The sequence below is a fragment of the Grus americana genome, chromosome 2 (genome assembly GCF_028858705.1).
Source record: "Grus americana isolate bGruAme1 chromosome 2, bGruAme1.mat, whole genome shotgun sequence".
NCBI classification, from domain to species: domain Eukaryota; kingdom Metazoa; phylum Chordata; class Aves; order Gruiformes; family Gruidae; genus Grus; species Grus americana.
This window is the reverse complement of record NC_072853.1, coordinates 151,953,001-152,023,637: the sequence shown is the minus strand read 5'-3', so window position 1 is coordinate 152,023,637 and position 70,637 is coordinate 151,953,001. Positions and strand designations below refer to the sequence as shown.

At 45.4% G+C, this 70,637-nt stretch overlaps 1 protein-coding gene and 1 long non-coding RNA gene across 3 annotated transcripts; one reads left to right on the top strand and one right to left on the bottom strand.

The window, feature by feature from the left end:
• The first annotated feature begins 11,081 nt into the window (after positions 1-11,081).
• On the top strand, positions 11,082-44,844 carry LOC129202850 (uncharacterized). Of its 2 annotated transcripts, XR_008575848.1 has the most exons (5): positions 11,082-11,195; positions 12,088-12,167; positions 36,547-36,709; positions 38,236-38,350; positions 44,704-44,844. It is a non-coding gene; the product is annotated as an uncharacterized LOC129202850 (long non-coding RNA). The 2 variants fall into 2 exon arrangements; XR_008575849.1 differs by lacking the exon at positions 36,547-36,709.
• On the bottom strand, positions 40,272-43,173 carry LOC129202849 (lysozyme C, milk isozyme-like). Its single transcript, XM_054816431.1, has 4 exons — positions 43,035-43,173; positions 42,771-42,929; positions 41,565-41,643; positions 40,272-40,338 (listed from the first exon to the last, which is right to left on the bottom strand). The coding sequence occupies exons 1-4, from the start codon at positions 43,171-43,173 to the stop codon at positions 40,272-40,274; spliced, it is 444 nt and encodes a 147-aa protein (XP_054672406.1).
• Positions 44,845-70,637: the final 25,793 nt, after the last annotated feature.

Here is a 70,637-nt window from a genome sequence, read left to right as displayed (position 1 = left end):
TGGAACTGAGAAATAATCTAATTATTCCTTCTGCTTGCAGCTTGCAGGCATCTCACAGGGTTGCAGTGCTTTCTTGTGCTGTGATATAACTGGTTTTTGGAGCACATGCCCTAGGAGGGGATGAAAAGGCCAAAAAACAGCATAGGAAGTCAGTCTGACTTCTCTCACTAATAGCTCCCCGCTCCGCACCCATCCTGCAGCAGGGCCATGACGTGCAGCGTGGGCCACCCACTCCACGCGTGGGGGCCAGGAGGGTGGGCTGCACCCAGGGACCCTTCCTGCAGGCCCCCCGCCAAAACTCTGCTGCAGCCAAGTGGTTCTTCACAGACAGAGAACAGGAGGAAAAATGTTGCATCACCTGGGACTTCTGAGTTTTCAAAGACTTCTCCAGCATTTAGTAAGGAGAAGATTTTAAACAGAGCACTTGTTCTCAAACTCGAAAGTTGTTATGAAAGAAAAGCAGTGTACGGTGGGTTTTGAGCAAACATGAAGACATACAAACTTCTGTAAATGGAATTTGCTGAATGAATTGGTGTTCTGTAATGAAAGCATGCTAGTAAGGATAAATTGAGTCAATACCTGTGCTTATGGCTCAAATGGAAAGATAATATGCCCAGAAGGAATCAGAACTTATCCCATCCAGTCATTATTATCGCTATCCAGCCATATAAACATCACCTTGCTTGCACAGCCAGATAGTCTGCAGAACACTGTTAACCTGTTGACATATTAAAGAGGAACTACGGATTTCCCAGAAGCTCATATCACTTCCCTGACAATGGTGTAAGGACTTAAATATATACGCAACATATCCTGCTATCTCCCTCCTTCATCTGCAGACAGGATCGTAAAGGCTGAGCAGAGCCGTTTTCTGCAACCGGCTCTGCTTTTGTTGGCAAAGGGTTCCTGTTCCAGGTGAAAAGAAATCATGCAGTAAGGAGAAGATTAGCTGCCTTCTCTCGAAAAACTTTATTAGTTTATAAAAAATGGCCAGGAAGTTCCTCCCTGTCTGGCTATAATACAGCTTCCTTCAGCCTGCAAATTAAAAACTGCTCTTTGGCTGCTCTGCTCTGTATACACTACAGTCCTTATTAAATAACATTTGACTGAAAAGGATCTGGAAAATCAAATAGAGTTTACAACTAGTTGATAGAGATAGAGGAAAATACATAAAGATAAGTGCTTTCATGTTTCAATAGCAACAAGAAGACCTATAAAAATAATCATCAGTATATAATGTCATTTCCTTGAAGTATAAACCGCTGGTCTTGTCTTCTACAAGCCTGGAACTTGTATCTCAATAGAAGTTGTACACAAACCACTCACCACTGGCACCTTAGCAAAAGCTTTGCTCGCAGTGGTTTCTGATGAAAAGAGTCCTCAGTCATTTGCAGTTTTCTGAATCTTTTCACTATTAATATTTTTTGTAACTATGCTGGTTTAAGGGCCTCTAAGTCTGTCATTAGCAGCTGATTCTAGAAGTGGCTCTTAAATCTATGTAAGTTTTTACAAACTTTACCTTGCTGAATCTTTCAGACTGATAATTCCTGGGGTTTGGGGGAAAGTGGTCAGGTTTTTTTCATAATTTGACCAGAAATGGTTTACTTCTATTTAGGACCAAGTGAAAATCATACTTTTCCCATTAAGATTTTTGTTTGTGATGGAGGTGGGGATGAGCTGGAATTGGGAGGATGGAAGGCTCTCCAGTGGTTTTCATACTGGATCTTGTGGGAACAGCGTATTGACATTTTCTGCATAGGTGAGCTCATCATCTGGGCATTTTGGGTTTGGGAATTGGTTTTGCGAGGGTGCTTGTGCGTCATTTCTGTATACATGCATTTACAAACCTAAACACTGCTAATGCTTCATTAAAAAAAACCTTACAAATCTCTAACTCAAATTCATTTCTTTTGCAGATATAATAAAACTTAGTGTCTGCTGATCTAATATATACCAGCAAAAAACCTCTCTGTCTTGTGTGACTATAGAGTGAAACTCCTCAGACAGGGAAATCAGTTATTATAATTAAAGGCATTTAAACCCTCCACTAAAACACTTTATACAACTTTCCTTCCTCTTAAGTAACAGTACTTCTCTATTTATGTTGTAGCAACACTAAAGCTTGCAAATTACCCAAAATCTGCAATAGCTTGGTTTTTTACATTCTCCAATTCTTTGAGTCAGCAAATATTTATGGAAATTTTGCTTTTCTTTAAAAATAGTCTAGTCCCAACAGATGCAAGATATGTCTGCTGCTGTGAAATCTGTGTGCCTTAAGTCATCAGAGGTCAGAAAATAACGCCATCGTCCCCACATTTGTATTAGGAAACTTCGTGTGTGGCCTCTAAGATACTTTCAGGTGGCGGAAGGAGGCAGGCCTGACTCCTGGTTTTGCAGCACCTCAGCGCTGGCCAGGCTGGTTTCTCCCTGTTTCCACCTGCATTTTGTGAATGCCACCACGTTTTCCCCGTATTAGGGGTTGTCCGCCCTCTTTACATTCTCCTTGGGGGATTTCTGAACATCGCTCCACTCTCACCTGGGCACCGTCTCCCTTCCCTTCCCCACCACTTTTCCAAGCGATGGTTTTGGAGGGCAGGAGACCCTTTCCCCTCTGACTTCCAGATTTGGCCATGGGGGTCTTCTCTCCCCGGGCTGAGTTTGGGAGCGGAGCCAGCATGTGGCCCTCAGCAACGGTACCGTGCCGTGGCGGTCAGAGCCGGTCATGTCATGGTAGGTGCAGAGTTAAAGAAGAACCGGGTTTTATAGAGAAATTGGAGGTTTTTTGTTCCCTGATGCTGGGGATGTTTTACGTCTTCTGGAGCGACCAGAGCGTTGCGCCATGGCGATGGCTAACCAGCTGCGGAGGCAGCCGCCCGCCCTGCCCCAGCACACTGAGGGGGCCTGCAATCCCTGCAGCACCCCAGCCCGCCGTGGCCCCCCCACTCCCCGAGCCCCCTCCCTGGCCAGGCGCAGCCCCGCGCTGCCCGCAGCGGCTGTCGGCAGGTGGCAGCGCATCCTCTGCCTTCGGGAACGGCTCCGCCGGCACCTCCCCGCCTTGGCCCCGGCAAAGGAGCCGTCCCGCTCGGGAGGGAGGGTGCAGGGGGAGATGCTATCGTGCGATAACGAGCTGCGGTGGCGAGGAGGATGGTTTGGCTCCGGCTGGTTTTCTTCCACGGTCTGGGCAGGGAGGGGAGGCACCGAAAATACACGGCTGGCCACACGGAGGAGTATGTAATGTGCTGTCTGAAACGCGCCAAGAGAGATAAGTGACATATCTGACAGCATTTATGGGGAAAGAGCCCCACACAGACCCACCCTCATTTTTATTAGCTGCATTTGCATGGCAGGAGACAGGCAGCGTTGGCTAAAGAACACACCAGGAGATAGGGATCATCTGGAGCCCGAGGTTTTCCATTGATTTGATATGTGACCTGGGGTGAGTTATTTAAACTTCATATGCTGGCTCCTTGCTGAGTTATTCTGGGCACACTGGACTTTTCCGTGGTAGCCTCACACCCACGTGAGCCTGAAGGCAACAGGATATGGTGAGCTGGGGTTCCTCAAGGCTGTCTGCCACAGGACCTCACTGCGATGGCCCCCATAAGGTCTGCTTGACCGGTTCTCCATCACTTTAGGGCAGGTTTCTTCATTTCTTTCTTCTGTCCTCTTTCTCTCCAAGAAAGTGGCCATGCGGCAGCTTCAGGGTATTTTTGTGCCAAATAATTGGTGCTTTATGGGAAGTACAAAAAGTCGTGTAATATGCAGCTATGGAATAATTTGACTGACTCATAAGAGTTTATCATTAAAAAACAAAGGTGGAATTTTTAATTTTTTTCTTTTGCCATTTTAATGATATATTTCTTCATATGGATCTAGTTTACCCATATCTAAGCCCTCTTGGAAACCTGATATACGCTTGGCTTCAATGAAGTCATGAGGCAGTAAGTGCCAGAGATAATGTGATATAAAAACTCCTTTCTTTTGTTCATTTTAACATTATCCTTAAACATACAACTTTTCCATTTCATTGAGTTACACAGTTCCAGTGTTTCCCATTGCTCTTTTTTTACCTCTGTCATCATTTTCATTTCCTGTCTTTCAGCTCCCACTATCTCTTCATCACCTCTTGCGAAAGATTGACCAGTGCTGAACAAATTATTGTTGTCAGGGTAGACTTAGGACTTATCCAATGCTTTCAAACAGTTTTTCATTGACTTTAAGTGAGCTATGACTATTTGTAGTATACAAGGTTTCAACCTGTGAGTATCACAGAATTTCCATCAGTCTTAGGGCAAAATCCCTTGAAGCCAAAGGACACTCTGCCACTAACATGGGGAAGTTTGTGTCAGGCTTTATGGGTGCAATTTAGCTCACAGCTGAATGTAGGTGTCTTAGTTTGTGAGGCGAAGCCCCACCATGCCCATGCTGCGGAGTAAGAGGCAGATTGAAGAAGGACCATAAGCACCATAAGCATGTCATGATACTGCAATCACTGTCATGCTGTGAAGTGAGTATAGCCAGAGCTGTAGCAAGGGCAGGTTGACAGGCATCAAGTGAAGCAAATACGTGACTTCATCCCTCTTTGACACATACAGTGGAAGTTCAAGCCCTGCTGTCGTCGTGCTCTGTGAAGGGTGTCGACACCTGCCTTTAAAGTGCTGGCACGACTCACAGACACGCGGTGACCACTGCAGATGGTGGCTTGAAGGCTCAGCTCTGCATAGCATGGAGGGGCAGCATCAATCAGCACTGGAAAATTGGCACAGAAGATTTTTCTGACCTGGGGGGATCCAGCTCAGCAGTGTACTTGGTCTGGACAACTGCAGGTGTCTAGACTTTGCGGTTTGCCTTTAGGAGTTCTGATGGATATAAGAATAATCTGGCATGTTTTTAAGGGGAGAAAATGACCAAGGCAAAGCTGTTCCTTTGACTGAAGGATATGAGAGGAGACACTTTTATAACCATCAGAGTAATCCTAAACAAATCCTGAAACTTTAATGGGAGTCATTTTAGCATATTTCCTGTAATTTGTAATATTTATTTTGATATACGTTCAGAAAGTTTATGTAATATTTTTCATGCATGAGCTATTTTTGGCAAAATATAGAGATCTTCACATGCGTATAAATTTGCTATTATGATTGGCCAAGCTTTAATAAATGATTTGTAATAGCAAATATTGGCCATGTGTTTGGAACAGGGATGTGCCAGGACCACATTATCCAGTGCTCCAGCATGGAAATATCTGCTTATTGCAGATGACCTGACCTCAGCTGGCCTTTGTGTGACCGCTGTAGAAATCAGTCTGACCTGTGGCCCTGCTTTCTACCCAGAAAGCTTTTCCAGACTGCACAAGATTGTAGTTTTAGGGGCCAGATTCCTCACTTATACCTTGTCTTATACCCCATATCTGTCATTTTCCTGTGGCTATGTGAGAGTGCTGTATTCTACATTTGAATATTCTTTGCATAATGTGAAAACCATTGGCAAACAGAACCAGAAATTGATCTCTCTGTCAATCATGTAACATCAGGGAAACTCTCTTTCACCAGGCAGAGTAATTCTGAATTACGGTCTGAATCTGAGTCCAGCTTGTTATGTCCACTAGAAAGACTGATTCATTTCTGCGATTAATTGAAAATTGTGCAGGAAAATAAAAGAAAGCTGGAATTAGGTAAGAAACATTTAGAAATGGGAGTTTCTGTAGTACCTCCTTGTCTACCCATGAGAAAGCAGTGCCTTCTCTTAACTAAATGTGAGAATTGCTTTGTATTAAGTGCATGTGTTCACCAAGATCAAACTTTCAAGATGAAAAGGAAATGGAAATGGTTTTCTTAAATTATGAGAGAAAGCATTGCAGTGCATAACAAGGCCTCCTTGGCCATCGCTGCTGAGCCCGGCGAGCGTGCTGCTGTGTTAGCCGGTGCCCACGCAGCCCCGGCCCACGGGCAGGGGGTTGGCGTGCGGCACAGCAGAGGAGCCTGAAGCCTGCACCCATGCCACGCACTGTGCCAGCCCAGCACCGGCTGCTTACGAGGATGCTCAGTTTGCAAAAAACAGGAGGTACCAAGCTACACCTGAACTAACCCTTCTCTTTTAGGGCACATCGATACACCAAGCAGATCAAATTGAGCTCGAATTAGAGTAGATAACGTATCGACTCCCAACTGATTTCAAACCACAGTCTTAGCACATTGCAGAGTCGTGCATGACCCAAGCATTATCTCAGCAGGCGGTGGCTGACTGGGGACGCAGGGGCTGGTTGGCAGAGCCACGCTCCGGGCAGTTACACTATTTTCTAGCACCATCTAGTGGGTAGACAGCCCTTGCTGCATATGTCACCTTAGGAAGATGTTTTCCCCTTACTGCAGGTTTAAACAAACAGTTATAAAAGCTTGCACTTGACCTCTACTCTTTTTTCCATTCATTCCTTACCAGCATTGTTTCATGAAACAATCCACTGATAAACAAAGAAGCACCGCAGGCACGGGGCTGCTGAAGAGCACCAGAAGATCTCAGTTTGTCATCAGCCCTTCACGGGAACTTGACTGGACAGGCTCTGAAAGAAACCGAACATTTTGGAAGAAAGAAATACATTTGACAAAGCTGCTGCTGATCTAATTTTGCTGCCTGAAATACACGGGACAAGCCAGTTGTAAGCAGATATGAGGGAAAAGGAAAAAAAAAAAGGAAACATTAATTTTCTATTATTTATAGTGTGGCTGTCACACAGAGAAAATGTGCCAGGATTTTCTTGGCATTTGTTCCCCCCTTGTTTTAAAACATGCAGATAGTAAACAGAGAACTGATAAGGCTCAGCCACAGCTGACGGGAATATACGAAAAGAGGCAGTGAACAGCAAGGCTGCCTAAAGCCCCTGAGCACTCCTGTAACTGAAACTGGGTTTGTAGATCGTGTTCAAGTCCAACAACCTTCAAGCTAAGCTTTAACGTATTTTTTGCTGTCAGTATATATAGGAGAACCAGGTCAACAGGAACCTTTCAGCAAAAGCTCAGTCCTGATCCTGCTCTGCTTACTCCAAACATGAATGAAGAACAAACCTGTTTGTTTCCATCCAAAGTAGAGATGAAAATTTAGGTGCTGTCTGAAGACATTTATGTCCTTGCTTGCTTAGCAGCAGTCCTTGGATGCTCCAACCCCAAGTGTACGCTGCTGAAGCTTTACTCAGTAGACTTGTACCTTATTCACTAGGACTTGGATCAGAATTTGGCCTCTGGATTTCAAAGAGGTTTGGGAGAAGCCTGTCTTCTGTGTTTGTGCAGAGTTTTTTTCTGCGAAACCCTTGCATTTTTTGTCATAGCTGTGATTATCATTACAAAGTAACTAAACACCTTTTTCATGTATATTCTTCCAGACCTCCTGATATGAAACTTTTATGTTGACTTCTGGGGAATTGTTTCCAATTCTTGCCAACTAAGAGGACAACTCCCTCACTGTATGTAAATATATACTGTAAATCGCTTGTGCAAGAACCAGTTGCAGAACTACAGACAACACAGTCAGAAAAGAGCATTTGGCTGGATTTGGCGTTGTGCTCATCTACCAGCACTACACAAATGCTCCTCCAAATGTAAAGACACCTGTAGGTAACATGCAGTCAGCTGCACGCTTCCCCATCTGAGTCCCGGGGAGGTTGTTGTTAGCGATGTTTCCAGCAGGACAGAAATGCTGGGAGTCCCTGTGCAAGTGACTCCTGCTCTGGGGAAGCCCTCTGGGAGCTACTGCCAGCACAGCAAGGGCTTTCCCTGGCCAGGCTGTTGGCTTCTTCGGGTCTGCCCAAACCTCTGCTTGGACATCCCAGAGGCTCATTTTTTGGTACCTTACTTCAGGTTTTCCCAAGCACAGAAGATCCAGTCTCCAGGGTTTGGCTGAGAGGTTTTTTTGCGAGCAGAACGGCACCCAGTTTGCACGGTGCTGATGTAAACATCAACCTCAAATAATTAGCGCATGTGGCCAGTTAATCATCTTGCTGGCTCCAGGTGGAAATGTGCCAAGATATTTCTGTAGTAATGAGGCCATTACATTTGCACTTTATTTGCATTGGATATTTAAATATTTCTGTATCCCAGTCACAGTTTCCCTCACCAGTTCTTACAAGTGTTATACATGTTTTGGAAGGAGCTCAGCAGAAAATATTTTTAGTTAATATATAAATTCACAGCAGTTTTAGAGCAATTGAATCAATTTGAGTCAAGTTTGATAAATCATTTTGACAAAAAGTGGGGAGAAGGCCTGGAAAGCATCCTGACATTTTGTTTAAAAATTATATTTTCATTTTGAAATCAGGCTATATTTAAAAATGAAAAAATCAAATCAGCCCCAAATACTTCTTTCCAATTGGCAGTTGAAAAAAAATATCTTTTTCACCCAGGTCTACGGCAGAGTTTGACAGGGCTTGGTGACCTAGTAAGTATACCTTAACAGAAATACTTTTGGATTATTTGTGATTGACCTTATAATGGCTTCCCGCTCAGGACTGTCATAAAGGGTTTTGCAAGCATAATTGTATCACATCTTGTAATATGCATGGTATCTCTGAAGAAATTGTTATGCAGGTGACTATCCCTTCCAGATTACTTTTGACGGCTGATAAATCACTGCAGCAAGAGGAGAAAGTCTGTAAGTCAAGAGGCAGGATTCCTTGTAGTTAACATCTCTGACAGTGTTTTGGCCAGGAAATTTCAGCTCATAAAATGACTCTCTGCCTCAGCTCTCACCTCGGGCTTAACATCATCCTGATATCATCAGTATCATAAGGAACACAGTGAAGAAGTTTGTCAGGTCTTGGCCTTTTTTCACATCCAGGTGCCTTGCTGATGCATAGCTGTCAAGTTTTCAATGTGAGTACTGTTCATACTCGGAACGTGCTTGTAGCACATGGGACAAGAAGGTAAAATGTAGTTGACATAGAGGTGTCACACTGTGGCATCGATGGACAGTCATTTCCTGCACTCCCATTAGCATTGCTCATTACCATCTGATAGGGGATACGCTGCTGTCAGTGCTCTGGCTTGTTTATGCTTGCACAAGAGTGTGAGGTATATAAATACCCCCCCCCCCCCCAACATACATATATATATTTAGTGTATGATAAATATTTAATTGTGAATAAGCGCTCTGATCAGTTTAATCCATCCTCTGGTCATGTTCAGACTTCTGTTTGCTTGTTCATTATTCATAAGCATTTGCTGAATAACAGACAAACCGTTTACAGACTATGAGTTTTCTGGGAATCATTCACTTTTTAGCTATTCACTATTCATCTTTTGTGGTAGGAGACTGGCTACTTAAACCACACAGTGGTTTTCCCCTAATTCCTAACTGGGTATTTATAAACAGTAAAATAAAGACGGACGAATTGTGAATGCTTTTCTTTGATTGTGAAGATCCTTGTTTGCCTGCCTATGTGGGCATACATCCCAAGAGCAGCCTTGTCCGGAACCGTGTGCATCCGTACAAACACACAGAAATTTGGGCTTTGGGGAAAAGTTTATGAACATAAAGGAGCACCGCGTGCGGGAGCCATGTTTCAGGGCACAGAACTGACCATGTACGTGTTTTGGACGAGATCTAGCAGTTCTCTTGTTTGCTTTACAGCGCAAAATAACGCTGTTTGTTCTAATTTTCAAGGCTTTGGTCTACCTGCTACCTTTTTGCGCATGTAAATCCCTCTTAGTCACAGGGCTGTCTGTGACTCCTTCCTAGCACCTGCATCCCTGGGTAGGGCTGTGATGCCAACATTAAAAGCCATGAAAAAAGGACAGACAGATTTTCATCGTTGAGGTTCATCTGGAAAAGGAGAAGTCTTTCTTCCCACTGAGCTGAAAGAGGGAGGAGGCTGTCCTCTGGCACGCTTGTGTTTTGTCAGGTCAGGATCCGTGTTTGGCTGGCTGCTGCGCTTCTACCAGGGGCTGAGAAACAAGGAGAGAAAGGAACCAGGGTGGGCGATCTTGCCACTCAATGTGATCTGGAGCTCCGGCGCTGTCATCTAGGGACGATCCCACAAAGAATGGTGTACTTGTAATTGCTGTTCATGGAGCAGAAACTGCCTAGAATAACATTGCTTTTGCAACGCCTCTGTGATCTGATTCTGGGGACTATTTAGGTTCCAATGCTTAGATGGTTTAGGGTGGACTCCATCTCTCCTATTGCTGGATTCCCTCTGTGTGTAGGAGAGTGTCTCAGAAGGGTGAAGTATCACCTCTTGACAGTGCCGATTGCCCTCTGCGGACCACAGGGATCAAGGCTCAAATGCATATATTGACATTTGCCTACAACAACCTGTTGTTGCTCTTGCAACACACAGAAGTCCTTAATGATCTGTCAGTGTCTCTTGGAGGAGATAACTATTCACTTTGCTTGTTCACAGAAGAGTGTGGGCACCTTTGAGAGGTTTTTACCAGGTTGGCTGTGAGAAGCCTATCTAGTTTCACGTGATAATGAGGTGTTTTCACAATCAGCTGGGAATGATTCATGGACCTAAGGTGAGATTAAGTGAATGACTGCAATGAGCTGAGATGATTTAGCTTTTTTATTTTCCAAGTAGAGATTCTTCTGGGGACCATTTATGTACTATCACCACTAGTACTGTGCTGCCCAGTTAGACCATGCTGGAAGCCACTGGAGTGTGTGAAAACTCTGGGTATCTGGAGAATTTAAAAGTAAAAATATCCTGAAGTATCTATGGATTTTAGGGTAACACAGCAAGTGGCTAGGGATTTTGTGGATTGCGTTTATGGATGTGCTCAAAATCTCCTAGTTCTGGTGGCCTTACCTTTTTTCATCTTGGGCCTAGGCAACAGTGAAATCCTGAGGCAGAGGATGATGGACTTGCTTGCTGCCAGTTAAGATATTAATTTTCTGTAATTTGTTTTGACTTGGCTCTATCTGTATATCTATTTCAAAGTTTATTGCAGAGGACATCATTATCTTAAATAAGCAGACGGAGGAAGGGGAGTTGCCATGGTGATGTGCTAAGCAAGTAGTGTTTGATCTAATCAGTTTTTATTTTGAGCATTTCTAGGTCTGTAATTTAATAATAAAATAGTGAGTTGGACTGTGGATCCTATTGAGTAGACAGTGTTACTGCCACAGAGGGAAACCAACCCCGACCTTGGAGAAAGCAGGAACTTAAACCCACTTCAGAGAGCACCTTGCTCCTTCCAGAACTGCAAGTAAGTCAACTGTGATTCTTCTTCCCTTACCTGCAATGTTTTTACTGGCAGATGTCATTGTGTTTTATAAAGGTGGTCACTCAGAGGCAGTGATACGGAGACAGAGAGAGGCAAACTACTCATAAATCACTCATCGTGCTTCCTTGTGCAACACCCTGCACTACATTGCACTGGAGACCGAGAGGTCTTCTCCTGTGCTTTGGGAGAAGTCATCACCTGAGTGCTGAGCTGAGTCAGAGCCATGATTATGAGGTTACAGCAGAACAAGGCAAGGGAGCCGTGCATGAAATTCTTTCCTCAAAGCAGTATCAGCTCGTCCGGGGCAGTAGAAGAGAAGGGGAAGGGCTGTTGCAGATACGAGGAAAGAGATACAAGTTGAAATATAGTAGGTTTTATATGACATAAGAAAGAGTACAGAAACCATCAGGAAGCATCCCTAAATTGTGGGAAGATGAACCCTTACTTTCCAGGCCAAGGACTAAATGTAACACCTTTGATCAAGGGTCTCAAAGTGTGGGGATGGAGCAGCACTGTGGGTGTCAGGCAAGGTGCCTTCTTCATCCGTTGTGCCTCCCGAGTTGTTCTGCCAAGCGGAGAAGGGCCAGATCGGTTCACTGGGGTGGGGATTTTGTGCATACAGAAATCTTTCTCTGCCTCTACCAAGTAAAGAGAAGCTGGGACACTGAAAACCCCCCAACATTTCTTTAGCCTACCTAGGATGAATGTCAGAAGTTTTGAACAAGGCAGGTTGATGGGCTGGGCTGACCAAGGGCTGAGGGGGGGTGAGGAGGGGTGGTCTGCGTCTCCTCTGCAGACTCTCATTAAGGTGGGTCCAACCGCACTGTAACACTGCGTCCAAAGTCTTGAGATGAGAATACTTATTCCTCTGCAGATGTGTCGGTGAAAACTGACTGAGCTGGCCAGCGAGTGTGCCAGAGAGCTGCACTGGATTCCGCTTACTAGTGTGATGAGGTACAAGTTTCCATTTTCTCCGTGCGATGCCTGTAAACCCATGGCCTTGCTAAAGAAGTAAAATAATAAAATAAATAAAACAAGGCCTCATCTTGTGTCCATGTAATATTACTTCAACAGTCAGTTTTCAACCACAGTCAACAAAGTACCTTATGTTTATCAAGGCACATTTTCCATTATATATACAGACTTTTTTTTTTAAATATGAAAGGTCATTTTGAGAGCCCACAATACCACCCTGTTACGCAGGCCCAACAGAATTTCTGGAAATGTTTAATTTGTGTACTGTGTTGAAAGCTCTCTCAAACAAAGTGTGCATAATTTAATCTATTTATAGAACCCCTTGCTTCTCCTAAATATACTCTCATTATTTCTCTCAGTTAAGAAAGCCTTACTTTCTTTTATCATCAGTTTTTAGTATTTTATCATGAGCATTAAGGGATAGTCAAACTTGTTCAAACCAAAGAAGAATGCCTGAGATTTTCTGTCTTCTCTCTTTAATTTCATTTTTTTGTGTTAGTCTGAAAAGGCTTTCTTGAGGACTTGGAAAAATACAAGGTTTGGGGAAAAAAAAAAAAGGAAAAGACTAGACATGCTAAACTAAAAGACTCTTTTTATGTACATTACTTTCAGTCTGCTCTGGTAGACTGCAAAGAGTGCGGTCCAACAACTCCTTCAGCAATACCTGAGCAGCCTCCTGAGGAGGTAGACTCGCTTAAGCATATCTGAGGGCAGATTTGGGCCCCGCGGTTTGTTCTCAGCTACGGGATCGACTCTGCCGTGGTGAGGTCAGGCCATAAAGAGAGGTAAGGAAAGGTTGCAGAACCGGGCACCCAGCTATGCTGGGCGTACTTCAAGAATTTAATTTGGCCATGGAAATATTCCCAGCACAGCAGTATTCCCCCTCATTAAAGGAGGGGATATCGCCGCAGCCCATAACCTCTGTAGGGGAGGAATTAACTTTCAAACTGAACACTGCATTTGGATAGGAAATGAGCTTAGTGGGGTCTGCGTGCTAAGGAACGCGTGTGCTTTGATACAAATACTCTTTCAAGTTTCAACCTATGCATAGAGTAACAATGGTCAAACACAGACTAGGAATTAATTACTGTGAAGTGGTTTCCAGTTAAAAAATATTCTTTATCATTCCTTCTCTGGATGCTTTCAATTGTCATATAATTGTGTGGAGTACTAAAATAATTAGTCAAATGAACCGTGGAGGTTATTTTTGCAGATGAAGAGTTTGAGAGAGGACCTTTCTAGCTACTTTGCATTGTTTGTGAGCAGCTTCATCCATGCAAAGTCACATTTTGACCTGCAGCCGTGCTGCTCTGAAAGAACCTCCCAGTGTGGGCAATCGTAAGCACAGCTGCAGCAAAGCTTCTAAGGTCTTGCTGTGCAGGACTGCAGGACTTGGGGAGCCTGGGGGGGTCTTACATCCAGAAGTCAAGAAAGGCTTTATTTTGTTCCAACTTGCCTTTTGTTTTCTTTTTCTTGCTTTGGTTCCTGGTATGAAAAATAAAATAAAAACTTAAGATTTGATTATACCTTCAGGTTGGTTTTAATCTGAATAGAAGTATAAATAAAAAGTTGAAGTTTAAATTTTAATCTCTTTCTTGATCACTCATTATTGCATGGTAATTTTGCAGAATATACTCTAATGCCCTAATGTTGTCAAACAAACATGCTTCTCCTGAATAATTTATTTGAAAAAACTGAAGTAACATTTTCTGATATTTTCTCTGTAATATTGGACCTCTGTGGTGAAGGGATAAATTAGAGTCCTGAAAATATTCTTTCAGCACTCACATAACTTACTGGAACTGCAAATACAATTTCTGCCAGTTAATACAGCTGAAGCATAACATTTTTATGACATTCCCAGTCGTTTAATATGTTTTCTTTCGAACTGAAATGTGGCTCATCTGCTAAATGAACCAAGGCTTAGCTTAATCTTTTCTGGAGTGTTTCTAAGTCCAGATTGCTCTTCTTTTCTTGGGACATTTCATGAGCCTTAAGAGGTTCCAAATTCTCATCAGATCTTTCATAGAAAAATGTGTCCAACTTTGATTTTACATATATATAAAACATGATTATTTTCAGTTTCTGACTGAAGCATGTCCAATTACACACTTGGTTTGATCAGATGAAAGTTTACTTTTTTGCTGAAGAATGTAGTCTGGATATACGTGTAAGACAGAGTGTATGTCACCCTGTTTTTCTCAGCTTTTTTCTCTTGGTTTTTCATCATTGCTAGAGAGGATTCAGGAAAAAGAGAAAAGACGTTTGATGTTTCAAGGTAATGTTTTTAATCAAGCATTATGCATGCTCAGTTTGTTTATAAATATCATATTTGTTCCATTTTCTGTTGGGTTATTCCAAGCATGCCAACAACTTAAAGAATCATTGATTTTAAAAATAAATAGTTAAGCCTTTCCTTTCACTCCTCCAATATTACAGTCCAAGAGCATCTTGACTTACAAGAATGTAGTGAATGCCCATTATGGAAAATTATTGTGTTCTGCAATAAGTTACAATGAAACTAGACTTTCCTTCATCTCTATTCTGATATCATCCTGAAGGACAGTTGCTGAAGTGGCAACTTTGTCTCTTGTGCTTTCTGCTTTAGTGTAATTTTGACCTCTGGCTCTCCAGAAGGGAGTCAAGAATTTTGCAGCATTTTGAACTCTGTAGTAGTTTAAACAATCTTCCTCTTTCAGAGATGAAATCTGGGCAAGCATCCCATAAGGTAGTGTCATCAAGTAGTAAAATAGTTGACTTTTTTTTGAACATGAGTGTAGAATGGCTTGTTCTACTAAAATTCTGCACTGGGGCTTCAGTGATACTGTGCATTTCTTATCATACTTTATTGTCCTTATCCTGCATTTCAGTCATACAGAAAAAAAAGAAAATGCAGCATACCTCTGAGGGCAATGTCTTTAGCTTTACCTCACAGTTTTACTGGTGCTTCTTCTGCTTCTTCTGGTTAACAAAGAGGTTCCATTTTTACATTGCTGTTTCAAAAACTCTTGTGTGAGAGTCTCCTGTTTTTTCTCCACCATCAAGATCCAGTTGCCTAAACGTGCTTCAGAGGAAATTTAATTTCAGAAAGGGACCCAAACCAGTCATATAGCCCAGGTGACTAGTCCCAGAAATGAATTAAGTATGGGGAAGATTTTGTAAGGTGTGGACAGCAAATTTGAGGAGCAGGTTAGGGAGGGATGATCATGGGTCTTTACTGGCTTGTGTGAGGTGTCAAGGTGTGGGGAGAGGACCCGTTCTCAGCTGCTGTGTCCGTGCATGGCTGAGGATGAGGACAGTGCCGCTGAGCTGAGCTTGGTCACTCTGCAGAGCAAGTCCAGGCACTGATCGGCCAGTTACCTAAAGTGCTGTACACAGGCCCTGTTTCTCCATCCCCACCCTGCTACTTATTCTTAGAAGCTGTTTATAAAAAGTTGATTTACTTTATCTGTAATGGTCAGGTCAGTAAATAGGACAGAATTACAATCAGATTCCACTCTTGGTGATAAAAGCAACAGAAACAATTCTCCAATTCCTGTTTGGTTCCTGTTTAATCCTATTTAATTTCTTCTAGTTGCCGCAGGACCGGGGAGGAGTATCTTCCATCCCCTACCTAGTGTTGCTCCAAAGTCATGCCAGAGATGCTGGAAGGTGACCCGGGTGTCTGGATCAGTCTGATGTGCTTCCCCAGGGAAGTGCAACAATTAACAGCTATGGTCACTGCAGGGGTTGCAGATGTGTGAGAATCCCTGTCCTCATGCCATCCTTGCAGAAACTGGCCATCCAAGCCAAGATGCTTAGGGAAAGAGCATGTGAGTAATGGCTTTAGTTGCACCGATGCCCCAGGCTGTAGGGAGCACTGAAGAGCAGAGCCTTCAAACACATGCAGGAAGCATCTCCATTACAGTGGTTGTGCAGAGCATATCGTATTGCCAGAAAGTGAATGCCCTATTTCTTTCTTCAAAACCACTTTCACAAATTAATTTCTTACAGTTAAAAAGTGATCATTCCTCACTTCACTGAACAGCTACTGCATTTTCACACTTTGACTGGTTCGCAAAGACCAACTGGGTGAGGACATTGCAGACACAAGTTTGTCTACATGAAGATTTATTTGTGCTCCTGTCCCCATGAATCATGCTTGCTCCGGGGGTAAAGCTGTAGGTGAGAAGGGATGTTAAACTACCATGATTTTCCATGCCTTCATATAAAAGAAAACATCTCTTCTATCCCTTTATTTATTTTTTGTCCCATTCAGCGGCAATGTGGAAGTGTTGCTAGAACAATAGTCAGTCTAATCCAGACAGTCATTCCATTGAAAATCACCAGCGTGCAGATTTTACAGTTCAGGTATTATTATTTTTGCTCTGTTTCTTCACTTTTCAGGCTTAAAATTGGCCAACACAAGCTTTCAGAAAATGAATAAAAAAATCAAATGGCTCAGGACTGGGACATGGTTTGCCAAGTATCAGCCTGGGGAGGTGTTCTGTAACTCTGCGGTAAACCCCGACGTGTATAATCACAAAGGAAAAGCTGACAGACCTTTAGCAGTAGCTTTGCAGCAATAAAGTATTATTATTAACAGATTCTTTCATCCAGGGATCTCAAAGTACTTCAGGAATATTCCTTCACAGGGAAATGCACAGGGGTAAGGCATATGGTTTAATCTTCTTTATGCCATGCTGTACCAACAGCCAGGCCTGGGCACCCTCTTCTGAGCATGTGCTGTGTGAGGGACTTGGACTTCAGGGCATTGCCATGGCAGAAGGGTTGGGAAGGCATGATCCAGCGTGAGCATAAAGGACCAGATGAGACATGTATGTGACAGCAAGTTTCTCTGGAGAAGCAGCTCACTGGTGAATTTCTCACAGACCCTGACAATGTTCTAAGCAACATCAGGGACTCAAAGCATTCAAGAGTATTTTTCCCCTCTTTCCACAACATGCTCTCTGCATTCTTATCTCTCCTCTGGGGACAGGCTACAAGGGTGCTCTGTGACTTGTGAGGGACACCATTTGCTATGGACGCATTCAGCACCATGAACCTGTGGCTGGCAGAGCCTCTCATCCGCTGCCTCCCTCTCTACAGAGACCCAGCTAGAGGACCTGGCAACAGCAGGCATTTGAAGGAAGTCAGCTAATTGTCGCATGCAAAATGCTAGGCCATGAAGCTTTGTTTTCCTCTTCTTGGCTGAGACTTAAAAAAATGCAATGTTTTTACTTACTGACTTAATCCCTGGCCAGCCTCCAGGGAACTTGGGCTGCAAAGTCACAGGGGCTGCCTGTGCTCAGGCTGTTTGCATGAGTTTAAGGGACTGGGCTCTCGGAGCGAGACCTGGGCTAGTGCAGGTTGCACTCAAGTGGCACGAGCCTTTCTCCCATGCATCCTGTCCTTCCCTTCGCTGCTGCACAAATGCACCTCTCGTGCCTGTGTGTGCTGCTCAAGCAGCAGCCAGCAGCCAGCCCGGGATGGCCTCAGGCAATGTTTCCCTTCCTTCTCCTTGCTTACCCCTTCATTCAACAGGTGTATTTATTAGATGACATACCCGCTATGCAGCGTTTCACCATTTAGTCTAGGAAAGGTTTTATTAATTTCTGACTCCCTTCTGCTTGCTCAGCAACCGTTTGTTTAACATGGACTTGAAAAGCTGCACCTGCAGCTTACTGGAGAATGAACTTAGTCTTTTAAAGGACCCATTTGTAAAATACGGTACATCTGCTAATGAATTTAAGGATATTTTCATGGCACTAAAATAAGCTTTGCAGTGAAGATGCAAGACTGATGGATCACCAGGAGAAAAGGCTCAGCAGGGGGTACAGCTACCTTGGCACAGAGCTCCCGGCCGTGGTGCATGTCTCGATGCATCCCCTGGCCGAGGCAGGGATGGCTGTGCATGTGCTGTTAAAGCTTTCATTCGCATGTCTTAGCTCCCTGAACTCCTCTGTTGTGCCAAAATTGTCACCCTGTGATGTGAACGCACCTTAACCGAGCCCAGCGCTGGCTGGCTCCCATGGGCTATTTGCCAAGGTGGCTGCCAGCCACTAGACACGTCGCACGTGCCTTGGTGAGCTGGTCACAGCCACACCGTGCAATCCTGGCAGGAGAGGCACGCGGTCTGCTGGAGGACTACAAAATGACGAAGGCTGTCTTAATCTAAGAAAATAAAACTGACGGCAGGATCAGGAATTTGTATCCCACTCCTGAGAACGCCACTCTCTCCATAAGGCATGGATGAGCTAAGAGATCAGGTCATTCCCAGAGCATCAGCTCAACTCTGTGAAAGCATTCAAATGTGGGTTTGGACCAGATTTAGCACAAACTGAACATCTGTCTGAACAGCGAAGTTCACCAGCCCCGAAGTCTCTGTGTTCTCCTCCCCCTCCGCACAAATCAGTCTTATGGTGGGGAAAATATATGAGCAAATAATTCATTTTGGAGTCTGTGGGTGGCCCCCGAGGTGGAGTGCTGAGTTTTACATACGCACACCCCCACACAAACTCTGTCTTTGCTTCAAATCAGCATCAGTGAGCCTATACACACCTCTCCTGAGACCTTTGTAGAAGACCTTTATCCTTCTACCAATGGGGAAGCCAAACCCCCAGGGTCAAAGACAAGTTGAAAGCTAAGATCCGAATGATTTGGCAGAAATCGGAGCTATTGCAAGATTTTCCAAGATGAGCCCACTGGGGGACTGGAGAGCTCGTGATGGTTTAATGGCTAAACAAAGAGAATGGGGCTTAATCTAGACCATGTGCTGAGAGGAGCTGCTGAGCATGGAGGTAGAGTATGGCAAACCCACCCTGACGACAGCGATTGCCCCCTCCACATCTGGATCGCTTGGAAATGGCATCTGTCTTCCTCTGTTCCTTGTTCTTAAAATACTGAAGCACTGAACCAAGCTTCCTTTTTGTGGTTGTATCCTCCTACACGTGGTAGGTTTTGTACCCCGGGGGTCCCCAAGGCTGTGCTTGGAGACCTCTCTGGTGCTGTGGTGTTTGGGGAGCAGGATGGGGGAAGGCAAACCCTGCACTGCCTTGGGCCAGGCCAGACATGCAGGCTCCTCCAGCTCTTGTAGAGGATGCTCAGGAAAAGCGTCTTGAGGCATTGCTGAAATTAGTCCTGCAAGACAGGGCTGCAAGCAGGGCTTTGGACCTTGCAGCTGCAGTAGAAAGAGCCTCTGTCGTGGGCTTGTTGAAGGCACACAGTAGTACCGTGGCTCTGGAGATGAAGAGACAAATGTCTGGCTCCTAACTGCAAAGGCTGTCAGACCCCAGGAAGCAGAAAAGAGGAGGAAGAAAGGAAAAAGCAGTGTCAGGTAGAAAAGTAGGAACAGACCAGTAGAAGAGGACTTCCTAGGGACGTGTGACCTGGGGTCCTGCTCCTCCCTGCTTGTGTCACTACAGATCCCCACTCTCCCCATCCTCACTGCCGCTCTGCCCAGCTGCAGAAGTGGAAAGAAACCATTGCGTGGCTTTGACCCAGAAAAACCTTTTAACTATCTGAGATGGGACAAGACTCTTCTGCTTTCTCAACATAAACACTGTGAATTATATCTATGATGCCTGGTCTGAGCGAGCTGCTTGCTCAGTCTTGCTGGGATTCAAAGTCCTCTTCTGAACCAGAGCAGGTGCAAGATGTTAGAGAGAAAACAGACCCCAGCAAGGGCCCAAGCCCAGCCCAGAGGGATTGTCTGCAGGGAAAAACACAGCCTTAGATAACCACAATTCCTTTGTTCACACTGCTAAGAAACAAGACATTTATTCACTTAAGGTAGTCTGCTCAGACCTGGCTGGCCAGCACTAACCTCAGTACTGCTGAGGCATGGATTTGCATGGAGGATACTGCGGAAGCTGGAAGATCTTACAACTCATAAACCATCTTCAGCATCCTCCTTAGGACATGACATTTACTTTTAGATAACAACACACTCTGGTTTGGTTTAGGTTTTGCAAGCCTCTGTAATGAGAAGCAGATGCATCTCACTGGCCTCAGGGTGCCAACGGCTGGTTAAGGGGACTGAGGCAGTCCCGTCAGCCCCGTTCACCATCAGTACGTGAGACAGACACTTGCAAACACAACCCCTTCCAACAGAGGTGTCTAAACGAGGTGCGTGGATGAACCCTGGAGCAATCTATTAATCTTCTCTATCACAGGAGCTGTGGCAGCTACATCTCTGACTCTGCAGGGCTGAGTGGGATGATGCCCCAGCCTGCTTGCATGGCACAGCCTGATCCCTCTCCATCCACAAACACGTGCTGCAGCTGGACCAGGGTCACTGCTGAGAGATGGCACCAGCCATGCTGCACAGCCATGCATGGAAAATGCTGAAACCCCACCCCAGGGGCCAGGATGAACCCTGCAGTGGGGAGGAACAAGGTGTTACATGCCCTGCAGCGCAGTCATGGGGCCAGAGCATCATGGAGGGTGGTGGGGACAAAACCATGAAGGATAAGATTTATAAGAATCCCAGTTAGGAGAGTCAGTACCAGAAGGTGCCCAAAAAGCCTGTCACCGCAGACCCAGTCTCACTGCCGTGCAGGGTGCCTGGGGCTGCCGTGTCAGGGTGACTCTTGGGGACGGAGACCATGAGAATGGTGTCTTTTCCTGCCTGGACACATTTAACTTCTGACCTGTATCAGCTGTCAGATTAGAAGGGGTTTAGTCACATCAGTCTGAGCAGGAATTAAAGCCAAGCTCCAGGGGTGAAAGGGCAGAGCCTTAAAGGGATCACCTTAATTGACAGGGCCTCTTAATCCCCCTGTTCTTGTACATTAATCCAAATATCTCCAGTTCTTCTTCTTAACCTGTTTTCATAAAGTAAAGAGAATTATACTTAATACAACAAAGCTGAGTGTAGGAGGAAAGCGTGACCTTAGCCCTCCTGAAGAAGGGGTTTGAGGCGGCTGTGAATGCTGCTCTTTATCCCGGTCACTCCCCAGCCCTTCCCCAGCGGTCTGAGAGCTGGAAATGATCAGGCAGCTCCTCCTTGGCTGAGCCATGGCAGTGATACTGTGCAGGACGGGGCTGTTGTTTGATGTTCCATTTGCAGTTTACATTCATAATGGCAGCGCTCTGATAACCTGGGTACTTGAAACAGGCCCAAGCAGAGAGGAGCTTGGAGCACACCACATCCATCACCTGATGAGCATGGTCAGTGGGGCTCCGCTGCTTGGAGCATCCCTCTCTATGGTAGCAGCCAGCGTGCACGACCTGAAGGCTCTGCTGCCCACCTCTGGGGGTGTGGAGGGCTGATCAGAGCTAGAGGTGCCCTTTGAATTGGGGAAGTGCTGGGATTGCTTTCTTAATGCCTAATGCACTCTTTGACTATCAGCCCAGCAACTTTCCAAGCTACCAGCTAAAACGCAGTTGGATTTCCAAAGTTTTCATACACACAAGGAATTATGGGCAGCAGCCATTTACATCAAATCACTTTTTGGAAGCAAAGTGTTGGTGTGCAAAATCAGTCCTTTCTGAAATGCCTTTTTACAGTAAACTCCTTCGAAGGCTGATCTCTAGCACAGGAGGTGTAACTGAGATCCCAAACACTAAATACACTCTGTGGGCAGTGGGAAACCTAACTGGTAACCTGGCAAAGCTAACTGCAAGCTGTTAAACTAAGCTGTTAACAGCTAAGCTAAGTTGTTAAACTCTCAAGGGCATGGAATGTGCCTTCCAGTGCTTTGGTAGTGCAGCTACGCGCTGCGACCAGGGGCGCTCAGCTCTACCGAGAGATAAACATAGGGGGATAAAGAAGACGTTCAGCTCTTGACACAGGGAGGAGGGAGAAATCCCACGCTTGGTTATGTGATTGTCACATCTCTGACGTTAACAGAGGTTCAGGTGTTGGGGACAGTGCCCACTCTGCCAAGCTTGGGGTCCATGCTGGCCCTGGGATGGTTTCAGTGGTCACTGCTTCTCACTGCCATGCACAGCCAGCCTAATGGGAAAAAACCAGCCCTAACACTGCCCTCCTGCCATCCATGTACACTGTGTTTTGTAGCTGCGCTGGCTTGTTCTGGTGGTGAGAAACTTACCCTGCAAACTAAGTTCCTTTCAAAATACATGTAAGGCATCTATTTTTCTGCTGGCATGGTGGTGAAAGCCACAGAAAATTGTGGAAAGAATGAAGTTTCCAGGGGCAAATTTATTTTGTCTCATTCTCAGCCGGCTTAAAGTTCAACTCGGATGTTTCAGGAGCCAGATTTGTACTGAAGGGAAGCAGTCTAAGAAAGAGTTGTGGATAAAAGAAATCTGAAGGCTATTCAAAAATAAGGAGAAAAAAGCTTTTGAGTGGGCTGAAGGAAAACAAACCCAGATCCCATGAGGAGGAGGAGAGAAGAAAAACTCCAATGAAAAAAAAAAAGAAATGGCTGGTGAAAACCTGGTCTCATGGAGGTCAATAATATTTTGCTGCTAGTTTCTCTGGGCCAGGATTTTATCCACAGTTTCTAAGCACAGTGATGGGCTCTTCCTTCCAAAGTTGTTCTTCCATCTCGTGATTCATCACATCTCCTGCCTGGACATGCAGTAGCGCAGAACTCCCATTTAGCTAGGAAAATACTCTTTTAATGGAAAGAATCACTCTTGGAAAAAAACCTAGTTTCAAATGACAGGAGGAGGACGGTAAAGGTTCATGACCTTGAACCAATTTTTGGACCCCATGAGCACACAAAAACCATTTGAAAGGTTCATAAAACCTCAATTTCCAGCATATTTGCCCATCCCAAAGTTTGGGCTTGTCAGGCCAGAAACCCAGATTCCTCCTTGGATCCAGCCCTGTGCAGACAGTGACACCGAAGCACTTTGTAAAAAGCCTAGCCAAAAACAGAGCCCTGGAAAAGGAGCTATTTGGGCAGCAGAAGCAAGAAAGGGAGAGCCAGTCCCTTTGAAGTAATCAGCTAGGGAGGCGTTGGATAAGCCAAGGCCGTTTGTAATCAGATGTCTGAGAGGACTGTCAAAGAAATCTCCTGACACTTGCCTTGTCGCTGATGGTATCTCAGTGCAGATAAAATAAAAGCAGCAGTAAAAGGGAAGTCCGAGCCATTATCTGCTCGTACCTGGGCTGTGAAGGGCGCCAAGTGGAGACAGCAACCAGCCGTGTCCGAGGCTGCGAGGAGATTTTGGGGCAAGGAGGCTACCTCCCGTGAGGTACAGGAGACCATCGTCCTACAGCCCTGGGGAGCATAGCCTGCAGCATCAACTCCTGACCAGGCACTGGAGTTTTGTATTTATGGTAAAGAATTTGTATTCATAGATTTAACTATCAACTCCCTATGAATGCTGGGCTGAAAAGTTGTTTTCTTCCCAGGATAACGGGGAAATGCCATTGCGGCTTTTTGAGAAGGATTTGCAGGCTTTCACAAAGCTGCTCACTAAGTCTCTCCCTAGCCTCCAGTGTTCATGGGAAGTAGCTTCGCAAGCCACAGAACCAAACAAAGTCTCAGCTTTGGTGTTTCCTTTCCTTGTGCATTTCCTGGAGTCAAATAGGGTTGAGGTTATGTAGCAGATTTTACTTCGAGGAGGTATTTCTGGGCTCTCTGTACTCCATGCACTTTAAATCAGCTTGCAAGAATGTGATCCCTTGAAACTTCTTCTACTGCCAAAACTTAATTGGAATCGGCCAGTGGGCTTGACAGGACAGATGGATAGACAAACATGTAAACAAACACCGCTATCATATTTATTTTTCTTGGAAAGCTGAGCTAGAAACTCCACTAACCTAATGGGAGATCTGGGGTAATACCACATAACATCAGCAACCCATCTTAGACCCTATTCTGCGAGGCATGAATTGTTCATGGGCGCTGTACAAGCACTGAGAACCCGTCCGCACATGCAGAAACATCAGCTCTGCCCCGAGTCACCACAACAGATGCACGTTTTGAAATGACCTTTGGAAATTTTGATTGTATCTCCATGGCTGCTGTGACAGAATAGCACAAAATGCCCAGTGGCTCTCAAAACAAGGAGCCTCTGTATTACAACCTGGTAAATTCTAGTCCTTGAATGTTTTGGTGTGTTTGTTGTTGTTTTTCTTCTCTCGGTAGTGGAGAGGCCCTAATTCTGCTGTGTGCAGACAGGGGAAGGTCTACTTGATGCTGGGATTTAGGTTTGAGCCAGTGCTGTCAAGTACACCTCTTAGGGATTTTTCTGTTCGGTCTCTGGGCTTAGTGATGCTTTGTGCCGATGTCCTACTAGCACAGACACTCTGTGAGCAGATCCCTCTATGGGAACTTTGCTGAGATTTTATTACATCCTAACCTTATTTACTCCAAGAAATCAACCATCATCCAAATTCTAGTCACCATGCAGAGACTCAAGGGGGTCTGTAGGATTACAGTGGTGTGAAAAGAGACCTTGACCCCTTCACTATATTTAACATAAATCAAATGGCACAGTGGGGTTGAAACCCCATGTATATTAACAATCTTCCCATACTTATTAAACTACAGTAACTACCTCCCTGCCCTTCCCCTTCCCCCCCCCCCCTTCTAATAGCGGTATAAATAGTCCAAAGGTCTCTTGTCAACACAGCTCCCAGACTTCTACCTCTTTGAGGGGCAAACGTACTTTGTTTTATTACTTGTATGGCATTCCTCAAAGAAGGGGACTTTGACCTTCTTAAATTCCTCCTGGAGATTAAATACCAAAACCAGCAGTCCACAAGGGAATTAATAGACAGCTTCAATACACACAGCAGGACCTTTGGAGGGGGTCAAGTTATTAACACACTGGGAAATGTAGATTGTATCTTCCAATGCAGGATATATCTTGCATTCTAGATCAGATAATGACAATGAGGCCTAGAGAGCTGCATTTCTGAAATGAGTTCTGCAGTTCTCAGCAGACCTTCCCATTCTGCATGTTTTACTGAGAACACAAACTGTGCTGACTTTAGAAGTCTTCACATAGAAAGGAATGTATAGCAAACTTCTTTTTAGGGAGAAATTGTGCCTTCTGTATTAACAGTGGGCCCATGTGGCTTTATTTTTCATTAGACAAGGAATCTTACCTGGGGGCTTAATACTTATTCAACTTCCTACCACCTCAAACCAGACAACCCTACAAAAAATATTTGGTTAATATTTACATATTTAAGGAAATTAATGTCAGGCATTGAAAGCCCTTTAAAGTTACTTTTCGTGCACTTTTGGATATACTCAAGGTTCGCAGAAACTATTTAAGCCTGATGATACCTAAACAGCCATGGAAAACTCATTTCAACTTTCTTGCAGTGCATATTAGCACTGGAAGCGTCATTAAAAATGTTCACTTAAGGTAGTTGGGCCAAGGGACAAAGACATGTGATAAAATCAACCAAAGCTTTTAGATTGATTCAGCATTTCTGTAAAACTTTGATACTTGAAAAAAGTAAGGAAATAGGACAATTTAACAGTCCTTCCTTTTTCTTGAAATGCTGTGCATCGGTTTGAGATTTTACCTTTGAAATTCTCAAGAAGGGGATAACATCTTACAAAATGTCTTCTTTTTTTCTCCTCTCCACTTGCTTTATGTGGTTGGCCACTGCTAAACAACAAAAGTTGTTGAGATGAAAGCCCTACAATAAATGAAAATTGTGAAAATAATGAGTAAGTTGGAATATATTACTTGTAATGAAATATTCCTTTGGCATGAATTGCAATAAACAAACCAGCATCCATTCCAAAACAGCTGTAAACAAATCTTTACTACTCCCTGATTGCCAAATATCGCACACCACTCAAATTGACATGGAAAAAAGCATTAATGTTAGTGAGAGATGAATTTCAGGAAGGCTGGGTTTGGTCTGGATAAGCATATCTGACATATGCAAGCCTTCTGGGAGCCTATAAAAACAAACTTTCTTGGGAGATTTCCTGCAGTTCTGGTTGGGCTGGAAATGTCATGACAGCTGGCTTTGCCACAGCACTTGGGCAGTCCAGGTTGTGTTCCTGGCCAGAAATCAGGGAAACAAAGATGCCTGGAAAGGGAAGAAACCACATAAGAATACTTAGAGCTTCTAGAGCAATTCCCAGCCAATGTGCTCAGTGTGCTCTTACATGCACTCAGAGCTGCATGATGGCTGTGTGGAAGATCTACTCCGTACAGAAACAGAGGAATGAATGTTTGAAAAATGCTTTCCATCTCTTTTCTAGCTGCATGCAGGATGTACAAATATGCAGGCCAGTCTTTACTGTTCTACCCTTGGGGCACAGAAAAAGTGCAGAGGTAAAATCTGTCACAAATCCATTGTCCATGCCCACACTGCTGCATAATTAAACATCTCTTTCACCTTCTGTCCTCTCCCCATGAATTAATTTGATTTATAAAATCCCAATAACAACTTAAAAAACTGCAATCCTGCCATATAGAAGCTGAGTTTGAAATGCAGAAGACCTGTTAGAGGTCTGAATCCTAACCTTAGTGGAGCTTCTAGCAAAGGCAAAATTGACTTTGGCTTTGTCCTAGTGATAACATTTGGACATGTTATCATTTGTGCACCAGTCTCATCTCATAAAAACAAAGAAGCATAGTGAAACTGCAGAACCCCTCGCCAAAAGAAATTCTGGGTGCTAAAAGATTCCATGGGTTCAAAAAGGCAGTTTAAGAGATGAAAAATCTAGCAAGGGCTACTAAAAAACCGTATCATGCTCAGAAGTGCCTACGCTATGAATTGCTGGATGTCGGGGAAGCATTGAGAAGCTGTGTCAGTGCTTGCTGGTCCTGTGCTTCCCCTTTTCTCTGGGCATCCGCATCGGCACTGTGGGAGCACCGAGTACCACGGGAGCACAGGGAGGACATCTCACTGCAGGAGATGGGCTGCTGCCTGAACCTGTGCAGAAGACATGCCTCTTTGCTGCCCATCCTGGATGAGGATGCCCCTATCTTTGTGGTGTTTTTTACTGATTTGAACAGAAAAAGTAATGCTGTTGGACAAAAATCTTCCTCTAATAAGACTTATAGGTATGCTCCAGATAGCTTATTGTTCCTTACCGAGCATCTCCAGATGGAGAACATGCTCTTTCCAAAAGACACCCCAAGTGAGGCCCTGAGCTGATGCCTCCCTAAGCTGTAAGCCTCACTAGGCAGTGTGCCAGCCATGGACTATCAGCTGGGCTGTCACAAACCTCTCCTGGAAATACCTTCCTCCTTCTTGGTAGTCTTGAAGAACACTCCCCATCCCCTCATGAGACTGGAAATGGAGCCAGATTTGCTGCCTTCTGCTGGTTTCACAGACAATTCAGAGCCAAAGATTATTTTTCCAAGGCAGACATTCATGGAAATACGGCTCCCTTGAATATACAAGGGATGATGAAAGGCAGTGGGAGGGAAGGTCTCCCTGCTCTGGTCTTGCTGGGATACTTTTGTATTTCCTCACAATTCCTCAGACCACCACTTGGGTGCTGCCCTTCTCATTGGCAGTCTTCTCTGTCATATTAACCATTCTTGGATTCATTTGGCCGAAGGACTGAGGAATTAATGCCGTGCCTGTTTTCCAAGGCTATGCTACCTTTGCGCAGGGCTTTTGGAGTCAGGCTTCCTCATGACTTGTGTGTTAGGAGCACCTGGGTGCGCTTGCCTCCTTTCAAGTGCGCTTGCCCCCTTTCAAGTGACAGGAGGGGTTAACCTGCCATCCGTCTCTGTGGGGACAAGGCACAGCTTTTATGCCTCTGTGGCTTGTATCTGTGTCTGTGAAACACAATGAAGTGTAAAATACATGTCTGACTTTTGATCCTTGAGCCAATTGCAACCCTGGGGTAACCCCACTGGCTTTGCTACTGAAAGAGACTTTAATTTCCTCCAGGATGCCATTGCAGGATTTGCACACAGAGTGGGCAGTGCTTTTGGCTTCCAGCCTAATTCCTCATCATTCCCTGCTCCTCCGTACATATCCTGGGAAAGACAGGTGTCACCAACCTGGGAGCACAGGGATAGGAAGGAGGTGGCAAAGCAAGTCTGCACAGGGCTCAAATGATAGATCTGTTGTTTTTCTAATAAAGAACCAGGTTAGGTTTATGAACACAAAGGCCTTTGATGTTGTTACTCAGCAAATGGTGCCTTAAAGATAATAGATGGTGTCATGGGCTGAGCCCTTGGCTGGGGGCTGGCAGCCATGCTCCAGCAGAGACTTCCTTGGCGTGCGTAAGCTCTCTTGAGGGCAGCCATGAGAGCACCTCCAGCTCTTCCAGCCATCTGGAGAGGGGGAGATAGCTGCCTCCCTCATGAGGTCTTGCAGAACTGTGTTGATGTTTGCATGGTTCTTTGAAGATAACTTATTTACCAGCTAACATTTGCTAACTTGTTCCATCCCTTCGGGTCGAGATTTGTGTGGGCAGCGCAGGCAGCTCCAGGCCAATGTTAAATCCGTGCCAGCAGGAACTACCTTCTCCTTGGCCCCTTGGCTCTGCTGCTCAGACGCACACCTCTGACAAGCCGCTTGGCTCGGGGTTTCGGTGGGACGTGGCTATGACTTGGCTCCAGTGTGGAGCTGTGACACTGCTTCTTCCTGGCAGCTAGCGCCAGGCCATGAACACACAGCCGTGTGTGAAACCTGCCCTCTCCCAGGCACTGCCTGGCGTCTCCATGTCCCTCTCCTGCAGCTCATGACCTTCCGGCACGGCTGGTGTCTCTGCCACCCCCTGATCCATCTCCCAGGGCTCTGCTCCCAGAGGGGTTTGTGTCCCCCATGTTCCCTTCCGGCCCCTGGGAGCCGCCCCCAAGGAAGGAGGCGGTCATTTTGAAGGTGCACTTGGCACCGCCAGTAAAGAGGCTGCCGATCCCACGAGGGAGACCAAAGCATTGTAACGAGAAGGCATAAATTCCTGGCAGGAGCTTTAATCCTCTTACTGAGCTGTCAGTTTTGATTTATCATCCAGTTTAATTTTAATGCTGTTGTATCTTCAGTGCTCCTTCCCTGTGCAATGACTGGGTCGTTTCCCTTGGGAGGGAAGGGGGAGTGTGTGTGTGTGTGTGTGTGTGTGTGTGTATGTGCATGTGTGACAGTGTGTGTGTGAGTGTGCGTGCTTCAAACTGTGTAACAGGAGATGAATTCAAAGTGCCTCCTCGGGACATTGTCGCTGCAGACGGGTACTTTGTTCGTCTCTGTGGTGGAGCCATCAGCCCCTCCAAGTCCGCGTCAGCATCCCAACCCGACGCGAGTCCCGTTTCAGCGGCACTCCCCCTCCCCATGCCGGCACATAATGTTTCTATTGTGCCAATGCTGTTTGTCTGGGGAAGCGGCAGGGATTTAAATATCATAAAGGCAGAAGTTGGGCTTTGATATACTATCAGCAAAAGCTGAATACTGTAATTTTGAGTAATTTTCTCCGAACTCCCCTTCCCACCCTCCCCCTTCAGCCCCCGGCCCCCTCCTCTCCTTGGGCCTCCTCCCTGTACTTTTTTCCTGACAAGCCGCTCCGTCGCTTCTCTCTCATGATCCTCACCCGGCAAATTAATGTGCTGCTGCTGATGAGAGACAGTGGGTTACTGTGAGCGTAGGCTCTCTCGTCTCCTCTCGCGCTTACGCCCTGGCAACTTCAAAGGTCCAGTCATCCTGTTTCCATCTTCCCGTGGGTCTGCAGGGCCTGACTCAACGGCACAGTTCAAAAGTGCAGGCTGGCCGGGACGGCGACAGCCCCGGCACTCCATCGCACCCACCGCTGCCTCCCACAGCCATGGTCAGCGCCGCAGAGTTTCTTCCCCTTCTCCTCCTGAGATTAATTGCCACACCGGGATGGTAATCCTCCTTCTTCCCCTTCACTCCTAATTTCCAACTGAGGTAGTCTTTTGTAGAAGGAGCCCGTTTCCTTTGGTTTTTTTCAGACAACTATTTAATCTTTTGCAATCTGCCCTTCTGGGCTGCCTGGCAGTTCCCTGGTGGTAACCAAGCTGTTTGTTTTAGCCCGTAACAAGATACTGTTTTGAAAAGTAATTCTGATTACTCTGTGAATTTAAGCTTTATTTCATATGTGCTCTTTCCATGGCAGAGAGAGATCTTTGTGATTTCTCCCTTGGTAACAATTATTTTTGCATATGTGTGAAGAAAAGGCACATGGGGAAAGGGCTGAAGGTCTGCCCATCTCCTGTCCTCAGAAACGTGGTGTGCTGGTGGGAAATGTTGCTTCATTTTAACCATTTCTGGACCTTTCCATCCCTGTGAACAAGGAAAGCCGCCATTGGGAACCGGGGCTGTGCGGGTGCCACCCCAGCTGCAGAGCTCACTCGCAAGGCACGGGAGCCAAACATCATCTCCCTTCCTAGGCTTTGGCTCATGGGTATGCAAAGTGCCCAGAAACCCCAGCTCTGCCAGGCTGCAAGGGAAAGGCAGGTCTTTCCAAAATTAGGGTGCTTTGTGTTTGTAAGGCACTCCATACACAGCACTCCTGCCCCATCCATAGGTTCTCTGCCCAAACAGCAGTCAGGGAGAAGCACAAAGGGGCCATATATTCTCCACGTCATCCTCTGCCTGAATCCTTCGCGATGAGGAACAGTAAATATTTCTCTTTTGCTCGGCCACAAAGGTCCCAGGAGGGCTGCTGGCTGTGGTGGCAGTCCTTGCTGTCCGGACAGGGGACAGCCACCCTTCAGGACCAGCAACACACACTCAGAGAGGCTTCCCCAAGAAGATGTCCATCCCTGCAGCTACCAAGACCCTTGCCACCACACACCCAAGCTGTACCCACCCGAGGGGCTATATTGCAGCAAGCCTGTGGCTCTCGTTCCCTTGGTGCTGTGTTTTATTTTGGTTAGGCAGTGACTGAGTTTTTCTCTCTCCGACTGCTGGAACAACTCGAGAGTGCTGGCCTCAGTCCGAGGACTACAGTAGCTCTTCGGAGAAAGCGAGACAGCCTAAGAATAAGCAGTAGCTTAGAGCAGTAGAAGCTCGTGTTATGCCCTGTGGGATTTTAACTGGTTTGTGGATTTTACTCACCCCAGCTGCCCCTCAGCAGCCCCCTTGGGTGACCCAGACATCCACATCTTCTGCCTGATGTAAAGCCTATAGAGAGCACAGATAAAATAAGACAGATGTTCCAGCAACTGGAGTGGTTTGCTATGTAAACCTGGGCTCACATCCTTGTGTTGTCACACTACATATAGCCTTGGGTACATCTAACATCGCTGCTCTTCAGTTCTTCACCTCCAAAGGAGCAGAGGAGACACACTAGGTGAGGTTATACCATGTCTAAGTGTGCTCAGATTTCTTTCTCGGTGTCCAGGGTTTGCAGAATTTCCAGTGTTGTAGGTTTATCAGGGATGAACTTCAGTATGCGCCAAATCCTGAGTGACTCCAAAAATGAACAAGCCCTTTCATTAATGGCCTGTCTGAGTATATTTTCATCTAAAGCAGGTCCTACAAATTTAGCAGGCTCCTATGGGGTTTTGGAACATATTAATGGAGGATCTGTTAAAATGTAAAAGTTTGCCAAGGCTACAATTGAATTAAAACAGGTCTGAAGCTCCCAACGATGCCACTCCCATTACCTCAACATGATTTAAGTACGTTAAAGAAACAAGGAGAACGACAAGCCCATGCAGCGTAGTAGCGTCTGAGTTGCTGGTATTAAGGCACTGAATTTCATCCTGACTATTTCAATTCAAGTCAGTATTTTATGACCAAGTTCTCAGATCTCAGTGGCTAAAAATCTTCCTTCAGGCATCCTTGTTGTGTTATTTTCCACATAATGACATCGTTGTGTGTAATGAGATGTTAGCAGCTCATTCACTGCTTACATCTGTCTTGGAGGAGAAAATTGCAATTTCTGGACTTATACACTGATTAGTGTAAATGTAAGTTAGTCATGGCAAATTTTGAGAAGTCCAAAATCTGGAAATTATGGCAAGAATGATGAATACTCAAAGGTATGTTTTGAGAGAACCACCTACTTCTGGAGAACTTAGCCTCTGCATTTGATTAATTTCGTGTCAGAGGTATGCCTGTCACAAACCTTCATGCTCATTTTGAAGGACATGGCGTGTTGAACAGGGAACTGATTAAGCCAATCAGAAGGGTTCAAACCCTTACTAAAACCCTCCTCTGGAAAAAACAAAAAAACAAAACCAAACCAAAACCGAAAAAACCTAAACCAGTTAGAATCAAAGAGGTCTTTTGGGGGACAAAAACTAAGCAAAATCTGGGAGCAGCTTTTTGCTTTGGGGGGAATTGACAGTGTTTCGTTCAAGTCACCCTTGCATTTGCAAGTGCTCTTTTTGCAGTGGTTTGGGTTACTGACAGCATTTTTCCTGATACCGTCACCTTGGATTTCAGTGTAGGATTTAGCCACCCACATGCAGGCAGTTAAATGTAGATGTCTGAACACTAGGTATCTAAACTCTCATTATGGTCAATGGAGACCCAGTCAATGTGGTCAACAGAGTTTGAGTCAATTGCCTAAATATGACCAGCTAGTGCCGCCGGAGATAATCTAGGATATTTGGTCTCTGTATTGGCTGGGAGGTATCGTGCAATACTTATGGAGAACCACATGCTCACAGATCTGCAGCTGGAGGGCACACAGGAAACCTCCCGATATCTCCAATGTCTCCTGGTGCCTGTGTTTAGGCACTAAATTGAGTCCAAGGAGCTCTGTGTATTATTCAGCTGAACAAGCAAGAGGTATCTACTTTAAGGTGAGCTGAATCCCACTATAAATGCTTAACTGTGCCTAAAAGTACACTGTAGTACACATGAAAAGTCTAAGGCTGACACCAATGGCCCCACTGCTTTTCTCCTCCTCCCTGACCCGCCTCCTCTTGAGACCCAGGCACCCTGGGCTGTGCCCCTTTACAGCAGCCTAGATCCTAGGGCCAGAAGAGTGCTTCTGATGAGCACTTTTCTATTGGATTTAGGTGGGAAATGAAATAAAACGTTTAATTTCAATCTTCAGAACAAAATTTTTCAGTTTGTTGAATCTGTAGCGGGACATGTGTCTTGAGTCTGCTTGATGATGATGTGGATGAGGCCCCTTCCTGGAAGACCTTTTCCAACGCTCATGCAGCCTCTCCGAGGGAGGAAAGCGTTCTGGGAGCTGTTTGGTCACGACTTACGTGGTGATGTAAGGCTAGTGAGGAGCCTGCCTGTCCGATGAGAGCTGGGGACAGGAGGAACCTGAATGGCAGATCCTAGCAGCAGCAACAGCAGCAGCTCAAGGGGACACAACCAAACACAGCCTTTTGGTTTCAGAATGTTAAAATACTTTGCATTGACAATGTCAGAAAAATGTATTTTACACAGACATTTATCAGAACTTTCTATTTCTTGAGAAACTTTGGCTATTCAAGCTTTTTGCTCCTGATGAAAGCAGATGGGCAATGGCCACTGTTTCTCAGGGTCAGAAAGCATGATCTCCTGCTGCGCAGCAGCCTGAGCAGTATCTACAAGCAAGGCAACAGGGAAACGTTTTTCTCTCTCTTATGTTACACCACTCCTTGTAACCCTGCATCGGTGAGTACAAAGTACCTCCTGGCCATGACATCATGCCACAGAAAACAGACTAATGAGGCAAAGGAAGCGAGGCTGACTTTTCTGCAGGGAGGCTGGCTCCGATCACCTGGTTGCAGTTAAGACAGATCACACTGAGCTGTTCTGCTTTGTAAGAGCTGAATTTCATTCTGTTACTGCGTGTTTATCTGATATCTTGTAAAAACTGTTGTCCATTTCTCCTGCCTTTAGATCTTTTGCTTTTCTGAAATGCTAAATCTCCAACTGTGACCCTTCAGCAAAACTAGTTCACTTCTTCAAATGAATCCTGTGACTTTGATTATGTAGGAGCTTTCATTAAAGGGGTCCAAAGTAAAGCAGACAAGGAAATGTCTTTGTGATTTGCAGCAACGCATTGAGAAACAAAAGGAAATGGATGGCAGAGATAAGGAAAATAAAATAGCCACAATTTTTTAATAAGGGGAATGGAATTTCCCCCCCAGGGCCTGTGTTATAATGCTCTTTAGTAAAACACGAGCAAAACTCAAAGTAGCAGAACTTATATACAAAATATTGCCAACTTTGAGCAGCACAATGAAATTGCTAATAGTCAGAAAATGCTGATATGAAGGCATCACCAGTACATTTTAAGCTCTAGGTAACAGTGCTTCCAACAAACAATTGGCTATTATTGATTTAACCATAAAACTGGAACTGCCATGTACACTGCCACTATGTCATACGCTGCAACAGCATCCATTTCGCACTTTGCTTTCTTTGTTATTTTAATTATGGAGTTCAATTATGGCACAAACATTCTGGTTCTTTTCTGGTTTGTCTACACTATATTTTGCAGTTTTAAAGAACAAAATCGTCTGTGGATGATGTGAATGGGGCTAGTTTTATCTTCCATGGGACCGTTATTTAGCCAGTACCAGCGTGCAATGCAAGGGCAGTATGTTTACCAAGGGGTCTGGTTAGCACACAATACCAGCATAGACTGTATGGATCAGTGCAGCAAATCAGCCAGGCTTTCTGACAATCATCTCACCTGTAAATTCTATTTACTTTTTTTCCACATGGATTTTCTCGTAGGCTTACATTAAGCAACTAAGGGAATGAGGTTGATGTTTGGGTTTTTGAATATTTTTGTGGTTTGGATTATTTTATAGGAGAAATGTGTTTGACTGTTATTCCATTTACAGATTCCTTCATGAAAATGATCCCAACAGCCATCACAGAGCTGCTGTCTTATATAAACCCCAGTAAAACTATGCAGCAACATTGCCTATGAGTTGAGTTTCTTTGTCTTAATTAAAAGTTAGAGCAGATCCCAGGCCATGGTAGATCTCATGTAGTTATTCTTTTAATTCCTTCAACCAAGCACAGTACAAACCCCTCCAAAGGATTGTCTTACTGTTAACCTTTCAACATCATCTGTTTTCTTGTAGCATTGCCAAAAAAACTGATTATCCTTTTAACAATTATAAAAGTCTATTTTACTACTCTCCCACAATTTGAAAGACGATGAAGGGATTTCGTTCAAAGTTTCCACAAAGATTACTCTTCTAGCTGAGACCAGCACGGATGACATCAGCCCAGAACAGTTAAAAAAAGATCAGCATGTGGAAAGAAGGAGTTCAGGACAGAAAGTGTCCTGTGACCTTGAGGGAGAAGTGAATCTGGCACAAATCTGAAGTAATTTCCCTGAGATGGTTTGCAGCAGCCCCAGTTGCACTAGCCCAGGGGGTCTCAGTTGGAGGGAGCCAGGACATGGTCCAGACAAGTGGGAATCAGCGCCTGGGGCAGGAGAGTGGGATGGGGTGCAGGCGGATGGGGAAGATGCTCCTCGCAGGAACAGCAGCCCCTGCCCACCGCTGCTGCAGAAGGGTCATGAGCAAACACACTGGGTGCCCTGGAAAACTGTGAAAGGATTCATAGACATCAGGCCAGAAGAGTCCATTAGATCATCTTTTCCTCACTGAAGGCCAAATGTAATTTTCAAATACCTTTTGAGAGCCACACGGTGGCACACCCCTCAGTATTAGAAAGTCTGTATTTTCAGCAAGGCACTTATACCCAGGAAAAAAAGGACGAGGTTCAATTTCAAGGCTCTTGTAGTAAAACCACACTCACCCATTATCTAATAATCTTGGAAATTCAATTACAATGTCTGAGATCTAAAGCATGAATGATACTTCCCACTGCCATGCAAGTTAGAGAAAAATACTGAACCCAGGGGCCCTTAAGACTTCCTCCCTTCCAGCTGTTAGATATGCAGGATGGTCTTTCCCACCCCTCCCCTTAGGTCCGTGGGACCCTGTCAGCATCAGCGGGACTGACCATCTCTCCCTTTCCCTGTGGATGGTGGGTAGAGGGGTCATGGAGAGCAGCAAGAGGCAAAGTGACAGGCTGGTCACCAAGAGATGTCTCTGGGCCCCACTCCATGGAGGCAGGACATGCAGCACATACTGGGGATGGGGCAATAAGCTGTGGACCAGAGCTGGTGATGGCAAGCTGTCTCATCTAGAGAGTAATGGCAAGTGTCGCAAAGCCGACCTGGAGCAGGGTAAAATCTGATCCTGATCCAGCCTGAGGGTGAGCGAGTTGCCGTTGCTGACACCCGACCACAGAATTTCACCCATGTCCCCTTTGGCAGAGCCCCAGGAGCTGACTTCCACCATCACAGACCCAGAAAAGCATCTGGTCTCTGTCGGGAGATGTCAAGAGCTGGAAAAGCCACCATTTCTTCTGCTTGTTTATTCTGGTTGTTAATCTGCTTTCACTGATTAAAAGTTTATAACTCATTTCTCAGTTGAATTTGCCTGGATTTAAGTCCCAGCCGTCGGTTTTTGTTATGCTTTTCTCTCCTGCATTAAAGAGCTCTGCCATGCCCAGAATTTCTGCCCGTGATGGTACTTACGTTTTGTAATCACATCATCCCTTGATTTTTTTGATCAGGCTACCAGGCTTAGCTCCTCCATCCCAGAGAGGTCTCTTGGAGATAGCAGTGGTGAACAGAAATGCTGATTTTGTGCTAGACTGGCTCCACACACACACAGCTGAGCGCACAGAACCAGGTTCCCCTGTTTAACAGCACTGGACGCACGGGCCATGAAAACAGGTGAGGGTTTGGAGATCAAACCATTTTAAAGGATTAAACAGATTCCCCGTCCCTGTAACAATGTATTATTTTCCAGTGAAGATGGCCAAACTAAAAAACTTTGTATCTTTTCAATATTTCCCCTCCTCATGAATTATACAGGTGGTTCTTTCCTCAGCATCTTCTGCTTTACTCACCCTGCTTCATCCTTATGCAAACACAGCAATGTTTACTGACTTATTCTGGTTTAAATTACACTGAAGTTGCCAGCCTCTCCCTCAGGATCTGTGTAAAACCAATTGTGTTTCTTTATGTAAGCTCGGGGATCAGTAGCTGTAACAGCAGGACACGGGCCGGGCAGCGGGCAGGGAGCACAGCCTGGAGAGGAGCTGCTCCGCGGCTGACGGCAGCTACGTGCCCCAGCCTGCACACGCAGGGGACCAGGGACGGTGGCGGGGGGTGCGTGTGTGCGTGTGTAAAAGAGGGATGCAGGAAGCCCAGAAGCAGATGCAGAGGAGAGACAGGCTGACAGTCAGCATTCCAGACCACACAGAAGGAGCAATCTGGGAGGGCACCAGAATAAATTTCATTTTTAATTGGGAGCAAATAATTGTCCGTGGTTGCATGAGTTGTCCTGTGCCCGGTACACTCTCTGTAAAGAAAGGGGATTGCATTGAGGAAATAGCTAAATTCACCTTCAGTTTCTTCTCCTAATAAATACAATCTGCAGGATCCAAAAATCTAGCTATGTACCCAGGTTGGAAGAAGGTAGTGGCATTTGGCCAGCAGCAAAGGAAACAGAGAAACCGAGTTTGCAGTGATGCCTTTGGCAGCGACGTGTTGGTGCTCCGGGATGTCTCTTGCATTCACAGTGCAGCTGGATCTGGCACCCCCGGCTTTGTTCATTGGAGTTGGGGGTGTGGGGCTGGAGGTCATGGAGGAGATCATGGAGTAGAGGATCAGCTCTCCTCTCTGACCTCATGAACCTCATACCAACACTTTCAAGTCCTATAGCAGCTACACAGATAATTTGGTCGCACAGAGCTTTCCAGAAGATGACAGCAAAGCCCCAAGCTTCACCGTAGGGCTGGACACACAGCTGGGTTTTGGGGTGGTACCTAACACTGACTCCACCAGCCCCAGCTGCCTTGCTCCATCCCCATGCACACATGTGGATCACTCAGCACCTCTGGTCACACAGCCCTGCTCTGGGTGCTGCAAGCCCTCATGGCCCACAAGCTGCACATCACCCAAGTGACCGTCCCTGTTCTTGCAGTGGCTTCCTGACTGCTGGCTGATCCCCTGGTATCACTTATCTCCCTTGCAGCTGACCATAGTGATTGCAACATCAATTAATTAATTTATTTTGCATTTTTTTTCTTTAAGAATGAGTGAATTAATTTTTTTAAGGTAGGCTAGTGCAAAGATGGTAAATGTTATTGCATAGCAGCAGTAACTTAAAAACATCCAAGAAGAGCTATTTGTCTCTCTTTTTTTCTTTGTGAGTGGAAAAAATGTTAAAAACAAATCTCCTAATTTGCTTGTAGGCTGAGATTTCTGCCAAGTGAATATTTATGTCCAACTTTGAAAGATGGGGCGTATAATGGAAGTGTTGAAATACTCTCAAGCAATCCGGAGCTGTTTGATGACATACCCTACAAGGTCAGTCCTGTTTGCTGTTAAAATCAGTGGTAAAACTTCCTTTAAATTCATGGGGAAACAGGATCAGGCCCTTTATTTAATTTGTTTCTCTCTTGCTAGGGGGTTTCTTGTTCCTGTAAAATGTGCCTATAGATGATCTCATGATCCCTGTTGTCCATGTGTGCTGGCAAGGTCCTCAAGTAGTTACAGTGCTCAGACATGACAGCATGCCAGATTACCTGCAGTCCTCGTGTCACCAGGGAGGCTGCAGGTTGGGGGATACTGTTTTTTCATAAGGATTACCAAATTTCCCCTGCAAATACTACCTCCTAGAAATAAATGGAAAATTTGCTTTCATCAAGAAAACAAGGAAAACATACTCTCTGCCTTTCTTGGGATTTCAGATGGATACTGTTGAAACAAGTTCCTTACTTGGTTTCCAAGTAAAAGTGAAGCTGAACACCTAGATTTTTGCCTTAAGTGAAAGGGAAGAGTCAGGCTATCCATCACATCCTACACAAGGCAGCTGCCCTGTGTCCTCAGAGCTCTGCTGTGAGTCAACTAAATATTTTTCTGAGGAAGATACCAGAGCTTCTGTGTGATGTGGTTTGACAGAACTGTGGCCGATCACATCCAGAAGTGAACATAGTTCCCCTATGTTTTCATATGTGCTCTGGGACTCCAGCACTAACATTCAAGTATTTGAGATATCCATCATCTCCAGAAAACATAGAAAATGTGCAACTAAGTCACAGATGAAAATTTTGGCTTTAATTCCTAGTACCGTATAGTAATTGCCCCAGATTTTCCTTAGAACAAGAATGAATAGGATTTTTCAAAGATTGAAGTATATTTTCTGTTAGAATCTAGCATTTTGATTAGAATTAATTTGGTTTTGGTGAAGTGGCGATCATCACACATTTAAAGCCTCCATCCTTGGCTTACATCTCTAGACCTAGGCGTGGATTTCAAAGCTTAGCAGTGTTAGAAGGTAAGATTTTGATTCAGACCCCATCTACTGACAACAAATAGTTTGCCCTGATGTTCTTCTCTTTTCTCCTTTTAAACACAAGAACAACCAGCACAACATAATAAAAAAATACTCCTTTGTATTTTTGTACGTTCCCAAGCGATCAAAGAAAACAGCAGACAGAGCTAATGCTCATCTGTGGTGACACCACCACCACCGTTTCTCTTTAACCCTCTCTGTCCCTGCATCCTCCCAGCTGTGCGTTGCAGCCATTCCCACACCAGACATCTCCTTCCATGTGGCCTTTGCACAGTGGAGGAACACCACCGGCACAGGGATAGCTTCTGTGCACAGCTAGGGACTGCTGTAGACATCTGGCTGCAGGACCGGCCAGTTACGGCACAAGCTGCACGGTGGGCAGGAGAGCTCGCTCGCCTCCTTTGCCCTGGCGGTTTTGAAAGGGCTGTGCAGCACTTTGACTTTCCACAGGGACAGCTTACATTGCTGAGCAGATGTAAGTTTTACCTAGTAATATATTGGGGCTCGTTTTTGCTGCTTTTTTATTAAAAACATATAAATAAGACATGTTGGAAATCTTGCAGATTTGCATCCTTTTTTGAAGTCTTTCCTTTTTCAGTTTCTTTGAAAACTCCAGAGAAATCAGCTGTGTCCAAGGGTATTGCTATCTACCCAGCTCCCGACCTTCATTTCCTTGTCCCATTTAAACATGTACAAAAAAGACCCTCAGGAAAATCTTTTGGGGCTGGACCCTAAATCACATGTGAAAATGGAAGTTGAGTTTATTCTAAAAAAATAAAATGTTATACTGTTGAAGTTATTTTATACCTTGTGAAATGCCTTGGGTTTGCAAATATGAACTGAGAAGGGTTTGCAGCGAGGGGGAAGCTCTCCCCTTGCAGCTCAGGAGAGGCAGTCCCCATCAGCTGCAGCAGAGCTGAGCCGGGGATTTTCTCACAGGTCACATCCTTCCACCCACTCAGACAGGTCTCGTCCTTTGCAGTGCATTGCCCAACCTTCCCTGAGGACAGAAGAAACAAAGAGAGACTATTTAGGTACTAGATTGATATAATTCATATCCAATATGAGCAGGCTCTGTTTTTTGTAGGGTCCTTCCCAATGAGGGACCTCCCATCACTAGCCCTGGAGAAGGACTTGCAGACCCTCCAACTTTGACTGAGCATCTCGCGTTGAGGAGTGCAGCCATCGCTGTCCCTTGATGCCACCTGAGCTCTCTCTAAGTCCTGGCCAGGAAAGATGACTTGCAATGGCAGGTCCTGCCACCTCCTGCCACTGCTAGGGTCCCTCCTTTGCTGGGATGTCACAGCTGAGCGCAGTGTGTTGAGCACGCAGTGGACCATGCGACGGCAATGCTCTCATCATGGCCCTGAGACCGTTTGCTGTGTATACCACAGAAATTACTTCCCTCACCTCTACTCAGAAATGCTGCTGCTTTTGTGGTGAGCCAGGCTTCGCAGCAGCCCACCACAGGAAGCAAAACCGGCTAATGAGTCCAACTGCAATGGCGGGGGGTGGGGTGGGGTGGGTGGGGGAATCTGAAGGCAAAATCTTGTCCCTCAACTTGGAACATATTCAGGATTCAGTGGTTAACGCCACTATTTTTGCACAAAATGCCTTGGGGCTTCAGACAACCACATATTTATATCATCGTTGGAATTGTCTTCTACCCCCACTTCTATTTTCTCAGCCTGTTGATTATTCTGCCTTTACCGGCTTCCTATGTTACAGCAGCCTGCAGTCTAGGGATGGTTCAGAGCTGCACCGAGCAAGGGCTGTCATCAAGATTCACCAGGATATTTCAGTGATAAATGCTCTCAAATGCTCTGGGAATAATTGCTTCCATGCTAGTTCCTTCCAGCTAAGATAAGAGACAGCAAAAAGTGGGTGAAGGAGCTCTTTGAAGGACTTCGAAAGCATAAGATAGAGAGAAATCTACAAGGCCTAAGCTACTGGCTAATGGGCTGTTTACTGACCATTTGTTTTTCATCTGAGATTTTTTTCTGAAACATTTTTTGTCTGCTCCTTCCTCCCTAGTCTTTCCTGTGAGATGTTTTGCAGTGCTTGAAGCGGTGCAAGTTTGTCTCCATTCCCACCCATCCGCAAAGGCTTGAAGTCATGGTTCCTCCTCTTTGGTGTGGCTGCGCTGCCTTTGTGTGACAGTCGGGCAAAGGGCAGCCATGTCCCTTCAGAAAGCCCCGCCAAAGAAACCATCCCGTAGCCCCTTACCAGGCATTCATTCCTTGTGGGTTTCTCACAATTCTTTTGGCACAGATGATGTCATCAGTTATGTTACTTGACAGCAGATCTGCAGGGAGAGAACACAGCCCCATGAGCTCACTTGAGGGCAGGACACCAGCCCGGAGCAGATTTCCCTGCTGGGTGCAGCGAGGGCCGGACACTCGAGCAGACCCGGGCATCGGTGTGGGGCTGGATGCTGCTCATTCTCCCCACTGCCGGGCTGCCGTCAGCCTCAGGAGCTTGAATGTTGCCAGGCAGGCACCCTCATCTGCTTCTGCACGGCCAGCAGCAACCATAAATGTATGTTTTCCCCTGCAAATGCTGGTGTGCTTGCCTCTGTAATCACAGGTCAGAGAGAAGGTGGAAGGAAGGGGGAAAATGGGAGGCAGACCCATCTATGCTTATGATATTTCAATTCATTCCTGCCTGCTCTGCTGGGGACAAAAAGCTATTAGGGAGCTTTTCTGCCTATCTGGAAAAGGAGGTTTTGGTCTGAACAGGAACAAGAGGTCCAGCCCCAGCCTCCCAGACCTTGGATTTTCTCACATACCAGGGTGTCTGCTGGTCAGACACAGCAAAACCCTTCCCATGTCTGCCTGGGAGCTCCCCACTGGTGGCAGATCCCGAGACAAGACCTGGACCTGCCTGACAGTAATACAGCCTTGGACGATCGCTTTCCCAACTGCTCACTCCACAACCAGGGGGATGCAACCAGGGGGATCTCATCCAGCCCCACATCACAACCCACCCAAATCAGGACTGCCTATCTTCCACCTGCTGTCAAAACACCCAGAGAGCCCTGGGGTCCCTAGTGTCCCGGGAGAGGAAAGAATGGATACAGGGCAAGGGAAGGGAGCTGTCCCAGAGGTGCAAGGTGAAACCCTGGAGAAGGCTTGGAGGCAGCATTGCTGTGGTGCCTGGGAGAAACGCCTCTGGTAATGGCCATGGTCTCTCACTCCCCAGCCTCAGGAGTCAGCGGGGCTACCCACACCCTGCACAGGCCGAAAGAGGAGCTGGACCCAGCCATTCATCACCCCCAGCTTCCTGTGGCCACAGGCATTGAGTTGCCCACGTTGGGCTCCACATGCCCCCATGGCTCCATTGTGGCCAGGGGGTGAAGTTGGGCAGAGTGGGAGGGCTCGGGCTGCTGCCTCCGCTGCTGGGGCTGGCTCTGGAGGAGTGATGCTGTGGTACCCCTGCAAGCCACCCTGCAGCCGTTATCCGAGGGGCTGCGGTCATCGGTGCACCACAGCTGGCTGCTGATCTGGAAGATGCCGTAGTCGGCGCTGCTGTCCGCTTTGATGCTCTGAGCTGCCGTGTTGAAGGTGCTCACGTAAAAGGCCATGCAGAGCCCTGGGCAGGGGCAGAAGGCACTCAGGCTGTGCCACAGCTGCCACCCGTGGGGATGGCAGAAGCTGGTAAGGAAAGGCTGCGGGCAGACAGGGGACTGAAATTCACAGTTTGCGAGGCTGTAGCCCCCGTAGCCATCCAGCCCCTCTTCCTGGAGCACACGAGCCAGATCGCACCGACCGAACACCTTGGCTTTGGTGACTGCACTCAGCAAGGCTAGCAGCAGCAGCAGCACGGGAGACCCCATTCCTGCAGGGCTGCTGGTCCTCACATACTGGGATCGCCAGGGCAAAAGGTAAAAACAAGGTGTAAGCAGGCAGTAAAGCACAGTTAGACATCCAAGGCCAGCTCCCCAGCAGGTAGTGACACGGCTGGCTCTGGTGACCCTGGGCTGCTCCCACCTGCCATTGGGGTGTGCACACCCATGTGTGCAGGCATGCACGTACACAGTGGCTGTGCCGGACAGCCCGGGCCACAAACAGGTTTTATCGGTGCAGATGTGGAAAACACATTGCTTCAGGCACTGCCATTTTGCAGTTTTCTTATATTAGTGGTGAAAGGTCAGGTGTCCCGTAGGAACTGGAAAGCTGACAAATGGGACCCACTAAGGGAATGGTTACATGCTTTAGCTGCTCAGACATCTCAGCCTCTTGCCCTGGTGCCGGTCAGCCTCTGAGCAGAAGCTGTGATGTGCAGTGACTTCATTGCTGTTGGGGAGCCATAGCCAAACTCACTAACCCTTAGTCTCGGTTTGCACAACAGCCTTTTACACAATTACCAGCACGCACAGTAAGTCACATTCTACGAGTCCAGGAAGTTTGTCTGAGGAAAGACTTCAAATCCACGCTTCAACAAACAAAATTAAAATCCTTTCCTTGGAGTTATTTCTTTCTCATCCCTCCTTTCTTTCGTCCTCCCTGTGTACCCTCTTTTACCAAACCTGCCATGCAGTTTGACTTCTGGCCATGCAGCGCAGAGCAGCCCTGCAGCCCTGGCAGGCTATGCCCAGGTGCCCACGCAACCAGAGGCATTTGCAGCCCTGCAGAGCGGTTTGCAGCAAGTGGCAGAGACAAGGGGTACCCTCTGGTGCTGCCTCTTGTGATCATCCTCTGCGAGCAAGGGCAGTAGGGGCTGCTTAATAAAAAACATGTATACCTGGAGAAAGAAGCTGGTACCTCCAGCAACGGGGCTTAGCAGCAGGCCTGGGGTGGGCATCCCTCAGGGGTGTCCCCTGGCAACTGCTCGCCCTTTCAGAACCCCCGCACACCCTGATGAAGCCACAAGCCCTGTCCCACGCCACGGGAACAGGGATCCAGCACAGCCAGGGAGCGTCACAGCCGTGGCTGTGCTTTTCAGGGAGGGCCCTTTCGGGTTCATTCTCTGTTCCACCTGAAAACTAATCCTGCAAGCGAATCTACCGGCAGGGTTATATTTTATATTTTAAGCTCATATTGCAGGATATTTGCGCAGACAGAGAAATATCACCTTCTCACTGAGAATAATAGCAGAACTGTTTCCAATGCCTCCAGCTGGACAGAGGTGGGATCTCATGAACAAAATAAAAGTAAATTTGTGTCCAAAATGTTTTAATTAATTTCTACAGGGAGTTGCCCCTGAATAAGTGGCAAACCAAGAATTATCACATAGATCAATCGATGAGCAGAGGCAAGAGATGAATTACACACTTGTACTGGGTTAGATGCTGCAAAGATAATTAGCGAGAGGGTCTTCCAGTCCAGGCAGTAAAAAGAAATACGAACATACCCGTTCTCCTCAGGTTTGCGGCAAGGACTTGAAGAGGTTTTCTGTTCACCCCAGAGTGGTCAGTACTGGCTCCTGGCATGTTGGCATCTCCAGCTGAGTCAACGAAAGCCACCTCTGCCCCACAGGCTGGCATCACCGCACAGCTGAACCAGGACCTGGCCACACAGCAAGGTGGAGGTGTTTATTCACTCTTGTCTTACCATTCTGGTCTCTCTCTTGTTTTGGCCATGAAGACTAATAAACTCAATGAAAATTAGAAATTCATTTAGAAGAGGAGCAGCGGAAGGAATCTCCCCCTTATGGGAGCATTTGCTTTAATTTAAACTATCTAAAGATAATAAATAACAGGGCTCCATAATGACATAATTTGCTCATCTTCTTGGTTTCAAAGTATTTTTTAACAAGCAAAATGAGGTTTCAAACATGTCTGTGATATCTCCTCTGGATTAAATATTAATCGTGATACCAAAGTAATAAATACAGAAATACTGCCTGGTTGTTCTGACATGCAAGTCCCTAATTGTGTGGGAAGCTGCTTAGATGGGTTTCAGTTTCAGCAGGAGATAAAATGCCACAGAGCCAGTACAGTGTCTGTGTTGCTACAAGATTTACAGCTCAGTTCCCTGCCTGAAAACAAAGGAACAAATAGCTGCATGTCATGCACTGAACTGAAACATTATGGATTATATTATTACTCGAGTTTCTACAGGACTTCTCAGTGGGGGAAAAAAAATTCTATTAACTCTCTTTTACGACTACCAGCAGGGCAACGTGAAGAGAATAATCTCCTCCATTTATAAGGTCTGGGGGCCTTAAAACCTGAATAGCAGCCCAGGAGCTTTGTCACAAGGTCTGGCTGTTTCCTTTCCTTTCCTTTATAAAATTCCTATCTCCATTAATCTGTGTTTATTTTCTTTCTGCTTTTTAATTTGCTTAATGGACTTCAGCCGAAGTCTCTCCTAGAAGTCAGAGGAAAGTAAACTCCGATAAATCCTTTGGGACTTAATAGTCACAGTTAAGCACTTCTTTGGATTATTTTGTCTGACTTTCATCTTTGCTGCTGCAGAAATGTCGGCTGCCTAGTACTGCAGCCCTAACCCCATGACTTAAGAGCCTGGGAATGAACTGACAAAAGATATCCCCCTTTCTTTCTTCTTCTGCAGGCATGGAAACACAACAAGACCAGATTTGAACTCATAAAAGGCAATTGGGGTGTCCATGTGTTTACCCCATGCAGAAAGCATGTTGGAGGCTCATTGCTCCTCAAACTACCCGTCTCTGATGGTTTCTCCCATCCCCAGACTTTGGTTTCCAGAGTCAGAAGGAGGATGCTGCAGCCAGGCAGGAGCTGCTGTGCTTTGTACTGGACCCAGGATGAGCACAACCTGGTCTGGGCACCTCCAGCCTCAGCTTCCTGAAGCCAGGTACCATCGCTGTACAGGAGGTACCAGCCATCAGGCAGCCTGGCAACCTCTCACCTCAGATCCCAGCACAGATGGGGTAAGGAGAGGGCTGCAGATCCCAAACCTGATGGGGAATCTGACCTCTGGCAGCCCATCATGGGCATCACAGTCCTCCTGCAGGAGAGCAGACCTGTGACATTTCCTTGTCCCCAGTCCTACTGGCATCATCTGCTCAATAATGTTTCATGTTATTAATCTATTATTATTTTCTTTTGAATGAGCAGGCTTTGAATGACAGCCAACATCAATATTAGTCTCTAAATACCTTTTTGTTAGGACTCCAAATCCTTTGTGTTCTAACTCATATATTACTTTCTATGCAGCAGATTTATTTTTGCACAGCATTTATTCCTGCAGGATCTGCTTACTCAGAAATTGCATTGTATAATTAGGTCCCAACTGCCTATTTCTAATCCTGAACAAAGGTTGACTTTATTGTTCATTTCAGCAATTCACATTTTCATTTTACTTCTTCCATGTATGATAGACATAATTAATTAGGTCCCATTCCACCAGCCTTTCTATTTCCTTTGTCTAATGATCAGGCTTTTACAAAAACCCTCCATGGTCTTACATGTTGCTGGAGCAATTTACACACATCCACCTTTAGTGAAACTAAGGCATGAAGCAAAGGCAAGCACTAAGAGCTGAGCTCTGACTGACAAACCCTGCTACAGACAAATGGTGGGCCCATTGACTTATAATTGAAATTTTACATCTATTTTGGCCCAATCTGTATAAACTGAGGGCAATTTGTTCCTGAAGAAAATTTCCAGCCACCTGATTTTGTTTGACCCACTTGGTAAAGCTGTCAGCTGTGAATGCATAGGCTTTTCTCTCAGAAGCAGTGAGTAGGTGGCCATGGAGAAGGTAATTCTGACCATTTTTATGAAAACACACCTTCATGTGCCAGAAGAAAAGCTGAGCCATTGGGCAGGCCCCGTATCACAGTAATATCCAGCCCTGACTGCTTTGCCTTGGATCTGTTTTTCTTTCCTTGGTGTAGAAGGGCTCAGTCCCCTATATGCTAACCGTAAATCTCAGCAGTACCTTCATTACAACATAGCTGAACGTGGTTTCTTCTGGTACCCGGAGGTCAGCCACAGCACAGCTTCAGCTTGATGCTTTGTAGCATCATCTGCCATAGTCATAATGAGAGATTAGGAGCTGGAAGTTAATATGGTGAGGGCATGTAATTATACAACTCTAGGGTCTGAAGGCCTTATTTAAAAGAGCGATCCAGCACTTAGTGATACCAGCAAATGGATGCGGTAGCATCACGAGGAAATGTGCTCTTTGGAATGGCTGAAGGCTTTGTCGAACTGCGGTGGCTACCACAATTGCTACACGGAGCAGATAAACCTCAGTGTGCTTGAAACCATGCAGCTCAGGGCACAGGAGAAGCGTGGCTGAGAGAGCACAAAACTCTGCCGGATGCAAAACCCACCCAAGAAGCTGGGTAAGTACTCTGGTGGTTTGCTCTGCGGAGGTTGCTGCTGCTGCTGGCGTCCCGGCTGGCCACGGGCCAGCGCAGGGGTGTCTGCACCACTCTGTGGGCACAGCAGGGATTAGAGGGGCTGAGCAGCCGATTGCACAAGCTGATGCGTCTCCTGGGATCAGTTGGAGACAAATGATCCAGAGTCCTATTTTGGAGCTCTCAGTGGTGGGACAAAGGCGGAGGCTGAGATCCCCTATCTGCTCCTGTGAAACTCACACTGAGCAAGGAAAAGCTGCACAGCTTGGCCTGGGATGACAGAGAGCAGACTGGACCCTGCTCAGATGAGCCACTTTCCATGGGTGGACAGGAGCCCTTGTGGCTTATTAGCCTGGCTCACTGATCCATGCTCTGATGTCTGGGATCCTGCTAACGAAATTATCACATCTAGTAAGAGTAAAAGCTGCTTTGTGGGAACCATGAGTTTCCTGTCCTCTTTGCATTTGTGAAGAGAGACTTTGTCATGTTCCCAGGGTAGAAGTCAAATTTGCATTAGGAAAATATAAACAAAATTAAAAGATCGGCCCCGTGATAGAGCCAGCACAACAACAGATTCAGGAAAGTACTAACTAAATGCTGCACAGTGGGCAGATTTTGATTTATATTTGCAAGCCTTTTTGGTTTCAAAATACAGTATTCTTCCTCTTTCATCTCCAAAACCCAGCCAATACAGAACAGAAACATAGCTTTTGGCGGTCTTAATTTTTTAGCTGAACTTGTTTGTGTTCTCTCTTAATGCTTGAAGCAGAGCAGTAGCAAATTATATTACTGCTTCTCAGTCTGTGACACACTTGACCATGTTTTTTCAATAAAAATGACACCACTTAACTTTGCCGGGTCAGTAATGAAGCAGCAAGAAAGATTTTGTTTGGCAAGAAAAACTAGCTAAGAATCCAGAGCTTCTTACAGCTAAAGCAAAATAAAGGATTTAGGTTAATTAGACTATTTATGAACTCTAAACTCTTCCCTTAATTTATGTATTACGATGAAATGTATCTCCGTGGCTGGTTTGAGCAGTCTTCCACACGCTATGGGAATATTTTTCCCACTCCGCACAGCAGCGGTGGTGCAGACACTGCGGAGCAGAGCTTGTCCCCTGGGGTACTGATGGGAGCCTTTGTGTCTGTCTAACCGAGGAAGAGGTATGTCCCTTTGACACGAACTAGGACCGCAATCCAGCGCAGAGTTCCCATCAGAGAAGGCCAGCCGACTGGAAGGGAGCAGGCTGTTCTTCGCTTCAAGGGCCATGTCAGCTTAGTGGAAACATCTCGGCTACGCAACTTTTCTGACAACCCAGATTTGAGTGCACCTTTGTCACCGTCCTGTTTCCAGCTGAGGGATGGGTCAGCCAAATTGGTGCTGAGGACACCAGTTACGTTCTCTGAGGAAAACCTGGAGGGTAACAGGCACTCTATCGTGTTTGGGAAGAGAAAGCTCATTTCCAGGTGTGTCAGACATGAAGACCCAGGTCTTCCCCGTGCATAAGCCTGCTTTTCTCTCACTTTTCCGTTATTTTAATCTCATGACATCAGCATTTCTAAACGTGGCACTATGCCTGAAAACACACGGTAGCAGTTCTCGCTTGCACTGAAGCTGGCTAGGAAGCATCACAGCACATCTGACAGGAACAGCAGCCTAAAAATAGGTATTGTGTCGTGACATTTCCAGTGGGTCTTTGAAGTCAGCCAGACTAATGCCTGCATCTGCTGAGATCTGCTGAAGTGGCTCTGGCTTTGGAGAAACTGCTAACTCAGCCTGAGGCACAGGAGGGCTGGTGGGTGCCTGTGCTCGCAGGAGTGCAGCCCTGCCCGGGGTGTGGGTTTGTGTCCCCAAGTGTCCCCATGGAGCGTGGTGTCCCCACGCAGACAGCCCCATGCAGCCTGCACCGAGGCACAGATGCCATTCCCCCTTTTCCAGGGGAGATGCAGACCTCCGTCAGGCGGATGTGCATTAGTGGATGATGAGTTTGTGTTTTGGGAAGTGCCCTTCCATGTCACCTTGGAGCGCGGGGAGCAGGGGCTGGCATCAGCTGCTGCACCCTTGCATTTTGGCCAGGGACTCCTGCTTGGCACCACTCCACACTGGGCCATCACCAAATTCTTAATGCATTTGCAAGGCACCAGCGCATAGGTAGTGAATCCCTTGCAAAAGGCATAATTGCACCCCTCGCCTAAAAGTGACTTTTTTCCGGCCAACAACAACTCTCCTTCATGCACTATAAATATTTGGGGGATGGCATTGGCTTCAACAGCATATAACGTCAATGGCACTGAACCTTGCTACTGGGAAATGATCTATGTTGACAACCATACTTTGGCTTTGCCTTGATTTTTATTTTCTGTAAATGCCTTGGAATTTCTTTTGCAGTGTCAGGCTTTTTTCCAGTCACAATGGTCTGTTTCATCCAGGTCCTTATCTCTTAAGAACGCTTTGGTTGTGGAAGGGCTGTTGGTGCTTGTCTGAACTCACGTAATTTTGATGTAGGGGTTAAAGAAGGTTTATATCTGAAGGGGATTTTCTCAAGTTCATACACAGCTGTTTTTCGCTGGTAAACTCATATTACTTTATTTTTATTTTTTAATAACATCCTTCAATGGAAGTTATGCAGCTAAAAATCTTAATGTAACAAGCTGGGAATATTTGCGTGTATATATATACACACACATATATATACAGGCATGCATGTACATACACAAATATAATCTTTCTTTATTTTCAAATCAAATTGTTTCCTAATACTGAAAATGCAGCGAAAAGAGTTGTAATATGAATTCTCTTGAATGAATGACATCCTCACATTCTCAATTGATTAATAGATCATGCTTTTCTTGAACAAAGTCACAGGTCCATTTTTGTAGTTTCTTTAACAGCCTTCATGCCTGTCTAAGAAATACACTGAACGTGCTTTACTGTGACCGTTCCTGATGCCTAAATTTCACACTCAAGAGAATACTGGAAATGCTATTAGCTTAGAAGGGTATTTGAATTTATTTGTGGTTTGGCAACAGAGAAAATAATGTTTGATGTAAATTTTGTTCCTATTTGTAAGGGAATTTAGTAATTTTGGAGACTGGATGTTTATCTATGTTTACCCATGAATACCACATGAGTTAACTGCATCAAATCTGTTAATACCACACGAGAGGTGGCAGAATGGTTTTGTACATTTTTTTTCCCCAATAGAAAGATGAAGATAAGTATTTCTGGAGTTTGTCCAGTTCCAATGATTGAAAATAACCCAGAAAGCTAAATTACAAGTAAGGAAACAGATTTCCAATTAGTTGGTTTGGGTTTTTGTGTGTGTGTGTGGTTTTTTTTAATATTCTTTTTCACTTCTTTTTTCTCAGATATAATATGGACAAAGAAAGGCATTAGAACAAGCCATGTTTTGGGTCAGACACAGCCACAGCATCCCACCTTCAGTTTACACCAGCTCCAAATTTGGCCCCTTGGCGTTAACCAAGAAAGCCTTTGCATATATGCTCCTATCAACATCTGTAAACATTAAAAGCTTTCTAGGCTACTCAGGGGTTAAAGTTGTTCGAGTAAGTGTCCTTAATAAGGAATTCAGACAGTTTCTGTTTGGTTTTAATTATGACAGCCTTTCATATATGTTGGAGGGGCTCCTGGCTCTGTCCTGTTGAGACATTAAAGGTCCCTTTGTTTAAAAGTTCAGAGCCAGACCTAAGATCGCCTGTAGTTTACCTTTAAGATATAGAAAAGTGCTGATGCATGGCAGGGGTTGGTGCTGGTAGCCCCCGTGGTGGGAGCTGCGGCACAGGGTGTTGTCAGCATCGCTCTCCCTGCTGCAGCCTGCTCGCTCCGACTGCGATGCTATCAGCATTCCTCGCTGGAGCCTGTCTGAGTGATGGCTGATTAATGAACTGGGGCTACAGCTATCTGTGAGAAAAAAGAATTGCTTATTTCACCCATGTCGCAGTCCTAATTGGGAAAGTCTGACAGCATCTCCATGCTCCATGTATAGACACCAGATACACAAAAGGACTTCTTCCAAGATCGCTGTGATTTTCACTGATGTCTCCCCTGCAAACACATCTCTCCCCAGGAAATAAAACAACTCACCCTGGAATTTCTTTTGGAGGTAGAGAGGAAGGAAAGCATGACCCTCCTCCTTAATAACTTTTATGAAATGAAGCACAACACACAAACTTGTTTCTCAAGCACTTTGACATGGAAAGTCTCATGCACTGTTTCACCTGAAAAAATAACAATCTTGCAAGTAAATACAACAGAGATCTCTGTTCTGATGACTGGAGAGCCCTTTTAATTTCTGCTCTTACATGAGATGTTTGCCAGTTTATTTGCTTTCTCTTTATTTAGCTGGTACAACAAAAATCAAAATAAAAGGCTGCAGATGTACCCCACATCACTAGCCAAGATGGAGCAGCCTGTGGCAGTAACCCACGTTGTCCTTCTTCATGTGCACCAATGCAGGAGGAGGCTGGACCTTCCGTATTTCTGTTTCAGCCGCTGTTCAATATGCTACAGAGCTCGTCGGTAAGAGAGCAAGTCTCTCAAGAAACTTGTTGGATTCACTGATGTTAATCCCCAATTTCTCTTGGCAACCAATTATTTTCTCATCCATGTTACACTTGGCAGGACACTTAGGGTTTTCCAGATGGTAGAGCTGGCCTCTATTTTGCCTGAGAGAAAATATCACTGAAGATATAAGGCAGCAGAAGTTCAAATGTGAAATCTGAACACAACATTAAATCTGTACTGACATTAAATCTCTCTGCCATCTGTGACCTGCTGCCAGGCTGAAGCATTTGGGTATTTCAGCTATGTAGAAGATAAAATTGTTCACAATTGGCTGCAAATAAAGACATAGCAGGCATCTTCCTGGACATTTGGTCCTCCAGAAGATCTTCTAACCAACAATTCTTATACCAGTGATTTATAACCTGTAGATACTGCAAATTGTGCTTGTCTGAAGGGCAGTATTACATCAGAGCATCAAAAAGACACTGAAAGCTGTCAAGGAATATCTTCAGTGGCTGAAACGTCAGCCTGCCTATTCTGCATTGTCCGTGATAGTAAGCCTCAAAGGAAATGTAAGATTTCTGCCATGGCAGTGAGTCAGGACATAGGTATGCTGCCTCATCTTCTAATCCTCTGCCAAATCAATAAGTTCTTCTCAAGGATAGGATTTTCAACTGCAGTTTAGGGAGACACCGTGGGAGGCATGATGTAAGCTGAGCAGAGTCTTGGCTTTGCAAAACCTCCCTGTTACCCCAGAGCCACCTGCAGATCGTGGCAGGAGCCCTGCCATTTGTGCAGGCGTTGGGCCAGCCCCACTTCTAGGTCCCAAATTCGCTTCTTCAAAGGAAAATCTGAGTAGGACATGTGCTTTAAGGAAAATATCTGCTTTACTACGAAACTGTATTTTGGCGAGATGAGCATGTCTGATGAGCTCACCTTGGTGTGCTGTGCCACAGTATCTGAGACTGAATGAAAATCCATGTTTCTGGCTCTGTGGTTGTTTTATCCTGTCATCCTTTAATGTAATGGCTGGCAGTTCAAAGGAAACCTTTGAACCTTAAGCCTGTACACTCTCAAAACACATGCATTGGGCCAGCTTCTGGGGGTTGTTCATGGATCCCAGAGGCAAGTGAGGGACCTGATGTTAACCTCCTTCCAGATCCTGGCACTGCGATGAACTTTGCAAAGTTAAAATAGCATCGGCAGTATTTCCAGGTACTGGAACACTGAGACACTGCAGCACCCGAGGATCAGGGACCTTTGGGCTCAGGGTCAAGGCTTCTTCTCTTGCTGTAGACACATACCTGCAGCTGTCCCTTCTCCTTAGGGGATGCTCTAAGGGGCTTGGTGGCACTGGGTCTCTGGCTGCCCTGCATACATGCATTTTTAACAGAATCTGTGCTCAGATGCCTGGTTCCTCTCCTCTGGAGCTGTGTCAAACACTCCAAACCTGAAAATTGGAGGTGCACTGGGAGAACCAGAGGAGCACTGTCACAAAAAAACCAAACAGGCAAAAAGGAGTCTAGTTGCAGCAGTCCTTGTGCCCGTGTCAGCTAAGTTGGTTATAGTATGCCTCCTTCTTCCCAGGAGAATAGAACTTTATTCTACCAATCAGCACACTGCTGCACAGAAGACATAAACAATCTTAAAAGAAGGTAAAGGTATCTCTGTGGCTACAGGTAGCTGGACCCCAGGGATGAACACTTGCACAGCCTCAGGACCCAGGAGGTGCAAAGCCACCATGGCATGGGAACAGCAGCACCCTGGCTGCCTTCAGAGCCATGAAGTAAATGCTGCCGCTTTCTCAGCTAGCGATGCTGGGGTAGCTCAGGTACTGTTGTTACCTGCAGCACTCTCACTTCCAGTCATGGCTATTTCTGATTTGAGTAAAGCCTGAATGGGGAAAAGAGGGTTAAACTCAGTATATTCATGAGAAAAGGAAGAAAGGAGTAAATTCATCCCTGATTTATATCTTGTGCAGCTTTGCACATTGCATACTGGTGTTAGAACTCAACAGGGCTAAGCTTTTCCATAGGGGCAACTTGCAGAACAAAGTTAAATGTCTGGGTATGTGTAGGAACAGCAGGTTCATTACATACAAGGTAAAGTCAAGTCAGAGCAACTTGGAAATACTATGTGCTGAGTCCAATGCGTGCCTCGCTTAACTTTACGTTTGAAGTCTGTCCGAGGTCTATACTTCAGCCCATTCCAGCAATCTTCCCACTCATTCCCAGTCGCCTCCATGAAACCTATTTGGGTGGCAGGATTAATGCAGCCAAAGTGCACATGTATCATCTGGGGTGGGCAGCCTTGTTTGGAGAGTTCAGTTGTTGGGCCTTCTCAGGGGGACTTTTAAGGAATTGTATTAACAAAGCATGTAGAGTCAGATTAGGAAAATTCAGCCTTCCTTTTAATCCATCTGCTAAGGTCTTTGCAGGCACTTCGGAAGTGCTCTTCCTAATGGTGCCAGGGGGACAGCTGGAGGAGGCTTCCCAGCATCCACTTTCCAGTCTGATCTCAATGAACCTTTGTGGTTCCGTCGATGCCAACGTGAGAACATTTCCGCTGAAGTCATTCATGTAAACAGCCCAGGGACTGACTGAGAGCATTCAGCTTTGTTCCACAGGACGAGGACAGTAGCCCAACTGTTGATTTATTTAAAAGGAGAAAAACAACAACAAAAAATGTCGCCAGGAAGTTGCATGACTATCAGGAAATGCTCACCAAAGGGACTGTGTTAAGCAGAGTATGCAAAGCCAGCAAATAAATCCACTGTTTTATAAAGTAACACTTTTTATTTGTGTTTCTGACAACACATTAAACCATTCTGTCAGGGATGTCAACTCTGCTCCAAATCCCTTTTTACCTTTTTAAAACATTTTTAAGCATGGACTATTTCTTTAGGACACATTGCAGAAAATGGCTGTAATAGGGAATTTATTTTCATGCTTCTGTGTTCCCGTTTTGTCATTAACATTCTTTCCACTGTACCATGGCCAGGAATGGGTGCCAGGTCCAGGAGTTTAGAAATTATTTCTGCATCATGTGGAAGCTCTGCTAATCAGCCGGTGTTCTGTGATATAGTGGGAAAGTCCAGGGATTTTAAATTCAAGGCCAAGGCTTTTATTCTATGGGTTACATATGGGTTGCTCGTTTGTTGTTTTTCTGGGGAGGGGTCCCTTCTGGGAAGGGAAAACAGCCCTTATAAAAAACAGGCTTTCAAATGAGAACATAGGTGGAATGAAAATGTTTAACTGTGTTTGGCATTATCCTGCATTGCCAGCCCCTCAGATCAGAGCAGACCTCCCTGCTCCATGCAGTGCCCAACGCCCTTCTCATGAGAGGGCTGCAGCAGATGACAAGGCAGCCCTTGAATGACAGCCACTGACTGCCATGGCAGAACGAGACCGGCCGTGGGGCTGCGGTGCTGGGTGCTCTCCTTGCTTTCACTGGCCTCATCACCCGCTCCAACAGTGCGTGAGGAGCTGGGCTTTGTCCTCGTGCAGCCCAGGTCAGGGCAGCCTGCAGTCACACCTGCCCTCTGTGCCAGCCCTGGTCCATTCCCCCAGCTGGGGAACTTTTGCATTATATTTAATCATGCCCCTGTAAACCCTATAGAAAAGAAGGGTAGAATTCCCTTTTGCCCACTCTCATTTGTCCGTGCTTTACCTCTTCTCCTGAAGAGTTTATCTGAGGTCCAGTTTGGTGAAACACCTTACCACACATTTTCTGCACTCGGAAGAGCAAGCATAAGCTTAACTAGATCCTAAAGCTTTGCTTTATCAGGGTCTTTTTGGTGTGTCTTACAGTCTGGTGCCCACCCACCACTAATTGATTTGAAGGTGGAATACTGAAACCAAGAACTGGAGGAAGATCCTATTTCAATGTCCAATACAAGCCAGCATGTCACTAAGCTTCTATAAACACAGGATTCAGCCTAGATTACATCAGCAAAAACCAGTTCAAACTATTCATTTGAGAGCAGAATATTCCATTTCATTAAAAACTGGAACTGCAATTTCACAGCTCTAATTCCCGTAAAATAACAAAAGCAGTGAGGCAAGAATGGACTTTTTTGTTTAAAATGAGATTTATCAATAGATGAAAGATCTTGGTGGCACAAGTGGCAAGAAGGTGTGCACAGTAGTTTAGTACTCAAGATATTCACTAAATAGACATATTTCAGTAATGTATGGGAGAACGTTCCCGATACTTTTGCTATTAATCCAGACACTGCTTATTTACTGCTGGTGCACATTTGCCCAAAGTCACATTGCTTTAATACCTTGCTGAAATGTTCTAATTAAACATAATTTCCAAATGGGTTCTATTATTCATGTATTGATTTGGAAATCCTTCTTTACACACAGTCAGGGTTTTTTCTGTGCAAACACCACTGTATCAGGGATGGGGACAGTAATATGAAGACAGACCAGCAGAGCATATCTCATTTGCTCCTTCTCCAACAGACCACAAAAAACTTTGTTTCTTGCCCCCAGAAAGACGTAGTAGTTCCCTTCCCCAGCTCATATCATCCCAGGGTGGTGGGACAGGCTGAGGGTAGCTCCCCACAATCCTGAGCTGGTGGGAAGGGGTTCCTCATTCCCTTTGCTGGGGATGTGGCAGGGGTGGTGGCAAAGGGCTGGCAGCAGACTGCAGAGCTTCGGTCAGGTCTCTGTGCCTGGCTACCCACAGCTGAATGGAGACTCACCAGTGGGGAGATGCATACTGTATACCCGGTAGTTATTTATTTGGAGGTTGGACTAGATGATCTTTGAAAGTCCCTTCCAACCTAAACCATTCTATGATAACTCTTCCTGTGACCATTCCCTCTTTGTCAGGACAAACACTTTTTTTTCCCTTCTTTTTTTTCCCCCAGAAAATCTCTCCAAGCACATGAGTAGCTAGCAGCCTGTGGCTTGGACTTGCTGTCAAAGAACTGCAGACAGTAAAGTCCCAGCCTCTTAGTGAAGTGAGCCACAGAATTTGGAACCAAATGGACCAACATAGACACATTTCTCAGTAAAAGAACTTCTGTTAGCGGTTAAACCATGTTACCAAGGTAGGGCTGCCAAACCAAGTATGGCAGATTGGTCTAAACAACTGCCTAGCTTTCATCACTGTTTAATACTTCCTCAATGCCTGACACCTGCAAGTTCAGTAGTATTGGCTCTCCACCCTGGTAATACTGCTCTCCATCCTTATGCAGCTTCCCTCCTCTCATGGCCAGTTGATCACTCTTTACCTTTGGGTGGAGTGTCCAGAGGGGAAAGTTTCACAAAAGGAAATTAAGAAAATCTGCCCCTAAATCCAATCTATAACCTGCTGAAATCTCCTTAGAGGGATGACTCACTCTGTGATGCATTCTAGGAGCTTGTTTATCGGAAATACTGTATGAAAATAAGGTTTTGTGTTCCTGTGATGTTGTCTTGAGTTGCCAGGGCAAGTGATTTCCAAAGCTTCATTGGGCCATCATTGCCTTGCAGCAGAAAGGTTTCCTAGGACCCCGGTGTGTGAATCCTACTGGTTAATACTCCATACGACTGCATGGAGTGGCATCGGGACCTCTCCAGACCTTTCATGCTCTGTCCCTAAAGTCTTGCATACCCTGGTGTTTTAAAATATTGTAGAGTGCAGCAGGATCCAGGTTCTCCTGGAAGCACTCTGGTCTCAGAAGACAGCAATAGATGGGCCAAGTAAAACGCTACTAGACAAAGGAAAGAAATGAGTTATGGCCCTTAAAGCATCTCTTCAACAAAGTAGAAAGCAGATTGCTCACTGAACCCATCCCTTCACTCTTCAGGATCACAATCACTGCCCAAGAACTGCTGCCACCACACACCTTCAGCTTAAAGTGTAACCAGAATTACACTGTCAAGAAAAAGATCCATGAGACTTCTTCACCCACCTGGCCACATTAGGTGTTATGAAGACCAGAGCTTGCTAGCAGAACAGAGTGATCAGCACTACTTTGGATCAGGACTGAATTGAGATTACTAATAGACTAGTAGCAAAATGAGTACCACTGGGATAAACCTCCTAGAGAGCAAATCACCAGAGCTGCGAGGTTGGATGGATGAGGTGTCTCCTGTCCTATCTGGGAGGTAGTCTCCACGAAGATGTAAACCACCTGGCCCAGGGAAGCCATGGCACTGCAGGCTGCGATGTGGGCTATCAGGCATGCTCCACTCTCTGTTCCAAATATGCCCCTTTTGCCACCAGAGTCTTCCTTGCTTTTCTCTTGTTGCTCCTGTGGCTGTTCACAACACATCTGCCTACAAGTGCAGGGCTGTGTGTGATGGGAGGAGATGCAGTCAGGCTCAGGATCAGAGGCTTGTCCTGAATGCCACCCCTGGATCCCAACTTACTCCTTAGATATTGTGATTTTAAAACCAGAAAGGGACGATTTGCCAGTTCAGGAAGTGCACAAGCTGGTCAAAACTGCAGAGAGCTGATGATTGCTAGAGATTTCACTTGTGAGCTTCCCCTGCTGCTGGGCAGCAACCTTGCAGGATTTCTTCCCTGTGCTGTGGCACTCATGATCCACCTTTTCCCTCACCAAGATCCACTACTAATGGTGCCTGGCCTGGGGTGCGACAATTACGAGGAGAGACGGGGAATCTGATACTCCCTAGGGCGTCACATCAGAAAGGGCCCTATGACTAGCCCCTGTAAGGATCCTGATGTAGAAATACAACAGCTCTGCAAATGTTACAGTTGTTTAAATTGTTTATGAACCTAAAACCTGGGGTTTAAATAGGATTTCACTGGATTAGCATTGTGGAGCGTTCCCACTCTGTCATCCCCAGCTAACACCTCTCAGCTGGGAGAAGCAGAGAGCTCCTGGGGTGACTTTCTGAGTCATCCCAGAGCAACAGAACAGAGGAAAAGACAAGGCTCAGATGGTAAAGGCAAATTCCCATTTAAAAAGCATGCTTTCCTGGGGCTAATTCTCTTGCTATTTCTCGTTCCAGTGACAATCAGGTTGTGTAAAACCAGCCAGCTCTTTCTTGACACAGCCTTCCTCATGGCCTTCATCAAAGAGGCATGCCCACCTAGCCTGGGGAGAGAGGAGAAACCCCGCCGTGAGATGAAATGCCCCTCTTGTCTCCTGATACCGGTGCAAGGGCGACCACTGGAGCTGCCCGTGGCTGCCTGCCCAGGACCCAGCAGATGGCACTCCTGGATGGTGTTTCTCCCAGATCACGGGCAGCATCTGCCTCTGGCTGCCTCAGCTGCCCCATGCCAGCTGCCCTCCAGGGGACAGGGCTGCAGGGCAAGGCAAGGCTGCACCTGGGGATGCAAGGTGAGCTCTGCTCTGCCCATTTCATCTCAAAAACTTGTGCTCAGACTGGCTCAGGTGCAAGGCTAGGAACCATTGCTAGCTTGCCAACACAGCAGGCCAGTCTTCTCGGGGCTTGTGCTCCTTTGCTAACAGGAGAATGCCAGGATTTGGGCTCTGTGAAAGCCATTCCTGGCTTCTCCCAAGAGCCTCACTGGGTCAGACCAACTTCACATGAGAAGGACAAACCTGTGGGCTGCTGGTTGGTCTGCACAGTAAATATAGCTTACCAACAGGTCTGGAGAAGTCAGCACCTTGCACATCAGAAAATTACAGTATCACAGAACAGTTGAGGTTGGAAGCCACCTCTGGAGATCATCCAGTCCAACCACCTGCTCACCCCATGGTCAGCTAGAGCACATTGTCTGGGACTGTGTCTAGTTGGGTTTTGCCTATCTCCAAGGATGGAAAATCTGCAACTTCCCTGAGCAATCTGCTCCGGTGTTTGACTACCCTCACAGTCAAAAAGTTCTTATGTTTACGTGGAATTTCCTGCATTTTGATTTGTGCCCATTGGCTCTTGTCCTGTCACTGGGCACTGCTGAGAAAAGTCTGGCTCAGACTTCTTTACTATTCCCATCAGGTATTTACACACATGGATAAATGTGTGTAAATATTCCATCCCCCCCCCCCCCCGCCCCTGCTTTTGCTACCACTCCTTTCATATTTCTTCCTTCTGTCTTATGAAACAACATCAAAATTAACAGGTCTTATGAGGATCCTGCTATTGAAGCACAACGGCTCTGAAAAGTGAAAGTTATTAAATTGTTTATGAACTGAAAAAAATGGCTTTTAAATAAGATTTCACAGGATTAGCACCATGGAGTGTTCCCAGCTCTATCATCCTCAGCTCTATCATCCTATACAAGCAGGCACGGTGCCACCTAAAGAGTATCTCACTGAAGAAGCATTTTCATATTACGTGTCTAACCGTAGGGCTGAAATCACAGCAAGGTGCATATCTCAGCACATAGTAGCTGGTTTTTTGTTTTAGGTAGAGACAGCCAACACCAAAATTTTGGATCAAACTATTCCCAACTTGGGGGAACAGATTTCAAGCCTGGATCTTGGGCTCTTGGAGCTTTGCTGTTGACAGATCCAAAACACTGAAGACTTTTCTGGAACTGGGGTCCAAGTGCAAATGCTGTTCAGCAGGGCGAGCTTTTTAGCTCAAGCTTTTAGAAATATTACTTGGCTTGGTCCATCCTTGTTGGACTTTCCCACCGTGATAACTAGCTCCTAATAGCAGGCTGGGTAAGGAGTTTCTACTTCCCCTTGTGTTTTCTCTTGACAAGCATTGGCTCCTCTAGACAGAGGTGTCTGTGTGCCAAGCCATGATATTCCCCCCAGCATGATTTCATAGTGATTTATTTATTTATTTCTGTGCTGCATCCTGCTTGCTTGCCAGTGGAAATCTGCCTGAGGATTTTGTTTCATGTCTCTTGCAATGGGACATGGAAATCTGCCTTCCCAGCTTTATTAAAGCACTCCTGGCCAATATTAGGAGAGGATGCCAGAATATAACAGCTCCTGTACTGCATGGGAAATGCATCTCCCTTTCTGGCTAAAAATTTTTGCTCTTTAGTGGTTCCTTCCTCTTCCTCCAGCTTCTCCTCCTCCTTCTCCTCCTCCTCTTTTAGGACTCTTATCAATAATACATTTGTTTTCCAGAAGAGGCAAAGGAGTATCTTGGAGCCCTGCCAAGGAGTCTTATCTGCATACTACACCTGAAATTTAGATTCCTCTATAGTCATGGACCAACGCTTATCACACCATTTCACTGATCAGCTTTATTAGTTCCATCCCCTCAAATTCTTTGCCTAACAGAAGTCTTGAAACCTCTTTTATTCATGACCACTTTAATCCCTGCTTCCTACAGAATGGAGGTAAAAGGTCTTCCCCTGATGTAATGTTTAAAGCTGAGTGTTACACAAGAAATATCACAAGGTTCATTTTGCAGCTTTTGTTGCACCCAGACACAAGACTGTGTTGTTGAATGCATGAGTCCTTCAGAAGGCTTTCACATGTTGCATGCTGAGACATGAAGACAAGCTAAAAAGAGGGTCTGATGCAAACCTGACTGCAGGCACTGGAAGGTTGTCAGATGACTGTAATGGGTCTTCAGTCCCAAATTCATTCATTTGAGCCCATGATATTTTGCAGTTGACTTTACAGGTTCTTAGATATTGGCTTTCAACATTTCATCCAAATCAACTGCTGACAAGGGAATGCAAGAGAGACCTCCCTGAATGTGCTCTTGGCTTTAGTTTATTTAAGTTTCTTTATAGGAGCATCAGCTGTAAGTCACCATTTAGATGAGTTTCAAAAATACTGCTCCGTACTAGAGAAGAAGAAAGATGCAACAGTGGGCTTGAAAGAGCAACAGTTTGGCTCCTCATTATGACATCATGAGAAAACATCATCACTGAGCTGCTGTTATGGCAAAAATGCCAAAGATACTAGAGATACTCAAAATATTTTGAATGTTGCATTAGATTAATTGAAATAACCTTGATTTTCAGTAAAAACTTACTGAAAAAAGTTAAAGAATAATTCCATGCCTATCTCCCAGTCATATCAGACTGATCAACCGCCAAATCTGTAAAATCCTAAGCAGATTTGTACAGCAGAGATCTGGCCACATTACAAGAAAGCACAGCTTGTCATGGAAAAGAGTCTATTTGCCAGTCTTGCACCATAGACCAGCACATCTGAGCAGCAGAGATGGCAGAATGAAGAGGCCTTGTCATGCCTGCAGCTGGCCATAAAAGCATGTAGATTTTGTTCCATGTCTCTTCCTCCCTTCTCCTGCTGGCGAATACCAGCTGTGGAGGGATGGTGAGCCAGGGGGTGTGAGGGAGAAGTTTCCTATGGTTGGCAGGAAAGATTGGAAAAGAGGATTAGAAATTGTTATTTGAATGCATGTGCCTCTTGATAAAGTCAGCATTAAAAATCTCCCTTTTTGTTCTTAGCACGCTCCAACCCAACCGGAGATGCAGATTCCCACCCAGAGCTTTCATCACTCAGGCTGTTCAGACCAACCAAATTCACGCTTGCTGGTGCTAAACTGTAGCCCTGAGCCCTGCAGGAGAGTGTGGGAGGAGAGCAAAGTACTTCCATTTCTACAGTCTTTTCCCAGGCCTTGTAAATCCAGTTGTGGCCCTGGGTGTAGCTGTGCATCCAGGCTGCAAATTAAAGCTTCAAAGGAAGCTGGTGTGAGCTAATACCTGTCCAGTCAGGCAACTTGGAAAGCCACAGTGTAGAAACATGAGCTGGTATAACAAGTAATCAGAACACTTGAGTTTACCTGAGTCATCGTCATACCTTACTAATGAACATCTTGGGGGCTCAGCTAGCAGCAGCAAACTCCTTTGGAAGTCAAGATCCTACAGTCTTACATTGACTTGGGTATATTTGCTGCTGCTTCTCAGATCCTGAGATGAACAAATGCATGTGTAAGATCAGTACCATCTCGGGGCAGGAGTACATGAAAACACACAGGATTGATTCAATGGAAAGTCAGTAAGAAGGTACAACTGGCAAGGATTGCGGGGGGAGATCCTCAGAGATGGTGTTGAGGTGCCTGAAGCAAGAAGCAAGCAGAATTCAGTTGGCTGAATTGAAGCTCGTGCTCCACTGAACTCAGTGAACTCCTGGATTTTATCTCCAGGTCTCTTGGCTTTTCATCTCATCACACGAACAACATCAGGAATGGAGAGGCAAGAGCCCAAGGTATCTCAATGCTCTGACAGGCTACAGAGTCAGAACTCTTGCTTGCCTTCCTCTGTCTGGTGACTCCTATGTCCTTGGCTGTGTCATGCCCACTTTTAGGAGCAGGAGTGGAAGAGCCCTACAACAGGTTGCTCTGGAGCATGGTTATTAGGGTTTTCTTGGGAGAGATGAGAACTTCTTCCACTCCAGCATGTGAGGGACCTTGCTACCCCAACTGTAGTGGGTAGTGGTACTTCCTATGCAGCCCTGAGACAAGCACTAAATTCCTATAGGGCAATATGGAATTGTTGCATCCCTTTGTTCAGCATTATCATTTATCGACCTGGCTTGTTAATTTTTGTGGGTTAATCTGGAAGGGCATCAAGTTTTTCCTGTAGGTCAGGAATTATTGTTCAGGGTCTTGCCCCTGACTCTACTGGGCACAGATCCACCAAGGTATACGGTGAGTTTTCAGGCATCTGTCATCACACAACATCAGTGGACCTTTCTCTATTTTCAGCAGCCTTTGCCAACAGTGCCTATCTCTGTTTCCCTGAACCGGGATTAGACATTTATTTTTTTTTAGATATCACAAGTTCTAAATTAGGGGCGCACAGGGCTGCAAAGCACACAATGTGTTAGGTAATCATAGCTTCTGATGGCTGTAACAGCAAATTAAGGTTTCTTACCTCTTTCAGGACTGAGCCTGGACAAAGTCAAACACGCGCACACATATACACAGCCTGTCAAGCCTGAGGCTTTAAGACACTGGTTCTAACAATACGTGTGACCCCTTCCCCCAGCTCTTCAACAGGCCAATGAAGTTCATGCATGGAGGGTCAAGTCTGGCTCATGATGTTGATTAATCACTTTAACATTATGAAACTCACACATGTTTCTGACACGAGGATGAACTGGGGAAACACATTCCCATAAATAGGTCAGCCTGAACATGTCAGTTTGGTGAAAAATAGTTCTTGTCTCAGAAAACTGAGCAGTAAGGCAAGTCCATGTATCATGTCTTACACTTATGAACAACTGCCCCATAGCTCCTCATGCACAAGATACTTTTGTGTGGTTATTTGTGGGTGGATGGACACACAGCAGCAAAAGAAAAGTTTTGAAGGCAGCCACAGGGTAGAGGCATGCCCTCATCAACCTGGCACTGTGAAATGATCCATATGTATAACTGTCATTGCCTCAGTTTAGCTCCCCAGAGAGGCATGTTTGCTTGGGCTGGGCACTGTTAAAACAGCCACACATTTTCTAACTTAGTCCCTTCCTCTGCCCCTGCATTTGATAAATATGTGTCCCATGTGCCTAGAAGAGATAGGCAGTGTGTGTTTAGTTTGCCCCCTCCATTCTTCTCTTGACTCTACATCTATACGGCTTGGTGCTCCATACATAGCACTGTTTCTCATTCAAAGTACAGTCTGATATATGCAGTATAAAAAAGAGAAGCAAGCAACTCTCAGACCCCATGCTTACAGTCTGAAAGTTGCATCACATTGATGTGGCCTGTAGTAGGACTAATAAAATCTGGTGGATGGGAGATGGTTACCAGTCAGACCAGTTTGGTATCACTGCACTGCCGTCTACAGGATCTGGAGTATGATGCAAAGATACCTGAATGCAAAATCAGCTCAAGTCAATCAAGCTGGAGCTGCTGGCACCAGCCCTGGTGGGTGGGAGAGAGGACAGCGAGTGGAGGCAGCACCTGGAACCACCGTGTTGAATGCTTCACGCTCCGGGGTGCCGGAAATCCTCCTTCTCCGGCAGGGAACAGAGCCCGCCCGCCGAGGCAGCCAGGGCTTGGCTCCCAGTGAATTTGCCCTGCTACAACCAGGTGCACGGGAGCGAAGGGTTTCTGCTGGAGCCAGACCAGCTGGACCAAAGCAGAATCTTTGTTGAGTTGTTCAGGTATCTGTGCATCATGCTTCAGGAGTTTTACATTACCGGGGGATCCTGGCCCTGTATTTCTCCAGCTGATGGGGAGCTGACTATAAGTCAATGCCTATTCAGCATGATTCAGCATCAAAGCTCTGCACCAACGTTAGCTGACAGCTGTTTGATGTAGGTGCTCATTATCTGAAACGGGGAGGTGAAGGCATTTGCTTAACATCTCGCGGTGAATCAGTGGCAGCCCAAGGATGTGCGCTGGGAGACGCTGGCTCCCCCAAATAATACACTAGACCTCATTGCCTCTCATGCTAATGGCTTCCATGCACAGAGAGCATTACCGAAAGCCACGAGTGAGTGTGAGAAAGATGCCCGCGAGGAATCTCGTAAAGATGGGGCATGCAAGAAATGCCTGAATGATAGTTTAACTAGCTGTGCATCCTTGCACGTGAAGTTTGCTGGGTTCTCATCACACACATTATGCCACTAATATCCTTTGAAGAGAAGGCACTTTCCTATCCATTCATGCAGCTACGTGTCTGAAATGTACTTAGTCAGGTAAAGCAACTTGCTTGTATTTACCTCTAGATCAAAAGCTGCTCTGATATCCAGGTATATTTGAATTACAATTAAACTCCTCACAGCTGTAACAGCCCTTTCCATGCCTGACTCTGGTTTTAGGCAAGTGAGTGGGAGTTAGAAGGTGCCTGAAAGTATGGGCATTTTTAACAACACAAATGAGTAAGCAGTGTACAGTTTTGGATTGCAGATGTTTCGGTTCAGCTTAGGGGCAGACATTTAGGCCCTGGTGAGCTTTCCTTAAAAGTCTGAGCAACTGCCGTTCAGACGTGTGCTGTTCCTAGATGCACACTTCCCTATCTCCTCTCTTTTGCACACAGCAGCTGTGCGTTTGTGAGAAGAACTGGTGTCAAATTAATAGCAAGTAATTGCTAAGAGCTGATGAATCTCTCAGATGAAAGGCACCATCTAATTACAAACTTTTGTCATAGTTCATTATTACGAAGCCATCAGTTAAAGGGCTATTGCCCCTAGAAATTTTCTTTTTTTGGTTGTTTATGAGATTTTAAATGGTTTCAGTTCTTGCATCCTGCTAATGTTTTAGTCTCAGGCTTTTGTCTCTCTCTCTCTTTTTTTTTGGTGGGGGGGTGTTCCTTTTTCTCTAAAAGAGCTTTGTGCCTTTCCTGTTTGACAAAATCTCTCAGTGTACCATATAGGCTGTGTAGACAAGCTATTTGCACACCTGCATTGAAAACACTGTTTGAAAGCTGACTCTCTGTATTTGCAGCCATGCCTTAGCTGAAGATGCAGTATTTAGGTCTCATATCTGGTTTCTTAACAATGCTTCTATAAACTGCAGTGCTTGTTTGAGGTAGACAATACTTGTGAAAGAAGATGGAAAAGTTCTTAGAAGTAAAAGTTGATCAAGTCCAGCAATGATCTGGTCTGCGCATCTGTGTATGCCTGGGCGTGTGTATGTGCAATTACTACAATGCCAGGCTGCAGCTTGTAAATAGGAACCACAATAACAAGGCAGATATAAAATAAACAGCTCACCAGATCAAAGAGAGAAGCACTCAATATATGTGAAACAGAATATCAGACATAGCGAAAAATAGGATCAGACTGGAAACTTAAACCACTTCTGTGCCAAGTCCATGGCTGGAATAACTTCATGGAGTTTAGTGGTAAACCAGGGATGAGTTTGGCATGGGGTGAACTTTTTGTTCTCTGGTAAGTTGTGACATAATGTTGAAATTATTGTTACTGAAGTATGGCTGACTCAAATTAGCTGAGGCTCCAAGCAGGAGTTTCGTTGTTGTGAACGGAAACTGCATGCAAAGTTAACAGAGGCTAGTTTAGACAGTGATTGCTTGCAGTTGATTAAAGTAAGATAACCATCCCGCTGAAAACCATAACTAAATTTCCACAGCCATTCACTCTCAGAAGGCTTCAATTAGACTACTGTGCATCCCTTCCTCTGCCCTGGAAACCACACCGCTGCTCTCCGAGCCACCTAGGCACTTACATGGGCTCTCTTCTCCCACTGCCATATGGGAAACACCCGTCTTCAGCTTTCACATATGGGGCTGAACATTTTAAGCTTTGGTCAAAATAGGTGTTTCCCCTGGTTTTCTATTACAGTTTGGTAAAGGTTCAAATAGGGGAGCTGAAAACGATCTGTGTTTTTGGGATAAGCGATTTTGGCTTGATGAGTTTATTCCTGATCCTGAGCTGCATGTAGGCACACCCCACAGTTTCACTGCTGTGTCTTCGACACAAGTTGTGTACATCATTGACATTTTGCTGGGCAGGGACTGTGTGTGGTGAGTGATGGATCTCAGGGTTTTCTGAGATCAGAGAAATAATCCAAATGCAAAAGTACTGATTTTGCTGGGTTCTGAAATGAACAAAAAGCTTCAGACCCTGGGGAAAATGTAATGATTCAAAATTATGTAGGAAATATAACCCTGGACTATCCCTATTTCATTGTAAAACAACAAACAGCTCCATTGCATCTCTGAGTTTTGCAATTCATTCCGCTCCTTTGAATCCCCACCAAAACAAGTGGTAATGATTATAAGCCCTTTTTTAAGGTGAAAAGAAAAATTCATCGCAGTGCTAAGAGCTCACATATGAAAGATGCTCTTAACCTGGCAGACTTGTGCTGCTGTTCCACAGTGGGAACACAGTGGGAACAAAGTCTTCAGAGTCCTGCTGATGCCAGATGCTCCTGGTGTTTGACTGATTTATAGGCTGCCCTAAATAACTCGGCTTCCCCTTGCTGATAGCAGAAGTCTGCTTTGCTTAATCCCACTGAACAGCAGAGAGTTGGTGTTGTCTGCGCTTACTGATAACGCCTCCTCTGAGGAAGCCAATACTGACAAAACAATAGTTCCTCTGCTGACAAAGTTATTTAAAACACAAAATAACAATGCTATTTTACATATTATTGGATCTTAAAAGAAGATGCATGAGATTTAATCCTAACACTGAAGTGCTTATGTCTCAGCCATCTCCATTAGCCTCAGCTGAATGCCTTGGCGTTATCCTGGTAATGGGCCAGGTCTCAGCGTAGAGGACAGGAGATGCGTGTCTCCAGTGCTAATTCTTGGTCATCCAGTGAAACGTACAGTGGAAGCAGGAGCAAATGGAGGCCAAAGAGAGGTGCAGAGTATAAATTAGAGTGATGACAGAAATTCATGTTTTCAAGGCTTCCCTGGCAAAGTAAGGCTACAAGATGCTGTATTATTGAGTTTTGTTCTTTTAGTTTTGCTACAAGACATACTGATTACACAAATGACTCCCAGCTGAAAAGGGGATGGGATTTTGGCATGTTTAACAAGAAGAGTTTTTCTCCTAACTGGGCTTAGAATTTGCCAATATTGCTAAAGAATTACAGTGTCATATTAATTTTTTTTTTTTTCCCCCCAGTTGGTTCTATTGCAATCTCTTTTGTTTCTTTAGTCATTCTGGTATGCCAATAGCCATCCTTATTATACTCCAAAAAAGAACTATGGCCCTGCATAACCAGAATTTACCTTTAAATGCTTGAACATTCCAAGCTTTTCTTCTTTTTTCAGTATGTCTCAAAAAGGCCTCTTTTTCTGCAGTTCAGAAAACTACATTCTGCAATTACCCTTAATCTTATTTGTCCTTATCCTGAACTGTATCTTTTTTTCTTCATCCAGCTGCCATCGTTTTTCTGGGAAAGGTATTTGTGGAAGAAAATCCATTGATTTTTATCTTCAGTGCCATCTAAAAAAGATACGCATGGGTTTGCTCATGTCTGATGTTAAACCAAAACGATAATTTGGAAGCCATATATTCAGAATGTAAATGACTCATCTTTAGGTGAAACTGACCCTAATTAGATCTAGATCAGCCGTCATTTGACAGAGAGAAAGAAAATTCATTTTCTCTGAAATGTGGTAATGGCTAGGAAACTAGCCCCCGAACCTTAAATTAAAAGCAGGTTTTAACATGCTGGCTCCATGCCTGCCTTCAATATCAGCCTCTGCCTGTTTTAGTTAAATAAATGGTAACAAAAGAAGACAGGCTGGGTGACGTTAAATAAAGAGAAATTTAAGAGAGTAATTATAGCATTAAACAGGGCCAGAGGTGAGGAACTATAAACTTTGTGGAATAAAGTGCAGCATCGCAGTTTCTCCAAAACTTTGTTCACTAAAACCATTTTATTCCTGGTCACGCAAAGCTGTTTGTTAGCTAAGGTGTCTGTCCCCAGCGCAGGGCATGAGCGTGCTCCCAACATCAGTCTGGCCAAGCTGCTGGTGTGCAGCTGCCCCACACAAAGGGAAGCGTGAGGGGTGGGATGGGGAGCAGCAAGGTTGGACCCTGGGGTGGTCAGTGGCCCCGCTGGTGTGGCATCCCCCCAAGAAGCATCTTGCACTGCTTGTCCATCTCATTTTTAATTCCATTTTCATAGCGTGTGCAACTTGCTGCTCTTCCCCTAACTGCTAGGTGGCTTTGGAGAAGGGAGTTTACCGGGCGATGGGCTGTACCTCCTACCTACAGGTTTTGAAGGATTTGCACTAAGGAGGTACGATGAAGGAACAGCCCATCTCAGCCAGTAAGAGTCCTAACAGAACAGTTCTGACCACCGGTTATTTTAATGAAATCAAAGATATCCCTGCAAAACCAATTCCTCTAATAACATATGGTGGGCAAAACTCAGAAGATTAGGGGCTTAATTTATATAAGCACCCGAGAGAGGCGCATAGAGGGGAATTGAATTTAAAAAAAATCATCCGGGCCTCACTTGTCTTTGAAATGTGATGCCCTTGTTATGAATGAGGCTATTTAGGCATCTGTGCTCTGAGTGTGTGCGTGCATCTGTGTAGCAAGACGTAAGAAACACACTCATGACCAGAATAATCCCATAACCTGAAGTTCTTGGGTAGTTCAGAGGACAAAAAAATCAGTTTAATGCTTTTAAATGTTTAGTTGCAGGAGGACTGATGTGGAAAGGAGAAAGCTTGTGCATTGGCCAGCTTTTGGGCTGGAGCAGGTTCCTGCTGTGCAGGCATCACTCATCATCTTCTGTTTTGGTCCAGACCTATCCCCTGCTTAACAAGCTGCAGGGTCCAAGCAAACCCAGCTTCCATGTAACTTTCTTCCGGAGGTGAAAAAAAAGCATATCCACGCTCTGGAAGCAGAGAATTTGATATTGGTTAGCACAGTATAGTTGTGTTTCCTGGACCCAGCAAGTTCTGTCAAGGGCCCAGGATTCAGATATCAGGAGCTGCACCCAAAACTCATGAGATTTTTAGCATTACTAACTTTTATATTGTTTGCTGTTGCCTTCTGCTTTCATACTTTTTCAGCTGCAAGATTTCCAGCTTTTGATAACTTTGAGGGCCTGAAAAAACAAATATTCTCAATTAATTACATAAATTCAGGATCTAGGAATTTAGAAAAAAACATTAAATATTGTAAGAGTTAGCATTGCTAGCTGAAAGCTACTGAGATCTCCAAGAATCTAATGCCTATTTCAG

What these genes read in the sequence shown, in the direction of transcription:
- LOC129202849 (XM_054816431.1), bottom strand. Translation starts at nt 43,173, where the DNA reads ATGGGGTCTCCCGTGCTGCTGCTGCTGCTAGCCTTGCTGAGTGCAGTC. An exon ending in GGGCTACAGCCTCGCAAACT is followed by an intron (nt 42,930 to 43,034) that starts GTGAATTTCAGT and finishes GCCCCTGCCCAG; the next exon opens with GGCTCTGCATGGCCTTTTAC. An exon ending in CCACAAGGAATGAATGCCTG is followed by an intron (nt 40,339 to 41,564) that starts GTAAGGGGCTAC and finishes TTCTGTCCTCAG; the next exon opens with GGAAGGTTGGGCAATGCACT.